Source organism: Ylistrum balloti, unplaced genomic scaffold (assembly GCF_031769215.1).
Source record: "Ylistrum balloti isolate Yb309-2 unplaced genomic scaffold, AGI_CSIRO_Ybal_v1 Utg371754, whole genome shotgun sequence".
In the NCBI taxonomy this organism is placed as follows: Eukaryota; Metazoa; Mollusca; class Bivalvia; order Pectinida; family Pectinidae; genus Ylistrum; species Ylistrum balloti.
The window spans coordinates 1-61,852 of NW_026782879.1; the positions used below are offsets into that span (position 1 = coordinate 1).

General features: G+C 36.0%; 2 protein-coding genes across 2 annotated transcripts; both read left to right on the forward strand.

The window, feature by feature from the left end:
- Nucleotides 1-10,113: 10,113 nt before the first annotated feature.
- LOC132563519 (uncharacterized) lies at nt 10,114-39,042 on the forward strand. Its single transcript, XM_060228264.1, has 21 exons — nt 10,114-10,174; nt 13,138-13,689; nt 14,388-14,465; nt 14,906-15,460; nt 16,143-16,208; nt 16,531-17,085; nt 22,046-22,114; nt 22,820-23,089; nt 23,512-23,571; nt 24,028-24,252; nt 24,965-25,030; nt 25,569-25,760; nt 26,015-26,212; nt 26,789-26,950; nt 28,337-30,238; nt 31,098-33,143; nt 34,876-35,064; nt 36,331-36,782; nt 37,296-37,398; nt 38,104-38,221; nt 38,976-39,042. Exons 1-21 carry the CDS (start codon nt 10,114-10,116, stop codon nt 39,040-39,042), a joined length of 7,986 nt encoding a protein of 2,661 aa, XP_060084247.1.
- A 3,702-nt stretch (nt 39,043-42,744) lies between these two features.
- LOC132563520 (tubulin polyglutamylase complex subunit 1-like) lies at nt 42,745-58,513 on the forward strand. Its single transcript, XM_060228265.1, has 8 exons — nt 42,745-42,814; nt 43,891-43,981; nt 45,332-45,526; nt 47,095-47,210; nt 48,071-48,206; nt 49,398-49,455; nt 57,415-57,498; nt 58,023-58,513. The coding sequence occupies exons 1-8, from the start codon at nt 42,745-42,747 to the stop codon at nt 58,038-58,040; spliced, it is 768 nt and encodes a 255-aa protein (XP_060084248.1). The 3' UTR covers nt 58,041-58,513.
- Nucleotides 58,514-61,852: the final 3,339 nt, after the last annotated feature.

A 61,852-nucleotide genomic window follows, 5' to 3' on the forward strand; every position in this document is an offset into this window, starting at 1 on the left:
AGAAACTGAGTTAACTGCACCTTGAGAACATCTGCTTAAAATTATGAATTTTATGGTGCTTCCCAGAACTTTAAACATTCCAGACAATCAACCATGTGAAGACAAGGACTGTCATGACTCATTATTTTATGGGAAGCACATATTTGTAATATTGATTACTTACTGTTAAAGTTTGGCAATAATTATTTGCTGACGCTCCAGGAGTTGCACCAAAGTAAAAAAAAAAAATCTGATTATACAGTTGTGACTCTTAACTAAATTACAATTGAACAAGACTTTATATAAGTGACATTTAGATACCAACCAATTTATCTTCAGTAGATTGTAATTTAAAATTGTACAAGCAATTATAGCAATAAAGACAAGACTTGGGCCGAGTCATCTGGAAATTGAGATTATGTGTAATAATGCCAATATTTTTGTATTATAATTTTGAACTTCAGGCTATAGGGGCCTGCCTCCATTGGGTATTATTATCAAATGGTGAAATTTTGTTGTATGTAAAGACATGAAATGTCATTCAAATTTATTGGCCAGTGAGGAAATGATGGTACTTAATCAAATGCAATAGTTCATTATTATTATTAATATTATTATTATTATTATTATTATTGTGAGTCGAGTTGGATGTGGCAATTGATAGCACATGGCTAATCTTTTAATTTTAAGTTCAGTTCCGAGAAGTTTGGGCGGCTTTGGCCCACCTGGTTTGTCCTGTGGACCACGTGTTGTTTCAACAGCAATCCATGTGGAACCATCGTTGGCCAGCCTGGTGATACATTACCATTGTGGGTGACAAACCTTAACTAGGTCAAAGGTCAAGGTCGGGGTTTGTCTTTCACTGGTGGAATTGTGGCAAGACATCATGAGGTAGAAAGGATCAGAGGTAAAGGAGCCAAGGTCACTAGGTCAAAGGTCGATATTGCCGAGTAAAGGTCAAGGTCGAGGTTTATGTCGTTCACTGGTGGAATTGTAAGACATCCCGAGAGGAAATGAGTCATAGTCAGTCGAGTCCAAGGTCATTGGACCAAAGGTCAATATTACCAGGACCAAGGCCATTACTTAACATAGAAATATTTTACGGATTTTGAAACAGTAAGTTGAGTCTCGGCTACGCGGTCGTAGCCTGCCCGGGTGGTTGGAGGGTGTGTAGCGACGCGTGGGTCACTTCGTGTCGTTTTTCGGAATTTAGTACAACCCTGTCCGAGGAAGCGAGGAACTCTGGGAGAAAAAGTGACGTCACAGCCTCTTCCTTTGGAGGCCAAGATACGATAGGTCGGTATTGAAATTCGGGCAGGGTAATCTGTTAGATTTTTGTGTTGTCAGCGCCCATCTCTTCCCTAAAATGTTATAAAATGGTTTACTAAACATCAGTTGCCACCTACAACCCGATAGGTTTGATTTCCGACCGTGTAATTTGGTATATTTTTCGATTTATGCAGACTTAAGTTTTGGCGGGAACCTCGTGTCGTGATTGAGGGGAACGTTCGCTAGCTGTTGAAATTTTGTTAAATAGTGGATAATTCGAGAATTGGTATTCTCGGGGAGTAGTTTTCTCTCGTTCGGTGAGGCTAATTTTGTGTGCCCCCCTCGCCAAGACGAACGTAGGAGAAGGCGGTAGTGTTGAGTTGGACTTTGTAAATTTGGAGTCGGTCACGTGGCGGAGATTTGTCCGTTCGGCGAGGTTTGAGACTCGCTCCGAGGAACGGTGTCAGATTCCGTGGGCCGAGAGTTAATTTAGCTAGAGAATTTCGACAACCACGACATTGGTTCCTGCCTGGTAGTTAGTTTAGGTAAAAGTTTGTTTATTTCAGGTGGCTTCTGTACATTGTTAGGGTTAATTACAAACACTCACTGAGCCGGTTAAATGTCTTTCATGCTAAACTTTACTCTTGTAAAATATATAATAAATTGTTGAATCTGTTTAATTCTTCTCGTCATTATTGCCAGTACTTGGTCGAAATTTGTTAGTGAAATCTGCAAGCGAAAGCGGCAGTCGAAATATAACACATGATATATACGTCTCTGCTAGCGGGTAGTCTCTAACGATATCCATAGAGAGATTTTGTAACTTACATTCAATTTTGGTTCTTCGTACTCTTGATATTTAAATCATCATATCTATTATTCTATTAATTTGTTTGGATTGTTTTCAGATATAATCAATAGCCGTTCCTTTGTAGGGATGGGTAAGTAAATAAAACAGTACATTTATCTACGTATGACGACCAATCAGGCATTCAAGCGTAGTCCTACCAACAGGCGACTGACCACAAGTTTGTCCGTGCACGCGTCCGTGCGAATGACTACAACCAAACCGTAAATATACTGACGTAAATGGACACAGTCACATAGTGTATATATATACACGATGCAGATTCAGGATATTGTAATTAGCAGGCATGGTAGACACGTCAGAAAGTCGTTAACACAGCATCTATGTAAACAATATCAATGGCTGGAAACTAGCTGGTGAAAATAATTAGTGATTAAACAAAGCACAAATTACTTTAAATGATCATTGACGGATATTTCTGATATAAGTTCAACATGGTTTACTTTTCATCGTAACTGTTAAATATATTCCTTTAACTATTTACGGCGGAAAACGTCAGGTACAAACTAAAATTAGAAGAAGGACCTGCTAAAGAAACATACGGACGCGACATTCCGAACAGCATTCGTCCTTGTGTATTTTACTGGATTATAAACTCATAAATCTCAGGAATTCTTTGGTAAGTGATAAACTTTCATTCGTTTGGTATTTATTACATCATTACAATGTGTAGCCCCGGGCATAACATGCTAAATTTAAATAATCTTTTTAAAAGAAAACGTTTCTACTTTTATAACTTTCCATATTCGGTTTATTTCAAGCTAGTGAATTTGTTTTATTAAAACAAAAATAGCAACTGCATGAGTTTTTCCATCATCAGCTCCTATGCTATTTATCAAGCAGTAGAGATGTGTGTCTGACAGCGGTAATTAACTCTTCTCAGTGCCCTTACTTCCCTAATTAGTTAAAATTTTGAACTAAGAACTATGGATTGAGACACTATGACCCGTACTATTTCATCATTGGTATTTAACGTGTTTTTGTTATAGTGCAAAGCTAATTAACCAGAGTTAGATAAATAGGAAATACTTTCCGTGTCGGGGAGAGTCTGATATCATCCTTGTGGTTATTCTGCAAATGTGTTGAAAAAAAACTTAATGGCCATGATATTTCATTTGGGAAAACTAATCACGAAAAATATTCTTTTTTTTTTTTTTTTACAATTTTCATTGAAAAATCTTTAAAAATCTTTCTATAGATAGATCCCTCCACCCCCCCCCCCCCCCCCACCTCTCCCCCCCCCCCCCCCCCCCACCTCTGCCTTCTTCTCTCTCTCTGACTCTGTATTTTGATAAAAGGATGTCTTTTATAGAGAATGCTGCAGTCTTATTTATAATTACCGTTTTATTAAGACTTTAATGATTTTATCGACACCCTGACTATTTGTATCCCACTTTTTAAAGGTTACACGAGTAACTGTATGATAACCATGCTTTTTACTTTTATATTGATAGTGGTTGACCTTTACATACACGACTAAAATATACAATAATGTTCAAGCGTAACAAAAGTAAGGAACATTAGTCTGTTATGTTCATTTTATGAAATCTTGTTATCTAATTTCGTTCAATAATTGATAATAAGAAACATGAAGGCAAATATCGCAATGCCGACGGAATATATAAATGAACTCAAACTTGATAACACGAGGGCTGAACATGTGTTATTTATACTTGTACAATTTAGAGATTAAAAACAGGAGGGCTAAACATTTATACTTGTACAATTTAGAGATTAAAAACACGAGGGCTAAACATTTATACTTGTACAATTTAGAGATTAGAAACACGAGGGCTAAACATTTATACTTGTACAACTTAGAGAGTAGAAACACGAGGGCTAAACATTTATACTTGTACAACTTAGAGAGTAGAAACACGAGGGCTAAACATTTATACTTGTACAACTTAGAGAGAGTAGCTAAACATGTATACTTGAAGAACATAGAGAGGGCAAAACATTTATACTTGTAAAACTTAAAGAGTATAAAAAACGAGAGCTAAACATGTAATATTTATACTTGTTTAACTTGGAGAGTTAGAGAGTCTTTGATGATCTGATGGTATTTGCTGTGATATTTGTTTTTAGTTTATATATATCAAAAACACAATAAAATACACTTAATTACAGGGAATAAATATGTTTTTAATCAATCGCAGGAAAACCTGAATACGCAACAATACATCAATTTGCGGAAATCCCATGTAGTATAGTTTTTTTCAACTTATACAAGACATCTTCATTTATCGAAAAAAAGATAATTAAATATCGCTTTCTATTTTGAAATTGCTCAGTTTAATGCAGTACAAAACTTGAATTTTCAGTTTTTATTTACATATTTATTAGAGGGGAGATATACATACATATGTTACGTGCGGTCTTTGAATTGTTTAGACATTTTGGGTGTATAGAAATAATGATATAGAACTAAGATTATTGAAATTGCCGTGTTAGTTTGTCCATCGTCTAGGAAATCCCTTTGTCGAGTTTCCTTATTTTTTATGAATGAGTAAATGAATAATTTTTATCAAAAAGTGAATGACCTAGATATTGTTCAAGTCACAATGATAGAAATTGATGTGTTTTATTGTCTATTATTAATGTACGAAATTTTATGATTATGATTTCCCTGTGTTATCAGCTTGGAGAGGAAAAAGTCTATACTACACAGTTATCATTGTACTGTGCACTGTACTGAAACCTCAGAATAATTTCAATTCAAATTAAAGGCATATTAATATCCTCTCCAAGTAATTTTGTTCTTATTTCGAATTTGTAAAATATCGATATATATATATAGACATGGATATAATGACTTTAACTGCAAATGATAAATAAATAATAGATATTAATACGTGTTCAAAAAGCAGAGAAAAATTCGCTGAAATATAAAGGCAATTGTTATGGTTCCAAGTGAAAATGAGAAAAAATTTTCTTGGAGTCAAAACCATTTGTATATCTAAGAGAGATAGGAGAATTTTATATTGAGTGTGAAATTATACTAAATATTTGTTATACATGGTTAGAAATAATAAATTCGCGCGAAAGTAAAGCACATTGTAGGTATTTCAACTCAGATAGTCGTCGCCATGTTAAAACTTACCATTTTCGAATGTTAAATTGTACTAAAATTGTAATGTAGCACTCTAAGTGTTGACTTGTTAAATTGTACTAAAATTGTAATGTAGCACTCTAAGTGTTGACTTGTTAAATTGTACTAAAATTGTAATGTAGCACTCTAAGTGTTGACTTGTTAAATTGTACTAAAATTGTAATGTAGAACTCTAAGTGTTGACTTGTTAAATTGTACTAAAACTGTAATGTAGCACTCTTGGTTTTGACTAGTTAAATTGAACTAAAATTTTGATTTAGTACTCTAGGTGTTGACTAGTTAAATTGTACTAAAACTTTAATTTAGCACTCTAGGTGTTGACTAGTTAAATTGCACTAAAAAAATAATGTAGCACTCTTGGTGTTGACTAGTTAATTGTACTAAAACTGTGACGTAACACTCTGGGTGTTGACTTGTTAAATTGAACTAAAACTATAATTTAGCACTCAAGGTATTGACTTGTTAAATTGTACTAAAACTTTAATGTAGCACTCTTGGTGTTAACTAGTTAATAGTACTAAAACTTTAATGTAGCACTCTAGGTGTTGACTTGTTAAACATCACATGACAACATTACTGATGACCTGAATGGAGGTACCTGTCTTCTAGAGAAGTTAGGTCCATCAAATTTGGCCAAATCTCCCACACTAGCCCCGGGTAAGATACAAGTTCGGATGACCAGGAGAAGATAAATGGACCATTTCTGACAGAGGTCAACATCTCTTGTTTGGCATGTCCCATTAGATATGCTAAGCGTTTCCTAATCCGACGTGAAAACGTTTTAGTCACATAATAACTTCCACAGGTGTACATCAGGGTTACGTGTTAAGTCAGGATTAATTACATGTAAACCTTATGTAAACATAGCAACCAATAAACATTTCGAAAAAAAAATCATTTATAATTTATTTTCTAATAAACTTACTCATACTCAGGTAGATAAATATATGTCACCTGGTGCCTTTTTGGGACTTTTTACCTGTGTGACGTCATTTTGCAGTGCCCAGCGGCGTGTCGTTAGACGTAGAATAGACAGATGTATCAAGTGCGGAGTTGATACCGCATCAAAGGGTCTCTCGGACGAGGGCAAGTTTCAGGGCAGGTTGAGCTACATACCGCTATAAAACTGCGCGAAATCGTCAACGGTGGCGGCGTGGTGCAGAACTACATTGTTACAAGTTGTGTAATGGTTTAGGAAAATTTGCTTTTCTCGTCCAAGGTAAGAACTATGAAGTAAATTTACATCCGTTGATATCTTTTAATGTTTATATGAAACCTATTTCCAATTTCACGAATGAGCTTTGTTTTAGAAACATTAAGTTTGTGTGAGAACCAATATATGTTGATACATCCATGAACAGATGCATGAAATTGAATCCCCTTTATATCATACAATGTCATACCATTTTGGATTTAGAGTGTTAAAAAATAACTTTTCATTGTTTGAAATCAACTGCATTATATTTAAGTTCATATCAAATTCACAATACATTTATGCGTGTTTTTGGAAAATCAAATCTTTATCATTTCTGAACAGAAATCTTTTTTGAAGTACAAAGCCAAATATGTATTGTCACTGGTAGAGCCGATTTCGGTTTTTACAAGGTGACGACACAAAATACCTTTTAAGGGCGATATCCGGTAAAAAAATCAGTACATCCTCGTGTTTGTCTATTTTTCACTTAATTTGGATTTAATTATCAATTTAGTTGATAAGTTTAAAACTTTATACCACATCATCATTTTTTATTACTGTTGTCTGAATATTTTAATCAATGTTATCACCCATTTAGGATTTCACCAAATATGTATAATCAAAGCCACACATTTCTCATTTTCAACTGATAATTCGCTATCTGTCGACCTTTTTCATTTGCTTTATGCATATAGTATCATGGGACAAATTAGTACAACCCATAACATATATATATATATATGAAGTAACAGGTATTGAAATACATTAGAATTCGTATCAAGTGCGCGATCTTTTGGTCCCTCGTCCTACAGAGAGTTCTTCTATTTCAACACCACTTTCCATAGTCTTCGTTAAGGATATTACTGACGCTCAGGCGATATAACCCGTCACGTGATTCTAGTTATTCTACATAGTTGGAGGATGAGGAACATGACCGTAGAACACAATGCTTTTAAAATTGACATTTTAACTTTCATCAGCATATCAATTTGAAGTGTCAAGGAATTAATATTCTGAGGTCATGATGTCTTATTATTTTAGAAAATGGCCAAGTTATGATTTTTTTTGAGTTTTGACTTTGTGCAATCCTATTTGTAATAATGTCGTTTGAACTTTAAAATATTTGAATGTAAAGCAGGCCTGATTATTAATTTTCATTATGTAGACATTTAGTCGTAAGTAAACCTAATTATTCATCTGTTCAATGAGTTATTTGATCTTAATCATATGTCGTTGTTTTACATTGTCCCAAGTCGTATCTCCTAACTAAAGTCTACCACAGTGATATCTTCAATTTTACATTGAACTGCACCAATACATTTCATTATATATCTTATCAATATTTATATATATTTGACTAAGTTGTTGCAATTTGAGCAGTAAAATATCTTCTTGTGAATAACTGCTAATGATTTTTTAAGTAATTGATAATAATTTATCGCGTGCATTTTACATGTATATGATAGAGGCTATCACTTTCACAAATTGTCGACACAACCCTTTCTTACCAATAGTCAGTGGTCAGCTTGACCAATCAATCAGAGCAGACGGGACGTAATTATGACAAATAGTCTGTTGTAATGGTTATGTTAATAGAATGTTTTACGGGCGGAGTGTCAATGATGTCTGTTTCTGTCCACTCACCGGTCAGTACATGTGTAGCGTCCACCTAACAACCTATTTACATTCTGTACATGTCCAGGTATTGAACAGGACCAGAATCTTTAATATATATATGGCGGCATATTTCTGCTATAAATATCCTTGAAATTTGAAGTCGAGTCAAATGTGTATTTAAACAATTAATTCAAAATAAGAAAATGTCATATCTAAATCTTGAAATATTTTAACTTTAAATTTACGTTTAGGGAAAGCTCCTTTATATTAAAATTAGACCTTACAAGATTCTTCACAAATTTGAGACGAAAATGGTTAAGATAAAATGGTTTCAATTCAAAGTAAAAATACAAATTGATACATCTCGCTTAGTTCCATTTCATTAAGTCTGTTAAATGATAGCCTACTTGAATGACTGGTTTCAACTTAGCACGAGTGGGTGAGTTCTTTGGCCAGTTTTACGTAGCTGCAATATTAGATATTCCCAGAAACTATCGGATCCTTTATCGCCTGAGGCCAATGTCAAACAGTTGGAATATCCAACCCATTTAGGATACTGTGGAAGTGATACTAACTCTCTGCCAGTTATTCACCGACTTGATCAACCAATTGGTCAGTTAAAAGTGGACAGGAGTATACAATAGTCTTCAAATGGCGTCCGCTGACCGGTAATGACAGGTTGTTCAATTCTATCGAAACAATGGTCGACCTGTGACATTTTGATTACCTCCCTTTACCCTGCAGACAAGACGTTTTCTCCATGGATCTGTTACGTAGACTCGTGACTTAGTATGACAAACTTATGGCGTAACTTGATTGTAAAACAAAGTTCTCCACAGCATAACCTTACCATTCATCTGTTTCTCTGGTTTGTGTGGGAATTTATCAATAAATGCAACCAAGTCGTTCCCATTTACAAATATTTCATTGTATCATCGCTTGGAAACTAGGCCTTTGATACAATTTTGCTACAGTTTTTTTTAATTCTTAAGATATGAGCTCTAAGTTAAGTGATATCAATTGCTATTTTGTTAAAACAAATCCTATCTCTAAATTTGATCAGTGGAAACAAAATTACTTTAAATGCTATTGACGTTTGTATGAAATATATCGACAGTGAACAAACAATATCAAGTCAGATATCTTTCTGAAATGTTTACAATTTTTTTTTTATATATTTTCTGCCATAATAGAATAAATTAATTGTCAACAACATCCTTGTGAAATGTTCATTGTTGATTTCGTTGTTGTTTACGTTAGTGAACAAAGCAACCTTTTTTCTGTTACTGGTCACGAACTAGTTAACATAAACTACTACAAGACGAGTTGATAGAAGTATTACGTACTTGACAGCCTAATATTATAATCTTATCATTTAAGAATATCCTTATAATTCTTAAATCCAATACCAATGTTAAGGATTTAAAATTTGTAACTCAAAGTAAGTATTTTTCATTTTATATAAATGTTCATGTTTTAAAATCCAAGATATTACGCCTTAAAAAACATATATCATTGACAGATTAAGCTGACAAGGCTTTAAATAACTGTCCCTGATGTCCGCTTCATCGTAGTAATGCAGATATAATTAATACTCTCTTGCGTCCAATTTGGCAATGAACAATATAACTGTGACCTCTCTGACCCGGAGAGGTCAAAGGACAACGCTAACAGGACATAATAAGAAAGGATTATGACAAGTTTTCACCAACTAAGCCCGAAGTCATGAGTTGGGTGTGAGTGCGGAACATGACGATGCTTTTTATGTATATATATGCCATGTTTAAGCTAATTGTAATGTTATCTTAATACATTTTTATATTCAAGACGATTTTTTCCTTCAACTTTTTAGTATAATAAAGCATTTATAAATCATACAATTACATTATAAAATAAAGACATCTTTAGAAAAATCGATTTGATTTCTATATTATGTTTTAAGCTATTTTACATTGTCAAGTGTTTAACTAAGAAGAAATGTTAAAATTTTTAAGTAATGCTGAAATGAACATGGTCTAGTGTAAAGATTTGATTCAAACTTATCTTTACTTTCAGTTATAGCTGAAAAGCAAGATGAAGCTACCGATTTCGTTAGTGCTTCTAGCACTGATGGTACATAATGCATATCAACAAGGTAAGATTCTAATGTTCGAAGTTTCACCAAAGTGTGGACATAAAAGGATATATTTTTCAATTAAGGCATGAAACGGACCATCGTCTCATTCACGATTTACATAATTATCGAAAATAGTGAAGAAAAGACAAATTTGAGACTGACAACTATCAGTGTAAGACTCTCAGTGTAAGACTGACAACTATCAGTGTAAGACTATCAGTGTAAGACTTACAACTATCAGTGTAAGACTGACAACTATCAGTGTAAGACTGACAACTATCAGTGTAAGACTATCAGTGTAAGACTGACAACTATCAGTGTAAGACTGACAACTATCAGTGTAAGACTTACAACTATCAGTGTAAGACCGACAACTATCAGTGTAAGACCGACAACTATCAGTGTAAGACTGACAACTATCAGTGTAAGACTGACAACTATCAGTGTAGGACTATCAGTGTAAGACTGACAACTATCAGTGTAAGACTGACAACTATCAGTGTAAGACTATCAGTGTAAGACTGACAACTATCAGTGTAAGACTGACAAATATCAGTGTGAGACTGACAACTATCATTGTAAGACTGACAACTATCAGTGTAAGACTGACAACTATCAGTGTAAGACCGACAACTATCAGTGTAAGACCGACAACTATCAGTATAAGACTGACAACTATCAGTGTAAGACTGACAACTATCAGTGTAAGACTGACTACTATCAGTGTAAGACTGACAACTATCACTGTAAGACTGACAACTATCAGTGTAAGACTGACAACTATCAGTGTAAGACCGACTACTATCAGTGTAAGACTATCAGTGTAAGACTATCAGTGTAAGACCTACAACTATCAGTGTAAGACCGACTACTATCAGTGTAAGACTATCAGTGTAAGACCTACAACTATCAGTGTAAGACCGACAACTATCAGTGTAAGACTGACAACTATCAGTGTAAGACCGACTACTATCAGTGTAAGACTATCAGTGTAAGACTGACAACTATCAGTATAAGACTGACAACTATCAGTGTGTGACTGACAACTATCAGTGTAAGACTATCAGTGTAAGACTGACAACTATCAGTGTAAGACTGACAACTATCAGTGTAAGACTGACAACTATCAGTGTAAGACCGACAACTATCAGTGTAAGACCGACAACTATCAGTATAAGACTGACAACTATCAGTGTAAGACTGACAACTATCAGTGTAAGACTGACAACTATCAGTGTAAGACTTACAACTATCAGTGTAAGACTGACAACTATCAGTGTAAGACGGACAACTATCAGTGTAAGACCGACAACTATCAGTGTAAGACCGACAACTATCAGTATAAGACTGACAACTATCAGTGTAAGACTGACAACTATCAGTGTAAGACTGACAACTATCAGTGTAAGACTGACAACTATCAGTGTAAGACTGACAACTATCAGTGTAAGACTTACAACTATCAGTGTAAGACTGACAACTATCAGTGTAAGACTGACAACTATCAGTGTAAGACTGACAACTATCACTGTAAGATTGACAACTATCAGTGTAAGACTGACAACTATCAGTGTAAGACCGACTACTATCAGTGTAAGACTATCAGTGTAAGACCTACAGCTATCAGTGTAAGACCGACAACTATCAGTGTAAGACTGACAACTATCAGTGTAAGACCGACTACTATCAGTGTAAGACTATCAGTGTAAGACTGACAACTATCAGTATAAGACTGACAACTATCAGTGTAAGACGGACAACTATCAGTGTAAGACTGACAACTATCAGTGTAAGACTAACAACTATCAGTGTAAGACTAACAACTATCAGTGTAAGACTAACAACTATCAGTGTAAGACTGACAACTATCAGTGTAAGACTATCAGTGTAAGACTGACAACTATCAGTGTAAGACTAACAACTATCAGTGTAAGACTAACAGCTATCAGTGTAAGACGGACAACTTCAAATACTATAAAACAAGAGGTATTCCTTTTTAGGAGTCAACGCCCACCAAACACAAAATAACATTATTATTTCACAAAGATATTGAACAAAAGACACACAAGAGAATAAATATGAAAATACAATCCATCTATTGAGATAATTTAATGCTAATTAATTTGAACTACTGATCTTGAAGAAAAACACTAGATACCGTCTATACTAACGAACTTAACCATATCATAGCTTTATTCTTCTTGAGAATCTTCAAAACTATTGAAGGGGAAATTTAATTATAAAGAGGAACAGCAAGTTATCTAATTATAGAATAAAATAATAGTTACACAGTCTGACGAAAGCAGTAAAGGATGATCTACGAGTGTTTAAATGTTCTGTTTTAATATGATATAAACTTTTCGTAAAGGGGTTTATAACAAGCAAGGGAAGATTTTAACGCAAGATAGAATACATTGGACTCGCTGATGCTTATCCTTATGTTTGATTCAGATCATCAAGTGTAAATATTTAAAATGTTATATCTTGGAATAGGTTTTTCGTGTTCATTTTATATGTGGAATTTCAGTGTATTCCTCGCAGCATTACACAGTTTTCAGTCATGTAGAGAATCACTTATATTGTAATAATTATAAAAATATGAAAATATAAATGTTGTACAAAGTATAAGAATATTAATGTACAAAGTATAAAACATATTAATGTTATACAAAGTATGGACATACAAATGTTGTACAAAGTATAAGATATAAATTTTGTACACAGTACAGAAATAGAATTGATGTACAAAGTATAAAGGCAGTGAATGTTATACAAAGTATTACGATATAACTATTATACAAGGGATAAAGATACAAATGCTGTATAAAGTATTAGGATATAAATGTTGTACGAAGTATATGAATATGATTATTGTTCAAAGTATAAAATGATAATAGTTGCAAGAATTAAAATGCCACATAAAGCATGAACACATGAAAGTTATACAAATGTAAAAAATGAACTATAAATTCACGTTTCAGTACTCAACTGTTATGTGCCCGCCGATATTATGATTCTTATTGATGGATCCGACAGCATACAGGACCAGAACTGGAGAGAAATAAAGAACTTCGTGAGTCAACTTGTGGCTAATTTCGACATTGGCAGAGACGCGATTCACGTTGGCTTTGTTGTTTACAGTTCCGATGTCGGGGACCATATCGGTCTCCAACCTTATAAACCGAAAAATGTTTTGAGAACTTTGTCAGGAATCTTACGACAACCCAAAGCAAGTACAAATACGGCTAAGGGCATACAGTATGTGCGAAATGAATTTAAAACACGTGGGAGAGCTGGCGTTCCTAAAATTCTCATCGTCATCACCGACGGAAGTTCTGATAATCCAAGAGAAACAAGGACACAGGCCAATTTGGCGAAGATTGAAGGTACCCGAGTGATTGCAGTTGGTATCGGCCAAACATTTAGAGATGAATTACGACAGATTGCGTCTCGGCCTGAAAAGGTTTACACCGCTGCATCGTTTGCCACTCTGCAGACCCTGGTGTTTGAGATCCAAAAAATGGTCTGTCAAGGTAAGGACGTATCTAAACACTGGGTTAGACATGTTGTAGGCGTCCATGCGGTATAGGGATATACCCCTTACATCTCCCTGTATATATTTACCGTGACAATTATATGTCTTATGAGTTCCAACTGACAATACAAATGCACTAATCTATGAATCTCAACATTTCCAATTACCAATCCTTCGGACAAAAGTTCGTTTCATATAGAATTTTTTGGTTCAATACCTATGAACTATTTACGTGACATAAACATCGCACTGCTGAAATTTCATGAAAACAATAATGAAAATGTTTGTTAAATCTTAATATATTTTGAAGTAACTGGTAAAGAAGTTTTTAATGACAGAAAGCTTCCAGTATTATGCTTCTTTATATATTTTTGAAGATTAAGTCTCATCAATTGACAATATTGTTGAATATTGTGGTTTAGCGAAATGAAATATTGTAGAACGAGCCAAAAGATTCGCCTCTGTTTGACAAAGTATCTCTGTGCTTCTGAAATTAGTCGCTTTTCTTCTTAAAAATTATCACAATATTATTGACATTAGGACTTTAAACCAAATTTTAAAATCAACAAATAAAAATTACAAGGCAATATAACCGATATTTATGGTTGTGAAGATAAGTGAAGGCGAGAGACTAGCATGTTCTATATGTATATAATTTCCCCTCTTTCATTTAACTGGTTTCATCGTTTATTCTAGTAATCACAACAACAACGACTACAACAACTGCAATTCCTGTACCTACGAAACCTCCTGTGGTTATACCTGTACCAACAGGTACGTATGTCATAATGACAAGGGCGCAACATTTGAGTTTTGGAATATAACCAATTAATATATACATTTGCATGTACATATATATCATTACGCACAAAGACGTATAATTTCACATATTTTTTGCTCCGATAATGAACAGATAATGTAGAAATTACCTTGCCTTAAAATCAATTAAAAATTAATCCGACAATCATTTCACTGTGAATAAACCCTTAAGTGCTTATCTCAGCACAAAATTATAGACACACCACTATTATGTACGAGAAATAAGTTATCACATTGGTCAATATACGAGCACAAGATGCTTTACCACGTCATCTCAAGGACAGAATTATCTAAAGAATAATTACTATCCAACAGCCTCAACACTAGAATTCAGTGTCCATCGACAAAAGTGAAAGCACCTGTGTTTGTCTTTGTCATATTTTCTTGTTTTACAGATAGAATCTGTGATGTTCCCGGGGACATTGTCTTTGTGATGGACGGATCGGATAGTATTGATGATGCCGATTTCATTCGTCAGAAACAGTTCGTTGCTAATCTTATCGATAATTTCGAGATAAGTACAGATGCCATACACGTGGGTTTAGTAGTGTACAGTACAATTATAGGAGACACAGTCGGTTTACAACCTCCTAAAAACAAAGAACTCCTCAAAATTCTCGCTAGAAATTTACGACATCCGAAAGTTGGAACGAACACAGCACTTGGTATTGAGCGTGCACGTGATATGATCAGAAAGGAAGGGCGTACGATGGCCCCCAAACTTATCGTTGTCATCACTGATGGTAGATCAAGTTCACCTAAACTCACCGTCGCCCAGGCGAACATGGCGAAGGTTGAAGGAATCACCATGGTAGCAGTTGGTGTCGGCACTCAAATCTTTAGTGATGAACTCAGTCAGATCGCCAGTAGTAGCAGGAAAGTATTCGAAGTATCTGACTTCACCTCGCTGGAGCTGATCATCACTTCAATGAGAAATCTGCTTTGTCAAGGTTTGTATATTCAGATAAAACTGCTATAAATTTTGACTCTTGGTTAAATTTTTCCGGTTTTACCAGAAAAAATGTGTTATTATTCTACTGAAATCCGGAAACGGACTATATTTTTCACTATTGATTTCATTTTCGATTTAACAACTTTAAATACAAAATTGAGCCCTTTCAAAGGGGACAGATAGAGTAGGATGACATGACAAGTTATTATCCATTTTAGTAAATTGGAGGACAATTTTTTCTTTTTTTGCTAAGACAGATGTATTTTGGTTAATGCAATCTCTGTTAATATCAAATGATTTATATCGGTGTTACATACAGTGGAATCTATGTATTTTGTGCGGTTGTAAAGTTGATATTTTATTTATATGTATGTGGATGTGAAAACGACACTGTTATGTTGTTTCTCAGTGCCAACTGCTAACAGTAACTACGTTACGTTCGCTATGGCAACTTTCTCTTCAATACCATTTGTGAGATTAGTGAAGAAAGGAGTTGTCCTTTTCTGCTTCTTGGTTTCTGAATTACATCACACCTGCATGCATTTGGAAAGGACAGCAAAGTGACGATGTGAAAATTGTGTTTGTAGTTCCACAGACATATCGCAAAATAGGAAGTCTCCTTTTCTAAAATTAGTGTAACAGCGTGTATTTGGGCACTATAAAATTTTAATGTATTTCAGCAATTACCACGACTACCTCAACGACTACCACGACACAGAAACCGACATACATCCCACCACCAGACGGTATGTTATTTAAATTTCAGATACGTTGTATATCATTTTGTACAATTTAAGAAGTGTAAATAATTTTTAAATGTGATATACAAACGTATTCTGTAGAAACTAGACCTTCATCAAATGAAATGGAATAGAAGATTAAAATTCTAATGTAAGGCATTTATATCATCTAGTGTTTCCTTGTTTTATCAACGTTTAAATTAGTCTTTGATAAGCGACAAAAAGTGGGTTTTGGACGTATAACGAAATTTTAAGTGAAATTATATTTATCTTCACTTATAAAGTTATTTCTTTTTTGTTTTATTTTCTCTTTTGTTTTGAATCACAGACCTATTCTGTACGGTACCTGCCGATATTGGCATTCTCCTTGATGGATCCGACAGCATTGCCGACGCCGACTGGAGTAAGCAGAAGCATTTCGTCGCCAGTCTCATTAACAATCTCGACGTCGGCCGGGATACGATTCACGTCGGCGTCGTTGTCTTCAGTACAATTATCGGCGAGACAGTAGGTCTGACGCCATTCAAACCGAAAGAATTGTTAATGATTTTGTCGAACAACCTCAAACAACCAAAGGTCGGCACAAATACTGCATTGGGAATTCAGCGCATGCGCCAAATGCTTGCAACTCAAGGTCGCGCAAACGCTCCAAAAGTGATGATCATTATCACTGACGGTAAATCCTCGTCTCCCAAGAAGACTATAAATCAGGCAACCCTGGCTAAAAGAGATGGAATCACCGTCATCGCTGTTGGTGTAGGATCTCAATTGTTCCGAGAAGAACTCAGCCAGATCGCTACCAATGACAGGAAACTATTTACTGTGTCCGATTTCCAGGGTCTACAGCAGATCATAGTGACACTGAGAAACTTGATTTGTCAAGGTAAGATATATGTTATCTAATCTATTTTAAGACATTAGAATTTACAATGATTTGATATTCGATACATATTTGATAAATGTACAACCGCACGTAGCCATGGTTACACCAAATAAGTTTTATCTATTTTGAACTCGCCAACGATATTGAGTTAAAAGTTGTGAAAATACCCGTTAAAATGTAATTTGAAAGACAAATGAACAGTACCCAATAGCTTTTCTAAACATTACAAATGAACATTTTCTCTTCAGTGGATCTAAAATAATTATTTCATTAAAAATGGTGTAGATTCCAACTATAAAATCAAAGTACTGAAAGTACTGAGAGGCTAAACGTATTGAAAAATGTTCACAAATAACCGCTAAGCTATATTACTTTCCCCATACCCCTACACTTTGGAATGCAAAAATTACTAAAATAAGAGAACCTGAGGCTATTTGTCCTCACTTTAAGCGATTTTATATCTTCTTTAATTCTTATTTCAAATTTGACGACAATAATGTGAACAAATCAAAATAGGTGAAAAAAATTAACAAAATACACACAACCATATATTTATCGCCAACAAGCCAAATGATAAATAGCTCTATGATGAAGTTGACTAAAGAAAACCTTTGAAATACCCAAGATGTTGCAATTACTATCCTATCAATATGAGGATTTAGACAAATCGAAAGGACTTTATACCTACTTCTTTATTTTGAATGAATTGCAAAGTTATAGTCCTTACTTATTATAGTTATATTTGTAGTTGAGGAAAGTAAATAAGGTATACACAGCATTTCAGATAGATAAAAGTGTAAGTAATTACATTAAATGTATTTACATGCCTATCTTCCTTGAAGTATCATGGTTAAACTTTCCTTCCAGTAATTATGTCTATAAAGGCATAGTTCTACGAGATTAAACCAGACTTCCATATATATACAAAATTTACAATATTTTCACTATAGCTACTACTTTTTCTGATCTCCAATGCATTAGATTAAACATGTTATGGAAATATTTCGTTTTAGCTAATTAATAATTATAAACATGAATATTTTGGGGTTTTATATACGCGCTTTGTTTGAAGGAATATTTTCATTTCAAGGAACTTTTATAGACATTAACAAACCTTGAGAAATCAGCACAATCAACCTTCATCAAATAAAACTAAAAGTACAGTATTAAAAATATATTATTCATAAAGCACCAAATGTACCTTGCCTACGAAACGCAAAACTTTTTATCTTCAAAAACTTGAAAAAGTGTCATGGCGGTGGGTGTGAAAAACCTGAAAAAAGTGTCATATCGGCGGGTGTGCGCGTAGGACGAACAGTCCAATTTCGTGACGTCTAATGAGGTAAAGTGATGTTATATAATAAGACGATCTTGCCACAACGACAAGGATTAAAGCAAAATTGATGTTCTGTTTGTAAGTTTTGTTTGTTTATCAGTGCTGATAGTTGATAATTCAAACCCAAGCCCCCAGACTAGCTTCTTATCATGGCGCCAACTTGCACTTACAGTGTTCTGTACGCTTACGTCATGTCGAGAATTCCGTAAAATATATTGTTCAAAATTTATCAATAGTTCAACAACACTGTGCTTCGTTTTTGAAACATATAGTAATCGTATTGTTATTAATAAAAATAAACTAATTTTGGATGCTTTTAAAATAGCGATTTGAAAAATCGCGGCATCATTTACACAGAAAATTGCCGCTAGAGGGCTCTAACTCTTTTCGATATTTCAGCCAATGAGAAAGACAGGATCGGTAAATTTTGTCTGAAAGGCCGTCGCAATAGGCTATGCCTACTGAGTACGTTTAGCCTAATCATAGTCATTCACCTTCTAGAAGATAACGACAACCTTGAAACTGATAGTTATAAGGTCACGACCGACCTCGAAACTTATAGTTATAAGGTCACGACCAACCTCGAAACTGATAGTTATAAGGTCACGACCAACCTAGAAACTGATAGTTATAAGGTCACGACCAACCTCGAAACTGATAGGTATAAGGTTACGGTCAGCCTCGAAATTAATAATTATAAGGTTACGGCCAACCTTGAAACTGATAGTTATAAGGTTACAGCCAACCTTGGGGTCTAATAGTCATATCACCAAATATAAATTTAGGATCAATCCCGGGGACTGGTAGTCTCACCACCAGATATAAGTTAAGGACCAACCTCAGGGATTGATAGTCTCATCTCCAGATATAAGTTTAGGAACAATTTAGGGACTGATAGTATCACCATCAGATATAAGTTAACGGCAAACCTCGGGGTCTGATGGTCTCACCACCAGGTATAAGTCTAGGACCAACCTCAGGGACTGAAAGTCTTTCAGTGAGGAGTTAACTGACCTCCACGGGGATTAAATTCCACCAGGTAGAAGTTTATGACCAACCTCGGGGAACTTAAGGCAACAACGTAGAGGTGTCCACCAACACCAGAGATTGAAATTCCACCACACAGATGTTTACCGCCAACCTCGGCGTGCCTTGCAGAGTTTATGGCCAACCTCGGGGATTGAAAGTCCAATTTGCATAAAATTAACTTCCAGCCTCTGAGAACAATAGAACATAGGCCATAAGGCCGATCTCACGGATCTGTATTCCTAAGAACAAGATGACGGATAAACTACCAGTGACTAGATTAATGTGAAGTTCAAAGACTGAGAGTTCACCCGTTCTTTAAATGTAATTAACAAATGTATTTAATCATTGTTCCATTCCAATGTTCTATTTCTCCTATAGGGTGATCGGAACATGTTCATTAAAAGATCGTAAAATAATACCAAATGATGTTAAACAAATCTTTATTATTCAAAATATAAAACATTGACGTAAAGTGATGAAATCTGTTTATTACAATTTGTACTTTAACATATATTCACAGAGAATAATCTGCAGATATCATTACGGTTTGGAGATAAAATATCCACGTTATAGGAGAATTGTATCAGCTACACGAGATATAAGTGTCACAATACTGAATAACCATATCCGTTTATCAGAACAGTGGGCTGTGCAATTTATTTCACTAGGCATTTATAATTCAGCTATCGAAGTTTTTTCATGGCTGAAAAGAAGAATTGTGTGTCTATCAAGCACATGAATGACAATTTAAATTTTAAATTCCTTGTGATAAGATGTTTTAAGTTATGTTGATACGATGCTGTCTAACCGTCCGTACATCTGTCTTTCTTTTGTCGTAAACACATTCCTTAAAACCGGGATTATTCGTGTTGGGAATATTAGATCTAATTGTACGATGTTTGTTTCCTTCTTAACATCCTAAACGGAATAAATCGATAATCGAAATCATATGGAATGTATCGGCATTATGCAAATAATGATTTTTACATGACGTATGCATGTTTGCGTTGTTCTAATGAAGATTCACCCATCATTATTTGTGTACTTTTTAAGGTTCACCTGTAAAACTTGACACTTAAGTTGGTAATTAACACACTCATGAATAGTTTCCAAATATTTTGTTAAGTTTTAATTCTTTACTAATTAAAGTGGTTTGGAATCTAATTGATTTTATATCTAAATTTGACATATTTTCGTCGTCATACATGTTGATGACTGCTAAACACTGTACTTATCAGACTACATTAGATATTTGCTTACTTATGTGTTTTTTTTAAATAATGTATGATAATAAATAAATAAGGGATACGTAAACAAGGTAAAATAAGAACGTGAGAACAGTTAATGAGTATGTTATCTAAAGAACATTTTAAGGACAATCATTTATACACAATATTGATAAAACTTTAGTGTGGTAATGTTAAATTGAGGCAAATGTATCGAATAGATCCGAAACAGCATCACAAATGAGTATCCGTAATAAACATTGATGGGAACAAATTGAAACATATGTAAAACACGTAATTAGAAGGAAATAAATGTAATCTAATTAAATGATTATGTCAACATTTACCGCACCCTTTAATACGTAACTTCGACTGCCGCCCAATGACATCATTTGTGTGAATATATGCAGCGTTTAACCTCAGCATGTCAGGTATATGTATAGCTCGGAGAGTGCCGAAAGGCATTCTATTTTTAGAACATTGTCACTTCATGGAAGAAAATAATCTTCAATCATTGAGATTTCCTATGAACTCAAGAGTAGTATGACAGAGATGAAACACACCCGTCCTCTTGGTGTCATAGCCATTTGTCAAGCGCAGGGCGGACCTGGATTACTGCCCATACTTACTACACATCGTCTCACAATACTCATCCGCAATATTTTACAAACAGGATATAAAATAATATCGGTGTTAAATATTTAATGCGAAGTCGACAACTCAATATACTTAATTATAATATATAATTATCACACAAAATCAAAATGATTAAATCAAAAGTTTGTGAAATTTGCATTGAAGTATTTACAATGTCTCTTCAATTTTCTTAATCTTGTTAAACATCACAGTCTACGATATACCATGTACAGCATTTAAGTTCATCAAATAGCCGTACTGCTGATTCAATGTCGAGATTATTATTCTTCAAAAATGTTTAAGATAGCGCCATTATCAATGACAGACAATACATACGTAAAATTGTATTAATTACACAAAGTCTATCAGGAAAACGCTTATCATATTCATCTGTTTTATCTGTGACGTTTTTTCAAAGATCATACCGCTGTTTTGTCCTTCTAGGACTCTTCAGTGATGCTAAGGGTGGAAAGTTTGAAGCCTATTAGGCGAACATCCAAAATGATAAAAAGAAAACGAAAGATGCATTAGCCCCTTAATTTAATCAATTTGATAATTTTCTGATTAATTCTGTAGAACGTCAAGTACTTGTAATATAAATAATACAATTTCCTTTACCTGTCTATTATATATCTCTTGTCTGCCGTTCAGGATCCTAAGTACGTAACCACTAAACCAAACTTTGATTATGTAACTTTTGCCTATAAAACCTCCGTATTCTTTCACTTCACAGTCATCACTACGACTACAACCACCCAGCTCGTGACCACGCCCATACCGCCACCTGTCACCATTCCTCCATGTAAGTAACACGTGACATTGATTGATAAATGAACATTAGCCACACATTGACTTTCGTGGTCTCCAAATTTTGCTTTCCTAGAATATGTATACAATCTCATGAGTATATATGACGGAGCCAACTAATACCTTTTTTTCATGTGAACACTTGAGTTCGTTTATCAAGAGTAACATGACGCTGCCCAAATTCGAACACTTTTTGAAAAATTGTGAAATATTTTCCAATATGTTCCATTTCGGGTAGCGTTCAATTTCAGGTAGCGGTCCATTTTGGGAACCGTTCCATTTCGAGTAATGTTCCATTTCGTGTAGCGTTCCTTTACGGTCGGGTAGCATTCCATTTCAGGTTTCATTCCATTTCGGGAAACGTTCCAATTTGAGTAGCGTCATGTTACCCCACAAAAACAACAAAAATAACGTCTCTATCAACTTTACACATAACAAGATTGTAAAGGTTTACAATGATTAAAAATAATACTAATGTCTTTAAGATACATGTTAATGGTAATTGATTACAGAATATAGGTAACGAAGTGATTTTGTTTTCGAGGCCAGGATTGGCAGAAGAATATCCTCTTTCTTTTCATCTTTCGTTATTTACGTGTTTCCTTTACTATACTTTAACAAATCATTTCCCGATTGTTTTCCTTCAATAATGAACAAGCCATTTCTAGCATGATCTATTAATTGCACTACTTCTTTCCAGATCCAGGATGTGAGGTGCCAGCAGAGATTGTTTTCATGATCCATGGTTCTGATGATATCAAGGAAGACAACTGGGGTTTGAATCAGAAGTTCCTAAGCGGCCTTGTACGTAATCTATATGTAACCAGAGGTGCTCACCATATTGGAATGGTAGTGTACAGTAAAAGTGTTGGAGACCACATGTCCCTGCAACCATTCAAAGAGGTGTTTGATGTCCAGAATCACATCAATAGTTTTACTCACCCAAGGTCAGGTGCAAACACCGCTGCCGGTAAGTCCTTATAAATTTAGTTCTTTTGATTTCTTCTATAGAATAATTGAAATGATGCACTTTGGTGTTTTAGCATTTCAGGTTAATGAAGAAAAGTAACTTCTCAGCTTTCTCATATTTTCGGTTATAAATGTCAGAACTCTTCAAGCAATATAACTTGATGCAATATCTCTTTCGCAGTTAAAGTGAATTTAAGAATATATTCAAACCAATCTTTGATATTGCCTTTTTGCATTTTCCCGGAAATTTAACAAAATGTCTAATGAACAGAAAATAATGTGATTTTACTAATTACGCATTTTGGTCAATTTTGCGCAAATTGGAAACGATAGCATCACTTCCGAAGTTAAACGTTGACAGTAATTGTTAATTAACAAAATTTTCGTCATCATGGTTTAATGTCTATGCATTTCTGGTTTCAGCCTTAGCCAAGATGCGAGAAGCATTTAACAAGAATGCAAGAAGAGGAGCCCCCAAAATAGGTACGGTGACCTTCAGACAAGGAGACTTGGATCTACCAAAAATGCCAGATATACGGACAAAGCATGCCCTTACCCTTATCCGATAGATGGCGGAACCTTAAGTCTAAAACTTAAATGTGTTATGTTCAAATCGTTTAAGTCGATACATTCAGAATGATCCATAAATATCTTTAGGAACGAAATCTTTGATGATGGATGGAAAAAAACATTTCCTTCATGTACCAAATCAATGTTTTGCAACTACAAACTTGCGCATAGCTCTTTCTGAATTGATCTCTTTCAACCATAAACAGACAATCGCATTCTCATATAACTATTAAATTACCTTAAATGTATTTATGTCCTCGATGGTACTGTTTACCCCTTTAGAATAATTTCATAATGTCTTCTTTTTCATTATGTGTATCGCTGAAGGATTTGTATGACTAATGAAAATGTTTGTTAACGATATTTTAGGTGTTCTTATAACTGACCAGACATCTACAAGTCCAGCCGAGACAAAACACCAGGTTGATAAGGCCAAAAAAGAAGGTGTCCAGTTTGTCACTCTTGGGATTGGAACAAAGGTCAATGTTGGCGAACTGGCAAACATTGCTACAGACTCTGGCAAGCTCTTCAGAGCGATGAATTTCAACCGTCTCGACAGCATGATGAATAGAGTTCGGGATAAGATATGCGAAGGTAATTAAAATTTCATTTGAAGAAATACCAAATTGGGAATAATTTTTACAGTTTTTTTTTTACAAATTGTGATGATTAACTCATATTAAGCTAATCTTAATTCCTGTGACTTCGTAGGGGTTGGATGGGCTATCGAGTTTTAATATATATCCTAAAAACAACCCGACCTCACTTAAAGCACCTTGAATAAAGGCCTTAAAACAATTCCTTTTAAAGAAAATAAACCGCGTCTTATGTTCACGATGTCATGTTGATTTTTTCCTGTGTTCGGTACTTTTCATTACTCACAATCGCCTTTATACTCCAAGTAAGAAATGCAAAACGAAGGGAAATATTTCTCCCTTGTGAAACATTTCCCTTCGTTTTGCAGTCGAAAGATACATGTAAACCCTATTCAGAAACCTTTAGTTATCCAATGGTATCAGTCTATTGCGATAATGAAATGTTACAGAATTGAGTTTTCACAAATGAAATGAAATTTTAGTCTAATAAGGCAACATTTACACTGTACTTTTCACATTCACGGACCCCGATAAGCCCGAGGGAGGATTTAAAAAATGGCAGAAACCTGAAATATTTCTTATAAAATAGTTCTCAACGAAATTGTGTTTACACTTACATTTGTATATCTATCAGTAGCATTAGTTTGGATAGTGGTATAATTCTAGTTACATCCCCTGAATAAGATATAATGATGAACGTGTTTTTGCAGCTGTGACTACGCCAGTGACAACACCGACTCCTCCTACAACCCCCACTCCAGCACCGGATTTCCCAAGTAAGTTATATCAACTTCAATCACTGAAGAAGACGTTATCAGGAGATAATCAGAATTAAATACCTTTTAATAGTATTCCTTTGTGTAAGAGCAACCGGGGTTGAAGCCTCGTGTTTGCGAACTTGACCATCTTTCCCCTCGGGTTGAAATTACACCAACAAGGGGCAAATGGTTGTTTTTTCTCTTACTATGATGGCTTTGTCAGGTTTTCTTATGTTATTTTGTTGTCCCTAAACGTCGCATCATTGACGTGACGTCATATAATTGCTCTGACAGGGGATTACCTCCGTTTCAATCCTAGGGTGAGACAAAGAAATGTCACACCGGTAAAACCGGTGGATTGACCTGTCCAGGGTACGAGTACGAGTTTTCCCATCCCTAGCTACCACGAGACACACTGTGAAGCACATGAGAACGATGATAGCTATAGAGGAGTGAACGTTATAGACAAACGATGTCAGGTTTGATGTTTCGGTATGATATATGACGTGAGCAATTATTGTTAGATATTTTATATTTTGTTTACAATCTATTGTAGCATTGTGTGCTGGGTGTCTCATGAATAGTGACTCCGGTTTCAACCCTTTCCCTGGTGACTGTACCAAATATGTCCAATGCTGGAGGGATAGTGGTCGGATTATGGGGTTGGTCAAGGACTGTCCATACGGTCAGTTTTGGGACACTGATGCCATCACTTGTCGGCCTTCCATGAATGTGATGTGTCCTCAAGGTAAAAATATTCTGATGTTACTACGATGTATCTAATAATTGATTAAACTTCAGAAATGAATGTTGTGTGGAATTGTAGTCGAAATTTAGATAATTTGATTACAGAATATTTTAGAAATAAAGAAAATTTGGGCACATTTTATAGTTACGCTGAAGTCGTTGACATGAACTGCTTATCAAGTCATTAAACTTTCCTCAATTTATCGTCCAATAATGAAAAGCAAATTCGATCAGTAGTATCTGTGTTTATTGTAGATCCTTGTATCAATGCCCCTGACGGATTCACCTATGGTATGGCGGGTCACGGTTGTCGCTCTCACTGGGTGTGCGTCAAGGGATATAGTGTGGCTTCTTGCTGTCCCGAAGGGACTTACTATCTTGAGGGAATGGGCTGTATGAGAGGCATGGCCTGTAAAACACCCTGTCCACCAGATGGCGGGCTCATCATATCTCGTAAGTAAATACTATGAATTCTTCCACATTCTTTTATTAAGAAAGGTAGAAAAACTAGGATAATTTGTTTCATTACACGACTGCAATTATGGGAGTCGCAATGTAGAATGATTTGGGGAGAGGATATCAGGGATGGTTAAGGGTCGGGTTGGAAGGTCACTGATCAGCCTGACCAACACCCAAAACAACACTACGCACGTATGTGTGACCGCCTACACTACTCCCACACAAACAATGACACTCACAGGTATGTCAGGTAGTCCGGTCTACACAAATATAAGATAAATAACAAGAAGGTGAGAAATAAAGAACGGAGGAGGAGATATTATTTTCTATAGGTTATATATCTTGGGATTACCAAGCTGCATAAATTGGAAAGCATACTTACTTTCTAATCATATATTACTAAAACTTAATATTATGAAATGAGCTATCATAAAAAAAGATATTTTGATATTCCACTACAGCTATTTTGTCATATAAAGCATTGATGTCTTGCTATGTTAGTACTAGTAATGTGTATATGTACAACGTCATTTCTTTACAATGCTATTTAAACACATAATTTATTTTTAGCTAACTGTGAAAAAGAGGTCCATTGGGACGGCCGTTATTACCTGGAAACTATTCCTGGGAAAGGAAAGTTAGTGCGAAGGTGTGCTCCTGGAACCATATTTGACAAAGGCTACTGTACATGTGTAATCGCTACCTCCAACTACGTTCCAGTTACTCCTACCGGTATATATGCTTATGACATTTTCCTCCTTTTTCTCTTCGCCAGTTTGGTTAATAATATCAACGTGTATAATTTAAAAGAAACCGATGCTATCAGACCGTCAAACTATTCCAAACATTTAAATGTGTATTGTTCTGTGTAGAAAATTAGGATGAAATCGTTGATTGTTAAGATTTCTTCAGTTAAAACCTTTAAAGTAAACAGACATGAAAAATATGATTGAGACACTATAGTAAGTTCCAAACGCTAACGTTTAACACAGCTTTTAATTTGAACTTTAATTGGAACCTCTGGTGTTAGTGATTGTTATATCATCGAATCTTCTTGAGAAAAGAATATGTCACTGAACTAATGTGATATCAACAGACATATGATTCCTTCTTGCTATAAAGTTATGACGCCAATTATTGTGATTAAACTTCACTTTATGATTTCTGTTTGTCCTTAAGTACTTGAATATCACATATCGAAAAGTCGTATAACAAATAGATAATATGAATAATTAATAATCTTAAAAGAGATTTTATAAGTTGTATCAACTTCATACAGTAAGAATGTTTTGTTGTATTTTATTGTCCATTCACATGATGAATTATAAAAACAGCTATTACACATCGTATCTTTACAAGAAGTTTCACTTCACATCGTTTCATTTCATCACAAATGGTGTGGGGTCTTTGCCTTTCGCATTTTATTCCATATGTATATTTAAAAAAAAACATTATATAAAATGACTAAATATCTAAAATGTTAATGTTGATAATATATCATAGCGAGCACTCTCAAGGGAAAAAGCTTCTTGGTAAAATTACTATAATCAATTATACAGGTTTTCCTCTTTTACAATACAATAAAATAGATGCACCGGTCACACTCAAAATTATCAGTGTCCGGTGAAATATATCAGAATAACCTAAAACAAAAATTCGAATAGTGCTTTCATTCCTGAAACTTCGTGATGCTTAATAAATTGTTTGTTTTAAGTAATTCTAATATATATATACAACTTAAGTATACTAAGAGCTTAATTATTGATTTTTTTGGTGAGGATGTATTTTCTTTGACTTCGTGGATACCATAAATGCACGAATCCATGTCAAGAACTGTTGAATTTAACAACCTATAATGAACTTTATCGATCTACGATAGATTGCTCAAAATCACTAATATTAAAGAAATATGCAATTTTACAGTCAGCGCCGGAATTGACAAGATTATGTATTTATAAATATTATGTTTAATTAAGAATTGAATCATATGTTTTAAAAGTTAACAGAATTCAGCTGAAGGAGATATCAATCTGACTCTTAGGTTTATCAATATGAAACTCTTATTAAACGTCAGAGGACTTACAATGTTATTTATGTTTTCTTGTTTCTTTCTTGCAGACAAATGTTTACAATCCGTACACTTGAACTTCGACGTGAACATGCTAGATAAATCTGGCAAACAGACACAAATCAATACTGTTGGTGTACGTAAGACGAAATTCGGCACTGCCCACTTCGACGGGGCATCATTTATCAATCTCTGGAACTTGGGAAACATCGATTTCACTGACAAATTTGCCCTTAAGTTCAAGTTTAAATTCGACCGATGGGAGAACCGCTTTGATATGGGTGGATATCCAGTTGATGCCGGGTGGAAAGGAGACTTTTTATGGAAATGGGACAGCCAAATGGGATGGAACAGAAATTTCACTGTCGGTGGGAGTTGGAATGTTGTTAATTTGATGAACATGTTCAAACGAATGTTTGCTGCTACTTCCGAGAACGAGATGGAAATGATGATGGTTCAGATCGCCGAATCCGCGGACTTTCAGATCCTTCTGTATCATCTTGGATTTATGCCACAGTCAACAAATGCTATTCAGATCTTAAGGCAGTTAATGTCTGGAAATGGGGCCATTTTTGTTCAGCAAATACTACGACAAATAGGAAATATGAAAGGAGGCATGGAAATCCGCCGCTTGCTGTTACAGTTACTGAGGGTGAGAGAAGTAGATGACTGGATGAAGAGTCATAGTGGTGCTCATGGCGACATTACAATGCAAATCTGGAAGAAATTTTTATTGTCTCTGAATCTCACTGACTCCCAATGGGACATTAGCGGAGGATGGAACAACGGAATGGATGACCGCACTTTTGATATAATAGCAGATTTGTGGTTACAATTTGTCAGAGATTTCAGAATGACAGGCCCAGAATGGGACGGTAAACTGAAATGGGCCCTAGGTAAGGACCGGCAGAAGGGATCTTTAGATAAACGTTGGATTTTTGACATTTTGTTCGCAACAAAAAACACCACTGTCAAAGATTTATGGCTGGACTACTTAACTAAAAGAAATTATAGCATCGACTGGATCAGTACCAAATGGCAGATTGGCGGAGGGTCAGGTGGATCTGGTGGTATCGGGGGTGGAATAGGAGGCGGAATTGGAGGCGGAATAGGAGGCGGAATTGGAGGCGGAATAGGAGGTGGAATAGGAGGCGGAATTGGAGGTAGCGGCGGCATGGATCAGAGTCATTGGAACGCCTGGTTAAGCTGGCTTACGGTCACTTACGGAAGTGGAGCAGGCATGGGTGCAGGTCAGGGAGGTCAAGGATGGGGACAAGGAGGCAGTCATGGATGGGGACAAGGAGGACAAGGAGGCGGTCAAGGATGGGGACAAGGAGGAGGACAAGGAGGCGGTCAAGGATGGGGACAAGGAGGAGGACAAGGAGGCGGTCAAGGATGGGGACAAGGAGGTGGTCAAGGAGGCGGTCAAGGATGGGGACAAGGAGGCGGTCAATGGTGGGATCAAGAATGGGGAAATGAATGGGGACAAGGAGGTGGTCAAGGAGGACAAGGTGGCGGACAAGGAGTAGGTCAAGGATGGGGACAAGGAGGCAGTCAAGGATGGGGACAAGGAGGACAAGGAGGCGGTCAAGGATGGGGACAAGGAGGTGGTCAAGGATGGGGACAAGGAGGAGGACAAGGAGGCGGTCAAGGATGGGGACAAGGAGGACAAGGAGGCGGTCAAGGAGGAGGACAAGGAGGAGGACAAGGAGGCGGTCAAGGATGGGGACAAGGAGGCGGTCAAGGAGGAGGACAAGGAGGCGGTCAAGGATGGGGCAAGGGAAGCTTCACCTTTGATAGTTTCTTCCATTGGTTACTAGGGAGCGGTTCTTTCGGGGCCGACTTTTCATTTGTAGGAGGATCTGGTACAAGTACAGGAGGTCAAGGACAAGGCAACAACAATGGTCTTATCATCGCTGACGATACAGGCTTTAATATCGGATTCGGACAAGGTAATGGTCGAGCTTTGGCACGTTTGGATGTTACGTATTGGCGAGTGTTGGGAGAGAGAGATTTGACTGATCCTTATTGAAGAGCTTGTAAATTGGGAAATAGATAGGAAATGAGTGCACAAGGGGGCCTCAGAAGAGTGCAGCCGGTTAGTTGGGCAAAGTGAAAATTTGGTGAATGATGTAATTTCTGAACTTGGGGGTTGGAGGGGGAGGTGTTGCAAATATCAATATACAAAGGCGAGAAACTTCAAAACAGACCTAAGGGGTTTCTAGACGAATAGCGTCAATGCATGACCGGAAAATATTCCTGATGGTGTCATGACTGCGCACGGGGCAATGTGATTGAAAAGGACGGGTGTAAATGGACAAGTTGTTGTTGACGAATTTGGTCATGAAAATAGTTAAAGTCAAATACAGGTAGGAACTGCAGGGCAGTTCTGACGTTCAGGGACATATTGGCAACTGCAGTGCAATGAGGTGTTGGAAGGTATCATAATGTAGATGGAATGTGAATTAAAGATTTGGCAATTCTTTATGATGGATATAAGAAACAATTTGGAGGGACTGGAATCGTACATAACAAAACTAGCCCTGCCCTCGTGTACGAGAGCATCCTTTTTCTTCCGAAGGGAAAACGTTGGGTGAATTCTTGAAGCGGACGAAGCTGGTAATGGGTTCGATTGGTCGTCCAGGTAACCTATAGTTCATGTGGTTCTGTCTGCTTTTTGTGTCTTGTTCTGTTTTTTATGTCTGTTGCTGGTATATCACTCGCTCTCCTTGCGGGTATATCTGTTCTGGTTTGTTGGTCATCTTTCTACTCATCACTGTGTACAGTACAATTAGTCGTTTTTAATTATAGGAGGATATGGTACAAGTAAAGGAGGTCAAGGTCAAGGTCAAGGCAACAACAATGGTCATTTCATCGTTGATGACACAGGCTTCAACACTGGATTTGGACAAGGTAATGGTGGAGCTGGGTCACACGATGATTGGATGTTGCGTGTTGACGGTGGTTCTCAAAATGGTGGGAGTGGTGGGTTTTTCGGAACTAATGACTATTGGAACAGCGGAACCGGAAAGGACTCTTGGTTCTTTGGCGGAAGCGCAAGCGGAAATGGAAATGTTGACTCACAAGGAGGTACTAAGAGCGGCATTTGGGGTGGCGCTGGCGGTAGTGCAGGCTCATGGGGCGGCAATGTAGGACAAGACGGTTCCTCTAACGGTTGGCAAGGACAAGGACAATTTGGTTCACAAGGTGGTTTTGGTAGTGGGTCACAATGGGGCGTAGATTTTGGCAAACAAAATCAGGGCGGTTTCCAAGGTGGGTTTAATGGAGCTGCAAATGGACAAGGTGTTTTCGGTGAACAGTGGAAAGATACTTCTAAGACTGGATTTGATGTTTGGGGTAATGGACATGGCCAAGGTGGGCTCAATGGTGCTACGTTCGGAATGGATAATGGCGCTACAGGAAATGTTGGACAAGGTCAAATAAGGACTGGAACTGGAGAACAATGGGGAATAACGGCCGGCAGACAAGGTGGAAAAGGATTTGGTGGACAAGGAGGTTCTCAAGGAGGTACGGGTGGTGTCGCGAATGGTGGTGGTGAACAAGTGGGAAAGGATGGTTTAGGTGTATATGGCCAAGTTAACAATGAGGCTTGGTCTAAAGGAAACAACAATGGTAAATGGGACATGCAAAGGGTTTCGAGTGGACAATGGGATACGAAGGGTAGGGAGGTGAAAGAAGGTGGGTTTTGGTCCACTTCCTCAGGTGGCAATGGCATCAGTGAAACTAGAGGTATGGCTGAAGGGGGTGCTTGGCAAAAGGGTTTTGGAAAAGACAATTCTGGAAATTTAGGCGGAGGCGCTGCTACACAAAATGTCTTCGGTCAAGGTGGAGGGGGAATGACTGAAGGGAGTTCTTGGCAAAACAGTTTTGGACAAAGCGGTATTGGAGGTTTAGCTGGAGGTATTGCTTCACAAAATGTTTTCGGACAAGGTGCTGGAGGTTTAACAGAAGGGGGTGTTTGGCAAAATATCAATGAACAAGGTGGTGCTGGAGGTTTTGCCGGAACTACCGCTACACAAAAGGATTTAGGACAAGGTGCTATAGGTTCTAGCGGAGGTATCGCTGCCCAAAATGTCTTCGGACAAAATAGTGCTGTAGGGTCAGTAGGAGGTGTTGTTGCACAAGATGTCTTCGGACAAGGTGCTGGAGGTTTGGCCGAAGGAGGTGCTTGGCAGAATATCTTTAGACAAGATGGCACTGTAGGGTCTGCCACAGGTACAGCTACACAAAACGTCTTAGGACAAGGTGCTGGAGGTTTGGCCGAAGGAGGTGCTTGGCAGAATATCTTTAGACAAGATGGTACTGTAGGGTCTTCCGCAGGTACTGCTACACAAAACGTCTTCGGACAAGGTGCTGGAGGTTTGGCCGAAGGAGGTGCTTGGCAGAATATCTTTAGACAAGATGGTACTGTAGGGTCTTCCGCAGGTACTGCTACACAAAACGTCTTCGGACAAGGTGCTGGAGGTTTAGGTTTTGGTGAAACTGCTCGTCAGATAAACTATCAACAAAGCGATGTCGGAGGAATCGATGCCAGATTTGGGGCAAATATAGGATATGTTGATGAGAAAGTAGGGTCGGGTAATAACCCATCGCAAGTTGATGCGAATCGTAGTAATATCGATGGCAGTTGGAACGTGCAAGGAATAAGTGCCAAAGATACCAATAGAAAACAAGGTAGGGATAGTATATCAGCACTTAGAGCGAATAGCAAGCAAGGCAGCGCGCACAGCAGCGGTGGTAGTGGCGGAAGCATGTCGGTTGCTTTAGGGGTCAGTGGAAATGGCAGAAATTATCGAAATACTCAGTCAGAGATTAAGAATATTAAGCGTTACTGGTGTCAGTGAAAACATGACAGAAATATACGATCTCATCCATGGACATCAGAAAAAGGATAATTCTAAAACTGGAAGTATTGGTGTACATGGGTTACTGGGTGGTGATTTTCTAGGCTTTAATACTGGGAATAGCATAAGTTGAAGGGTCGATAGAATTCCAGAGGGAGGTTTAACTGATGGTGAAATGGGTCATCAAAATCGTAGACAATGGATTGTTGATTACTCGGTCAATCTTAGAAATGGACAATTGAACTTTAATGAAGAGCTTGTAAATTTAAGAATTAGAGAGGAAATAAATGCACAAGGGGGTCATCAGGTGAGTAAAGCCGGCATAAAGGGACAAACCGGAAATTTGATGAATGATATAGTATCTAAACTCGGGGGTTGGAGAGAAAATGTTGCGAATGATAAACCTAGCGGGTTCTAGGATGAGTAGCGTAAAAATGGACGACCGGAAAATATTCCTCATAGTGTCATGAGTGAACAAGGGGCTACGTGATTGAATGGGGCTGGTGTAAATGGACAAGGCTTTGGCAATGGCAATAGTGCAAGTGAAATACAGGTCGGAACTTAAGGGATAAGACAGGGCAGCTTTGACGTTCAGGACACATTGGCAATTGTAGTAAAAAAACCAGGAGGTGTTGGAAGGTATCACAATGCAAAAGTAATGTCAAGTAAAGATTTGACAGTTCGTTATGAGATATATAAGAAACAATTTGGAGGGACTGGAATCGTACACAACAAAATAAGTTCTCGAGTACAAGAGCATCCCTCTTCTTCTAAAGGCAAAATTTTGGGTGAATTCTTGAAATTGAAAAAGCTGGGCACGAATTCGATTGGTCGTCCAGGTAACCTATAGTTCGTGTGGTTTTGTCTGCTTTTTGTGACTGGTTCTGTTTTTTGTGTGTCTGTTGCTGGTATATCACTCGTTCACCTAGCGGATGTATCTGTCCTGGTATGTGGGCTATCTGTCAGTCCTTTCGTATTTTCCTTTGGCGCTTTCATCTGCAGCGGTCTCACAGCAGCGCGCGCGCTCGTGTTAATCACGAAATGTATACCATGCATGCAATATGATAGGAAGCATTTAGTTTGTTGCGAATGGTTTTGAATAAAATTCTCGACTTCATTTTATTAAAATTTAATATCACTAATGTTTCACCAAACAAAAATCTTATAATTTTGAAAGACTAAAAAAAGCAACAAGCTAAATGCTATTATCCAATAGTCCTTGTTATCATTTGTGATATTACTAATATAAAACAGTGCATTGTCTTTGGATGGTATCTGGGACTGCAGGATTATGCAAACAAATATTTTTTTGGTATTACCGTAACAGGCAACTAAATATTAAAGAGGAATCGACATAATATTTTGATGCCTACTTTACGAAAAAAAAGGATATTTTGATAATACACAAAGTTTCAATATGCATACTGCGAATATCCGATACCGGTATGTTTCAATGAGACTTGGTTGCATTTTCCTGCGTCTATCATAACCACGAGATGTAGCGCATGTTTATGATGTTATTTAAACCTCTTGAATATGAATTCCAACTTGTTCACTACCTTAGAATTATCGAAGTGACGTTGGGTTTTTTTCAGGTAATATGTCCAAAATTCAGCGTATGTTCGATAGCAACAAAATCAAGAGAACATGTTAGAACTAACGGTATCAATATAATATTACAGAAAGTAAAACTATTATTGCTAATTCGTTTTTGGGGTTCCCAGGCATTTGGGGTTTTGACCAGGGTGTCTCTGGATTTGGTGGTTCCTTCGGTCTCGGTGGTGCCGGAAACAGTGGAGAAGTGGAAGTTGGAGACATCAATTCAATCTTGAACAACTTAGGCGGAGCAGTCGGATCACAGAGTGATTCCTCTTCTTCTTCCTCTTCTCAAGAGAGTGGGGAAATGCAAATTGGTAATTCTCAAAAAATCTCTTAGTAGATCTGTTCAGATAATACGAAACAGTTTCATTGTCTTTTAATACATTATAACGTAAGCAGCATATAGCAGTAGCAGGTATGTCATTGTGTTTTATATACTATATGTAACCGTAGAAGGTTGAAGGCTTCATATCAATCATAAATGTCATAGAATGCAGTGTAATCTATTGTAGAGTAGAAAACAAACTAACTTCACTTCAGGATCCACTAACATCAATTAGAATGCTACGCTTCAGAGCTTTGTCTGTTTTTAATTATCTGAAAATACGATACATTTTATTTGCTCATATTAAACTAATCTTTACATCTTAATTGGAGCAGTATTATAATGTAATCAATATAATATCACCAAGATGCTAATTCTCTCTGCAAACTAATTTGGATCGTTACGAAATGATTGGAATTTTGTGCTTAATACAAATATACTTCATCAAAAAGTTTATGTCAATAATATCTTTCAATAACCTGATTGTAAACGGTAAAATGAAAGGAAATTTTAGTTAGTGACCATTGATAGAACAATATAATGAAAACAAAGACATATCATTATTGTTGTGAAAATAATGTCTTTGCTTCAAATAGTTTCTTTGATATTTTAGCTTAAATAAACAACCTTTTTTTGATTGGCTTAATACTGTTTCCATTCTGTAACTTATAAATGTCGAACGAGTCTGCTAAGAATGGTAAATTTGTTTTTGATTAATAATTGCATGATAAACTGTTGATTACGTTTCATAACTTAAAATAAGATACAATAGAGTCAAGTAATGAATTAAACTGCATCACGCAGCTGTTTCGTCCTTCTGGGACTTCAGTGATGTTAAGAGCCTAAAATGTGAAGCTTAGGAGGCGACTAAGAAAAAGTCAAAGTGATCAAAAGAAAAGTCAAAATCTAGACGGGGAGGTGCAGCAGTCCCATAATTATACAAATTTCGTAATTTTCATACATCAGATTTTTTAAATCTAATTTTAGCCTCAAAGTAAGTAGAAAATCTGCTATTTTCAGTATAGATTATTTAATGAATCTAAGTTGTGGTGCCACAGTTCCGGAGTACTATAAACAATTCGTTAGTCACGAAGCCATCCATGTAGAAATTGTTTATCACGAAGCCAATCATGAGAAAAGCGTATCCTTTTTTCTTTCTTTTTTTTAAAAATAAGTCTTTAATTCAAAACTATTTCATTCTTATCCGTAACGAATCTTCAAAATACTCACGTTTTTTACAATGCTGTTCCAATAGGAGGAGGAAGCTCAGCTGGCGGAAGTTCAACTGGAGGTGGCAGTTCATCTGGTGGCAGTTCAACTGGAGGTGGATTTTCATCAGGTGGCAGTTCAACTGGAGGTTGGGGTTCCACTGGAGGTGGAAGTTCAGTCTCATCAAGTAAACAGTCTTCGTCGCAAAGTTCCTCACAAGAAAGTGCTCAAACAAGTCAAGCTGGTGGAAATCAATGGACTTATGGCCATAACCGTCTGCAATTTCCATTCGAGTTTGATGGACTGGATTTCCCCGATGTTTTCAGAAGAAAACGGGCTGCCCCTAACAGCGACATTTTCCAATATCAGACTCTGCTTACTAACTGCCAATCTAATGGTCAAGGCGCTTCAGTCGAAATTAAGGCTAACGAGAGAACTATCAATTTCGGCATGATGACTGAGGGCAGAAACACGATGAAGAAAATGAAATTTAACATTGTAAGTACATAAGTGTGTTCAATACATTAATCAGATAAGTGGATTGGAGGCCCGTGTAAAAAGCAAGATAATGGATATCAACAGGAGTTCAATTCAAATTAGTTGCATGCGAGACTATGGAAATATGTTGGTGAAATTTCGTTCCGATAGCTTGCTTCTGAAATATGTTTGAAAATCTCTGATTTTGTGATGTTATTCATTACATGCATGCGGATATATCAAAGTTACGCATCTGTATAAGAAATCAAACCTAAAAATAAGATGTTGGAGAGACAGAGAATCTGTGAAGATTAACAAAAAATTATAATTACTACATAGATAATTTAATATCCTGATTGTAAACGGTAAAATGAAAGGAACTTTTAGTTAGTGATGTAAAGTTCAAGGTAATGAAAACAAAAACATGACGTTATTGTTGTGAAAATAAATATTAGTATAATGCATTCAATTAATGACTATATTTTGCATTACTTCTAATGTTATTGAAGGATATTAACTTGTCTTTCGGTACAGGTTCCTGGATGGAACGAAGTCACGATGACTTATGATGGCAAAAAACTTATGGGTAAGATCCAGAACTGGCGAGGAGTCCAGGAAAAGAGCGTTCCTCTATCAGGTATTTACACACATAACTTCATTGAGTTAGCACGATCTAGTGAATTGGAAGAAAAGGAATATATTGCTTTATTCGATTTTTACTGCTATGACTTTACAAAAGACACACAAGTGATTAGCGCCTGTTAATACAGATTTAGATAAGAACAGCTGAGCCAAAGAATGAACTGAACTATATCATACAGCTGTTGTTTTCCTTCTAAGACTCGTCAGTGATGTTAAGGACCTAAATATTACTTGATGCTATCAACTTTTAAACTTTTTGTAACTATGTTTAAATCAATTTTGTAGATTTGTTAAGGATACGGTAATATCTATAATGGATTGAAATTAAAAACTGAAAAGCAAGTGGCACACAAGTATCACAAATAAGAAAAAAAATGTCTCGAAATTTATCTCTGAAGCTAATCGTTGACATTCTCCGCCTTCCAACGTAGGGGCAGCTTGATAGTGTTTAACGATTCTTCACATTCTAGATTTGATATGACTGTGTACTTTATAAAATGAAACGAAAGAGATTAATCGATTCAATAACACTCAACTGTCTTCAGGCTGAAATAGACGCTTGATTTCTTGTCTCATTTCGTTTTCAGGTTTTCCTATTTTAACTTCATCTGAAATTAATTTAGAAATAGACTGCTCGAAAATAAGCACTCTTTAAACAATTAATTTATGTTCTATAATAATGTTTAAAATGAATTTTCAGGAAACATCCAGAAACGGCAAGGGTTCAAGATCGGTGGTGCATGTGGTGCTGCTGCAAGCTTCAAAGGACAGATGGACGATGTAAGCATTCATAAAATCAACCTGTACAAACTCAGCTCGTTAGTCAAATATCGGTGGATGTGTTTTTATACAAGAAAGATTTTTGTTTTTTGGCGAATGAGTTCAGATGTGAGAGTTTTCCCTATAAAAATCATAGTTGTATTGTTCATCACCTGCTTAAAACTGTTAAATGTAGGTAGGTTGTATTATACAGGAGAGAATTATCAGTTTAATAGAAAATAAGAGTTATCCATCTGATATTAAGAAAACCCTTCATTAACGACTAAGACGACTTTGTAACTACTAAAATGAGATAAAATCGGCGATGTTTAATTTGCTTCATCACAATTAGAATGATTATTAATAAGACTCTAATTTCAGAATTGTGATTTATGAATGACAATTTGCAACAAAAACCTAAAATATTTTATCACATCGTTAGCCTGTTGGTTCATGTTATACAATCATGTCATATATCTCGCGAGACAACTTACAATATCACTATTGTGACGTCAAATGATGACGTCATACGATTGTTACGGTAATTAAAAACTTCTAAATCGAAATAAGCCCGTCTTTGTACGGATGAATTAATTTGAGAGCTTCGGCTCTTTTTAAGAAATATGAGTTGAATAATTTTTTCTGTCGATGTAGTAGGGACATTATTAAACTCTTTCAATTTTTTTATATATCACCTGACTTCAGGCTAATTACATATCAAATTATTTAACTCGTTTAATATTACATCGACACTCACGTAAAATTGTTTACAGTGATTCAGAATAATAAGAATATACTGTATCTTTGTTTTAGATTCTACTATACAACTGTCTCCCGTCGAAATTCAAGCAAGGACCACGTGGGAAGCAGTGATGATTAGTAACCCGGATGTAGTAATGCTCTTTTTATTTGTGATATGAATGCCATGACAACGGGATGAATCCAGAAGGATGTGCAACAGAAATCTACAAAGAGGAAATGTTGAATAAACATCGACTTTCGTCTCTTTAGGAGATAAGAACTTTATTAATGTGTGTTTTCTGTGTTTAATGTTCATTTACTATGTACAATGACAGATATGTTAAGGAGAAGACAACTACTATTACGCATCTCATCAATGTAATTAGTTATTGACATATAACCATATTGTATACACGCTCGTTCGTATAACAGTACTGATAAACTTAGATGATGTATATTACTTATGTCAAAAACTACGACACAAATACAGAATTCCGAAAAAATGAACTGGTATACGGTTTATTTACATAGATTCTTAAATTATGTATTAATTTTTATTATTTAACAATGTGAAACACAGACCTTGACCAGTGCTTGACAAAATCTGTCTTACCGTATTGTATAGGTATTTGAGCTGTATCATATTGTTTTCTGAAACTGGTAATATAATAACATATTTAGACAAATTATACATGTGGTGGCTGCTCTTCTAAACACGTATTTAATTTAGTTTTCTTTTAAAATAAATTCACCAAGACGGAATCACAAATGCTATACAGTCTACACTATTAGTATTACTACAGTATTAAGAAAGAGAGTTTTTATATTCGTGGTTTCCTCTTCTCTTGTGCGCACGCGAAAAAAACCTATATGTATGTGTCACATATTACATGCTTTTAAAGTCAGACCTAAAATCGACCTATCACCCTGATATTTACGTAGAATATTTCTATCTGGCATTTATGTCCATGTTTGAGTGTACCAAATACAGTAAGTATACCACAGAGCGCCACCACTGTTTCTCCTATATCTATAATCCTGGTACTTAGTATAGATATTTGCACGTCTTTAATGAGGATAATCATTAAAATTCAAACCCGAGAGGTCAAGGTTATTTGATTATAGCTATTATATTTCAGATATTATGACTTATTGCCTTATTAAGCTCTGGTTCATTATGTTATTCTTCAAATACATATAACACCCGTTAAGGTGTAATGTTTTGTTACCATGGCAGCGTTATATCACTCTGACGAAAAGTTGAATATACATTGATAGTAATCATAACGTTGGATACTGTTTAAATCTAAACCACCTGCCTTGTGGTAAATATTCTTAAAAGGTTTTCTTAATTATAGAAATTGTTTTTGTCTTTTTAAATACGTAAACAACGTTGAGTTTGTGTTTGATAATGTCATTATTATGTGTTGTTTGGACGTTTCAATAAATTACAAAACTGTTGCATTTACACAATGTGTTGACTTCATTGTCAAGAAATCTACCATATCATCTATGTTTTAGAGCAAAAAAAAAATAATAAATAAATAAATAAATACCGACATGTGAACAAAATCATAATCCAAAATTAAATTTAATTAAACTTTGGCAAATTATTCGTGCAGAAGGACGACTCGTGAAAAAGTATAAAGAGCGACAAAGAGAATAAGACCAGGTATTCCGGCAGAGTAAACATCTTCTGCTTCATCGAAGACACACGCCATGTAAACTTTGGTCAATTCTTGTAAGCAAAGCTACGTTCCCAAATGAGAAAAAAGTAAACAACAACAGAATCACACAAACAAAGCATTGGATGTTAAAAAAGTTAACATGAAATGAATTGTAAATGAAAATACACAATGTATGTCAATGACTCTACACGGCATTTTATCTTTATGAAATCCACGTCAGTAGTGCATGAAAGGGTTGTGGGCGTGTCTTTGCCTCAAAAGGAGACCTCAAATATTATGACGTAGTTGGTTATTGTAAACAAAAATACCTTTTTATAAGTTCGTTTGTTGTATCGAACTTCAGTAGAATTTTAGATAGCATAGTACCGTGTATGCAATTGACTATACATCACGTTTTTGACTTCTTGAAATCCATATCAGAAGTATGAGATGGGGTGGGCGTGTCTTTGCCTTTTAAGGATACTTTTAAACGTCACTAGGGTTATTAGAACTAAATAAAACTAATCAAAAATGTTTAAGAATGAAAGTTTTAAACCTGTGGGTAATTGGAACCTGGTGAAATTGATCTTATTTATTTGTTTACTTTTTATAACAGTTTTATCGTCGGAACGCAGTAACATGCCGTATTTTTTTCATATTATGTGACTAGCCGGTAATTATTGTCCAATTTCAGGACGATGTTTAGTAACGATTATATCTCATTTGTAAAAATTGTGAAACGTATCTGAAGGTGTTACACGGAATATCTGTATTTTCAATTAATATTCACGGGAAAATAGTAAAGAAGAAATCACATTGTTTCCCTATTAACATATCAGACTTTCGTTATTTGTGTTATTAAGGATATTGTGTAGTATATGACGCGTGGCACAGGGTTTGATAATACAAAAATAATTAGATTTTTCGTGGTATTAGCATAATCAAGGTGTATTTCAGAGAAACAACTAGACGTATCACACACAACCAATTAACTTCACTGGCACAGATATATTACAATATATGGTGTGAGTCAGTTTTTTTTATTAATTTATCTATTTTTTTTTTAATGTTGGGGATACCCCTACAGTCCAGGTCTCAACATCACTGAATAAGAAATGTGCAATCAAAAGTAGACCAATAGATTTTCAAAATTTTCTATTACCTTGGATACTAGTAAAACCAAACCAGTGAAAAGACCCTTTATAATTAGCTGTTTGGGAATTTGCCCATAATTATTTATTTATGGTAAGATTACACAATAATTTGGAGATATGTTTCTCTTTTTTTTTATTTCTTCACGTATAAACTTTAAGCAGCCATAGTAGTGAATAGTTTTACCATCATGACCCTCAATGCAAATAATCAGCAGGCAAAAGTTTGTTTTATTGTACTGTTACCTTCGTAACCTAAACCTTTAGATTGTTGGTTTAAACAATATTTTATTTTCAGATTTTCATTTACAACATACACGTACACAAATTATAAAATTGAAAATGGATCTGGCAACAAGATTATAAATCTTATATTAAGCAATCTCCAGATAGATTGTTGCCATAGGTTACTTTTGTTCCTTTCAAATTTGTTTCCAAATTAATAAATGTTGGCCTTTGTAATTTCTTTTTGTCTTTTATTTTTAGGGTAGAGAATTTTCTGTAATCCACTGAATTTTCGTTTAATTTAGAATTTGAAAAAAAAAGGAATTTTGACCCTTTCAGAAATCAGAAATCAAGAATACCAGAAATGATCTATGACTCAGTACACGGCCTGATTTCTCTTTCGGTACCACAAAGTCTACAACCTTCAGAGAATATTCTATAAAATGTCAGGCAGTGTTCGTACCATGGGTAAAGAAACAAGTCAGTGCCGTAAGAAGTTTTTTTAATCTGAACTTTTTAAAACGGGATAACTTTCTTCTTTTTACTAAATGAAAAATACACCCAGAGAATGTTATTGAATTAATTTTACAAAATCCATTTGTTGTGGTCACATTAGAAAATTCCGGAAAATCCTCCCTTTTCACCGTCTGGTTCATTCGGATGGTGGAGGAAGCAGGGGTGGGAATGTATAATATTTAAAGGGACATTAATACCATAACCTGAGTTATCGTTCTTTGTATAAAATGTTTTCTTCAAGCGTATGTACGACCTAGACGTAGTTTCCACTTTGTTTACAACATGGCGGACAAAAAGAAGCCTAACTCTGCAGACGATCGTGTTGTACAAGAAACAGACAGACAGTTTCTGGGTAACGAAGAGATTTTTGTTTCAGTCGTATCACAATTGCATACATGTCCAACGACAATCACCGAAAAAAATTAAACGTACTCGGATTGCATTATCGTAGCTAGTCTGAAGTAAATGACATGAATTTTAAAAAATTTCAGTACCAAGTATTTTCTGTACTTACAAAAGTCGTTTCGGTATCTGTAAAATGGTTAACACAGCTAGACTGTCATTTTGAGTGAACAGTTTTTTTCAGAAACAAAATAAGCAATGTCTGTTAATGACGGAACATCTTGAAAAAACTTATTAAATGCATTGACTTATTTAGAAGTACCGAAACATCCTGATACCGAAACGATTTGCCACGAAAGACATTTCCTGATCTACATTTGTACTTGCTCTGAGTCCCACCATTGTAATTAAGTTATGGAAATGACAATATGTCACAGACTGAAGTAAATAAAGGCATAGTAAACAATCAATCGCTAATAAGGTAGAGCATGACATTAACTGAGGAGAATATGTATTGTGAGACTACATTATATAGAATATGGGCAAGCAGTGCTCGGAGAGAGCAAAACTTATGCGAAATGGTACTGTAGTGTACTGATGAAAGTATAGGTTGGTGTTACATGCCTCGTACTTGGCAAGATAAAGAGATTTTAGCTCAAGCCAAATTCATTTGAGTACATTCATCTTTCTTTTCAGTAAAAATAAAATGTAAGCCAAGCGAATTAAGGAAGCAGAAATGTTGTCATAGTTTATTTTATTAACATTATTTCTGGTAATGAAGAGTACCTATGCTCCATGCCTTTTTGCTTCCAGAAATTTATTACAGCAAGTCCTGTTGTTTAGACCGAATATCTGGCCCATGTTAATGGTGTAGTGTATCACTCTAATGACTACATAAGTATAATACATACATCAGACGTATACAACAACAATATCAGATGTGAACTGTTAGGGGATTGTGACACCATCTACTGAAACAATTTCCACATATATGTATATATAGGCTGACCAGCTACAAAAATGTAGGCTGATTTCTGGCAAATGTTACAATTTTTAAAGAATTTCAGTTATTATTGTTTTATACAGAGAGAACAAGCACAGGGACCCTGATCAGAGATGTTTTGGAGAAAGTTATCAGCAACCGACCAGAAGATCCAATAGCCTTCCTAGCAGATTAGTAAGTTATGCAAAATTGATTGTTGTTTAGGAACTTGGTCTGGGATACAAAATGTATCTCATTTCACAGGGCATTGGCCTATAAATAACCTCAGGTGAAGGTGTGATGTGTCCAGTTTGATGCTCCCTACCCGAGGATTTTTTAATTTAATAAAAAGATTTTCATCTAAATTTGTAGCAGCCTGTATGTATATTATATTTTCATGAAAATTTCAAAGACAACAAACAAATTAACTTAATACTTTTTATGCCCAAGAAATCATCCTATTATCCACTAAAAAACAGTAAGTCGCTGAGGTATTTTGTGTTCAATTCAACATTTTGTTAAATTTTCTTCATAGTATGCATAGAATTTCTATGCCATGGAGAGTTTTGGTTTGTTGTTGTAGATCCGTAAATACATACCATATCTGTTGTTTCAATTAATTTTATCAGTGATTGATTGTTACCTTAAGTTAATTCAGGTGAAAACTATTTTCTAGAAAAACATATGCAAAAAACACAATTTATAAACATAATTTACTACTCAATATTTGATAAGAAAAAGTGTTTTGTTTTTCATTTTATAGCAGTCCCCATTTAGTAAACTGAATGCCAACACCTGTCAGATCTGGAAATAATATATTTTGAGGAAAGGGAAGCAATCCAATTTTTGTTTTTTTGACAACAATAATTTCATGACTGACTTTTTAAGAACTTAAGAAATGGTGACAAATTGCTCCCTTTAGGAAACCATAGAAGTAGATGATGAATCATTTACTTGTGGTGAAAACTTTTAGAGGGCAAATATCTAATCCTATAATTTTTATGCCCAACAATACTAAGTATTAATTGGTATTAAAATATAAGCCTTTGCTTTGTAAATATCCACATTTATAGCACTTCTTAGTAGAAATGTAGCCAAATTCTGCATCATTGCCAGGAGATTAGTCACCCTACCTACTTTAAGTCATTTGTGATGTTTTGGCCCACATGACTTATTGAATGAAAAAAATTGTACCATACTGATTGACCTGGATAAAAAACAAATCTCTGTATATAGACCTTTGTTTATCACATTCAATCTGCAGCTTGTGTTTATTATATTTACATTCATCCAGACTCCCCATAAATGAGGAAGGGATAAGTAATTACAATCATCTGTGTTTTGTCCAACAGAAATGATTATAATCATGTGGTTAATGTTGCACAAATGTTACATAAGTTCCATTATGACATACATGAACCAAAGCAACTGGCAATTTTCTATCTATAAACTGAACTTTTATGTTATGTCACATGTGTGTAACTTTAACTGATATGTGCTTAAAAATTACATTTCATTGTATTTTTTTTCCTCTTTATACCTCAGTTTTGATTCTCTAGAGGATGAGACAAATTTGGTTGCAAAGGCACGACAGATACTGACAATGACTCACCACAGTCGACCTGTGTTTGAAACCAATGTCAGAATGGCTTACAACCTCTTACAGAAACACAAAGTCTCAAAGAAAGTACACGGTGTAAATGGGACAGTTTTTACAGATTTAGTCAAATCACTATGCAAGTAAGTCAAAATATGGAGAAAGTTTACACTTTAATCATAAATGATTTACCAAAACTGATACTTGTTTACATGTGGCATTATACTTGATATTGATTTATAATTAAACCTCCTTCAAGTTTAGATAATGTTAATCTAATACAGACTAGGAGAGGTTCACTTTAACCTACGCTTTATGTATTACAGATAATTTAGAAGCTTTGAGTATGTAGTGTTAATCAAATTGTCAGTCATTTTTCTGTCCTTCTGTCCGACCTTTAACTATTCTTGTTTTTGATATTTTTCTAGAGAAGCAATATCATTCCAAAAATTCAAGTTTGTTCCGCTTTATCTCTAGTCGTACATAGTCCATTTTTGGATGGATCAGAAAATACACAATGGCTGACACCCATCTTATATTTTGTCAATAAAAGTTAATTACTTTTTCTTGAGAGGAGCTAGATGAATCTTTCTCCAGTTTTATATAATGGTTCCATTTTGTCCCCAGTTGTATCCTTTTGATTTTGAACTGATTAGAAGATTAAATCGGCTGACATGTGGTCAATTTGGATTTAAATATGAAAATTTGTTATCCCTACATCGTCAGAAGCACTGAATGTGGATCTTTTCTCAGATTTTATACAGAGGTTCCCCATATCACTAAATTTTTTTCATGGTTATGTTTGAGATTTTATATTAGAAAAAGAAAGAAAATATGACAAAAACAACTTAAAGAAGAGAAAAGATCCAACTTTTAAGAGCAAATAAAGATCTAACAATGGTGTGTGCCAAGAGCCCCCTGGTTATAGTTAGAAAGCACTGGATTTATCTTTGTCAGATTTTATATGGAGGTTCAATATATCATTATTTTTCTAAGGGAATTTTCAATTTTGATAATGTGAAAATAATAAAAGAAATTATTGTTAAAAAATTGAAAAGAAGGGAAAAGATAAAAACTTTTAAAGATAAAACAAAGTTGTGTGGCAAGATACCTTTGGATATTAACATGTATTCAAGATTGCCACCAATCAGGCGTGGTACCCACCTAGACAGGATATCTCAAATATAAATGATTTATTTCTGGTAAAGCTATTGTGATGAAACATTATAGAAATGTACATTAGACGATCGTGGTCAAGTTTTAATTGATGTTAATATTGATTGGTTAGGTACGCGCTATTGATGTTAATATTGATTGGTTAGGTACGCGATTGATGTTAATATTGATTGGTTAGGTACGCGATTGATGTTAATATTGATTGGTTAGGTACGCTATTGATGTTAATATTGATTGGTTAGGTACGCGATTGATGTTAATATTGATTGGTTAGGTACGCTATTGATGTTAATATTGATTGGTTTGATGTTAATATTGATTGGTTAGGTACGCTATTGATGTTAATATTGATTGGTTAGGTACGCGATTGATGTTAATATTGATTGGTTAGGTACGCGATTGATGTTAATATTGATTGGTTAGGTACGCTATTGATGTTAATATTGATTGGTTAGGTACACAAGATGACTATGATCACTGCTACTATTTTGTATTGTAATTGATTCTATCATTATATTTGTTTCATTAATTACAGAGATATTCCTCAAACAGTCCAAAACAAACTATTAAAGAAGCTAGAGTGTGCTGAACATGAATGTATCAAATTTAATGTGTTTAGTTCAGGTGTCTTCACATGCTGTGTGCTACTTGGTAAGTACGGTAACTATGATCTCATTTAGTCTACTCTTACATATTCTTCTGTCGATAAACCCATGCCTGGTAATAAGCCCACCCAAAGATATTTCTGTTCAATAAAACAATAAAACAGTACAAGTTTCAATGGTGTAAGGATATACTTAGATAGGTATGTTAAGGTATTTTCTTTAAACTCAAACTTATATGCTATCTCTAACTGTAAAGAAAATAAATCTTATATCTTGGTTAAATTTTCCTTTAGAAACCGTTCTTATAATAGTGTACATGTACCCTGTGTTTATATCTATATTCATGGAATGTAATTATGAAGTTCCTACAAGTTGGAAGTATAATACAATCTCCAGATATCCCAAAACAATTTGTGTGGAATTATGAACCACATTAATGTGGAGGTGGTGCAAATTTTCACTTTTATTAGTTACCTCTCACTTCAGTCTCAGCATTATTTTGTCTCTTCAGAATTTGAGTTTGTCTTTCTAAGCATGAATGTTGAATTCAATATTATATCTACATATTAAAAACATTTTCACCATTACAATTATTATAAACTTTACATGGGGAGGAGGGAGGGGAGGTGGTATTCATGTCTCTTGTATGCTTATACCTGTATGATGAAGCTGTGATTCTGACCTTTTGTTGTCATAAGGTCAATGGAACTTGTTACATTCAAGACCTCCAAACATTTAAATAACATTTACAATGTATATGCAAAACAAATATTTTTAAGCAATCAATTTGACTATGGCAAACATAGTGCTCTAACTGCAACAAATATCACAAAATGAATGCTTTGTATGTAATGGTAAGTTTTTATTGTATCTGTTATATATTGGAGTATATTTTATATTTTTCAGACTATGTGAAACTGTCAGAAATGCTTTTTAAATCTATTGACCTTCAGAAGAGTGGAAAAGCAGACAAGGTGTTAAGTGAGACAGTCCTAGATCAATTAAGAACAGCTTTGGCTAGTAACAAATCTGATGCTAGAAGGTAACTAGAACTATTATGTAAAGCTCTGTATGAGGAGCTATTATCTATTGCATAGAAAAATTGATAGATATAAATTTATTTTCAACCATAATAGTCTACTGATTTCCGCTGTTGTATGATAGAACTCTTAGAACAGTATTTTTCAGATAGGTTATCTCCCTTGACTCATTACTACTTGTAAACATTGAATCAAACTGTTATCTCTTGGTCAACTTTGTCTCATTACTGTGCATTCTTTAATAACTCCAGAGATTTGACATTCTGACTCCAAGTGAAGTTGCGGGATTAATTCAATACTGTTGTAAAATGTAGGTGACAAGCTGACATGCTTTTGTAAATTGGCTCATGTCAACCCTTGCTGAAAGTGATAAGCGAGAGTACATCATTGCACTCAACATAGTGTACATTTGTCAACCTATAGAAAGGGACATGTTTTCACTCTGTTTTAGTCTGATAGTACACTTTCCCTGGTGCTCATGGCAAATAGATTTGTTCAAAATACATTAATGTATCATATATTCATATTGTTGATTATTACAAAGGATTATCAAAACACTTACAGTTGGCATTATAGCAAAAGTGATATAGACATGGATGTGTACATTTATATGTATAAGTAAGAAGGATAAATATAGCCACTGTACAACAGTATATATGTAATTGTAAGGAATGATAAGAAATACCCAGCCATCTCTATGGTTTGAACTAGAAACCCTTAGGTCTCTAGCTGTCATACCTCAGCAGGTGTGAAGCTGAGTTAACATAAATACACAGCTCCATAAAAATTGTCACAAAATGAAACATTTGCCAAATGATCCAAATTCATTTCAAGCTTTTGGAAGGATTTCCTCCAAAACCCCCTACTGGGACTCTGCCACATGACCCGAAGAAGAGGACTTTTGTCACCTTCAGTTCCTTCCTTTCTGCATATAGCTGTACTCAGTAGCTGTTTCTATTAACTCTAAACATATTTTATACAACTGACGAGTCCAGGATACAAACACTATTTCTGTATCACCTTCAGCCCTGATAATGCAGTATGTAAATTATAAGAACACCCTGTTTTTACAAATTAATTCTGTTTAATTAAATAAATCATTTTTTCCTAAATGATGAAGTGTTATCAACAAGTTGTTGGTATTTGGAATTAGTTTATTAATTAGACTATATTTGTTTTGTAAAACTTTTCAGAGTAGTGGAGTCTGGTTATAACTTAGGACCTGATGGGCTATACTATGCGCTAGACAAGGTAAATACCACTATATAATGTCATATATTCCTGTGTGTCAGAGGTGGTGTGATGTGTGTGAGATGTGGTATGTTGTGTGTGAGATGTGGTATGTTGTGTGTGAGAGGTGGTATGTTGTGTGTGAGAGGTGGTATGATGTGTGTGAGAGGTGGTATGTTCTGTGTTAGAGGTAGTATGTTGTGGGTGTCAGGTGGTGTGATGTGTGTGAGATGTGGTAAGTTGTGTGTGAGATGTGGTATGTTGTGTGTGAGAGGTGGTATGTTGTGTGTGAGAGGTGGTATGTTGTGTGTGAGAGGTGGTATGGTCTGTGTGAGAGGTGGTATGTTGTGTGTTAGAGGTAGTATGTTGTGGGTGTCAGGTGGTGTGATGTGTGTGAGAGGTGGTATGTTGTGTGTTAGAGGTAGTATGTTGTGGGTGTCAGGTGGTGTGATGTGTGTGAGAGGTGGTATGATGTGTGTGTGAGGTGGTATGTTGTGTGTGAGGGGTGGTATAATGTGTGTGAGAGGTGGTATGTTGTGTGTTAAAGGTAGTATGTTGTGGGTGTCAGGTGGTGTGATGTGTGTGAGAGGTGGTATGTTGTGTGTGAGAGGTGGTATGATGTGTGTGAGAGGTGGTATGATGTGTGTGAGAGGTGGTATGATGTGTGTGAGAGGTGGTATGTTGTGTGTGAGAGGTGGTATGATGTGTGTGAGAGGTGGTATGATGTGTGTGAGAGGTGGTATGTTGTGTGTGAGAGGTGGTATGTTGTGTGTTAGAGGTAGTATGTTGTGGGTGTCAGGTGGTGTGATGTGTGTGAGAGGTGGTATGATGTGTGTGTGAGGTGGTATGTTGTGTGTGAGGGGTGGTATAATGTGTGTGAGAGGTGGTATGCTGTGTGTTAAAGGTAGTATGTTGTGGGTGTCAGGTGGTGTGATGTGTGTGAGAGGTGGTATGATGTGTGTGGGAGGTGGTATGTTGTGTGTGAGAGGTGGTATGTTGTGGGTGTCAGGTGGTGTGATGTGTGTGAGAGGTGGTATGTTGTGTGTGAGAGGTGGTATGATGTGTGTGAGAGGTGGTATGATGTGTGTGTGAGGTGGTATGTTGTGTGTGAGGGGTGGTATGATGTGTGTGAGAGGTGGTATGTTGTGTGTTAAAGGTAGTATGTTGTGGGTGTCAGGTGGTGTGATGTGTGTGAGAGGTGGTATGATGTGTGTGGGAGGTGGTATGTTGTGTGTGAGAGGTGGTATGATGTGTGTGAGAGGTGGTATGTTGTGTGTGAGAGGTGGTATGTTGTGGGTGTCAGGTGGTGTGATGTGTGTGAGAGGTGGTATGTTGTGTGTGAGAGGTGGTATGTTGTGTGTGAGAGGTGGTATGTTGTGTGTGAGAGGTGGTATGTTGTGGGTGTCAGGTGGTGTGATGTGTGTGAGAGGTGGTATGATGTGTGTGAGAGGTGGTATGTTGTGTGTGAGAGGTGGTATATTGTGGGTGTCAGGTGGTGTGATGTGTGTGAGAGGTGGTATGTTGTGTGTGAGAGGTGGTATGTTGTGTGTTAGAGGTAGTATGTTGTGGGTGTCAGGTGGTGTGATGTGTGTGAGAGGTGGTATGATGTATGTGAGAGGTGGTATGTTGTGTGTTAGAGGTAGTATGTTGTGGGTGACAGGTGGTGTGATGTGTGTGAGGGGTGGTATGTTGTGGTTGAGAGGTAGTATGATGTGTATGAGAGGTGGTATGATGTGTGTGAGAGGTGGTATGTTGTATGTGAGGGGTGGTATGATGTGTCTGAGGTGGTATGATGTGTGTGAGAGGTTGTATGATGTGTGTGAGAGGTGGTATGATGTGTGTGAGAGGTGGTACGTTGTGTGCGAGAGGTTGTATGATGTGTGTGAGAGATGGTATGTTGTATGTGAGGGGTGGTATGATGTGTCTGAGGTGGTATGATGTGTGTGAGATGTGGTATAATGTGTGTGAGAGGTTGTATGATGTGTGTGAGAGGTGGTATGTTGTATGTGAGAGATGGTATGTTGTATGTGAGGGGTGGTATGATGTGTCTGAGGTGGTATGATGTGTGTGAGATGTGGTATGATGTGTGTGAGAGGTGGTATGATGTGTGTGAGAGGTGGTATGATGTGTGTGAGAGGTGGTATGATGTATGTGAGAGGTGGTATGTTGTATGTGAGAGGGGGTATGTTGTGTGTGAGAGGTGATATGATGTGTGTGAGAGGTGGTATGATGTGTGTGAGAGGTGGTATGATGTTTGTGAGATGTGGTATGTTGTATGTGAGAGGTGGTATGTTGTGTATGAGAGGTGGTATGATTTGTGTGAGAGGTGGTATGATGTTTGTGAGAGGTGATATGATGTGTGTGAGAGGTGGTATGATGTGTGTGAGGGGTGGTATGTTGTGTGTGAGAGGTGGTATGTTGTGTGTGAGGTGGAATGATGTGTGTGAGAGGTGGTATGATGTGTGTGAGAGGTGGTATTTTTTGTGTGAGAGGTGGTTTGTTATGTGTGAGAGGTGGTATGATGTGTGTGAGAGGTGGTATGATGTATGTGAGAGGTGTTATGATGTGTGTGAGAGGTGGTATGATGTATGTGAGAGGTGGTATGTTGTATGTGAGAGGGGGTATGTTGTGTGTGAGAGGTGGTAGTTGTATGTGAGAGATGGTATGATGTGTGTGAGAGGTTGTATGTTGTATGTGAGAGGTTGTATGATGTGTGTGAGAGGTGGTATGTTGTATGTGAGGGGTGGTATGATGTGTCTGAGGTGGTATGATGTGTGTGAGAGGTGGTATGTTGTGTGTGAGAGGTGGTTTGATGTGTGTGAGAGGTGGTATGTTGTGTGCGAGAGGTTGTATGATGTGTGTGAGAGGTGGTATGATGTATGTGAGAGGTGGTATGATGTGTGTGAGAGGTGGTATGTTGTGTGTGAGAGGTGGTATGATGTGTGTATGATGTGTGTGAGAGGTGGTATGTTGTATGTAAGAGGTGGTATGATGTGTGAGAGGTGGTATGTTGTATGTGAGAGGTGGTATGATGTGTGTGAGAGGTGGTATGTTGTATGTGAGAGGTGGTATGATGTGTGTGAGAGGTGGTATGTTGTATGTAAGAGGTGGTATGATGTGTGAAAGGTGGTATGTTGTATGTGAGAGATGGTATGATGTGTGTGAGAGGTGGTATGATGTGTGTGAGAGGTGGTATGATGTGTGAAAGAGGTGATATGATGTATGTGAGAGGTGGTATGATGTGTGTGAGAGGTGGTATGATGTGTGAAAGAGGTGATATGATGTATGTGAGAGGTGGTATGTTGTGTGTGAGAGGTGGTATGATGTGTGTGAGAGGTGGTATGTTGTATGTAAAACGTGGTATGATGTGTGAGAGGTGGTATGTTGTATGTAAGATGTGGTATGATGTATGTGAGATGTGGTATGATGTGTGTGAGAGTTGGTATGATGTATGTGAGAGGTGGTATGTTGTATGTGAGGGGTGGTATGATGTGTGTGGGAGGTGGTATGTTGTGTGTGAGAGGTGGTATGTTGTGTGTGAGAGGTGGAATGATGTGTGTGAGAGGTGGAATGATGTGTGTGAGAGGTGGTTTGATGTGTGTGAGAGGTGGTATGATGTGTGAGAGGTGGTATGTTGTGTGTAAGAGGTGGTATGATGTGTGAGAGGTGGTATGTTGTGTGTGAGAGGTGGTATGTTGTGTATGAGAGGTGGTATGATGTGTGAGAGATGGTATAATGTATGTGATAGGTGGTATGATGTGAGTGAGAGGTGGTATGATGTGAGTGAGCGGTTGTATGATGTGTGTGAGAGGTTGTATGATGTGTGTGAGAGGTGGTATGTTGTATGTTAGAGGTGGTATGATGTGTGAGAGGTGGTATGTTGTATGTAAGAGGTTGTATGATGTGTGAGAGGTGGTATGATGTGTGTGAGAGGTGGTATGATGTGAGTGAGAAGTTGTATGATGTGTGTGAGAGGTGGTATGTTGTGTGTGAGAGGTTGTATGTTGTGTGTGAGAGGTTGTATGTTGTATGTGAGAGGTGGTATGATGTGAGTGAGAGGTGGTATGATGTGAGTGAGAGGTTGTATGATGTGTGTGAAAGGTTGTATGATATGTGTGAGAGGTGGTATTTTGTGTGTGAGAGGTGGTATGATGTGAGTGAGAGGTAGTATGATGTGTGTGAGAGGTAGTATGATGTGTGTGAGAGGTAGTATGATGTGTGTGAGAGGTGGTATGTTGTGTGTGAGAGGTGGTATGATGTGAGTGAGAGGTAGTATGATGTGTGTGAGAGGTGGTATGATGTGTGTGAGAGGTGGTAGTTGTATGTGAGAGGTGGTATGATGTGAATGAGAGGTTGTATGATGTGTGTGAGAGGTTGTATGATGTGTGTGAGAGGTGGTATGTTGTGTGTGAGAGGTTGTATGATGTGTGTGAGAGGTGGTATGATGTGTGTGAGAGGTGGTATGATATGTGTGAGGGTTGGTATGTTGTGTGAGAGGTGGTATGATCATCTTTGTTATATCAAAATCCAAATGGAGTAAAAATTCATCTTTGCAAATGAACTGATACCATGTTGTTTTTGTTTTTTTTTTAATTTATTGTGAAACTGGTTTTCAACACAATGACTGATAAGAACTTGTATTAAAGTGGTTTTGAATGTAAGGTCATATATACTTCCTTCTTCAGATACTTTACTTACTGTCTGGATGTTAGGTATATAAGGAAAAAGATCACTATATATATATGTATATCCTGTTACAACCAGCCAGTGAGTCTGTACATATTCTATAGATCAACAGTATCATGTTACATCATAGGTCATATGTCTGCATCATACATCACAGTCACATTCTTTATTAATGTTAGGGACTGTGTTTTATTTTGGTTGAATATATTCTATGGGGCGTGAATAGAATATATTCTATTGGGCGTGACTAGAATATATTCTATGGGGCGTGAATAGAATATATTCTATTGGGCGTGACTAGAATATATTCTATTGGGCGTGAATAGAATATGTTCTATTGGGCGTGACTAGAATATATTCTATTGGGCATGAATAGAATATATTCTATTGGGCATGACTAGAATATATTCTATGGGGCGTGAATAGAATATATTCTATTGGGCATGACTAGAATATATTCTATTGGGCGTGAATAGAATATATTCTATTGGGCGTGATTAGAATATATTCTATGGGACGTGAGTAGAATATTTACTATGGGTTTTTATTAGAATATATTCTAAGGGGCGTGATTATAATATATTCTATGTGGCGTGAATAGAATATATTCTATTGGGTGTGATTAGAATATATTCTATGGGGCATGTTTAGAATATATTCTTTAGGATGTCATTAGAATATATTCTATGGGGCATGCTTAGAAATATATTCTATGGGGTATAATTAGAATATATTCTATGGGGTGTGATTAAAATATATTCTATGTGGCGTGAATAGAATATATTCTATTGGGCGTGATTAGAATATATTCTATGGGGCGTGTTTAGAATATATTCTTTAGGATGTCATTAGAATATATTCTATGGGGCATGCTTAGAAATATATTCTATGGGGTATAATTAGAAGATATTCTATGGGGTGTGATTAAAATATATTCTATGTGGCGTGAATAGAATACATTCTGTGGGACGTGATAAGAATATATTTTAAAATTTAGTTAACTCTAATCATTATATTTACATGTCAGTGTCTTTTCATCACACTTTACTGTGTGGCAATCATTGTTAGTATGCGACATTAATAAATAAACTTATATTTATTTTACAACAATTGTGAAACAAGTTTTTCCAACTTATATTAATTACTCTTGTTGGCCGGGATGTAAGCGCGTGTGGGATCTTATTATCAGAGGAAATCGGGGTACCCAGGGAAAACCCACATGGTCCAACAGGTGACCCCATACTTTTTCACATCCATTACGGGAATCGAACCCTGGACAACCATGTAGAAGGCCAGTGTGTTACCACTATCACACCTGACCACCCAGTATGTGACATAATAACTCTGGAAGTAGGAGGTGGTTTGATGTTTTTAAGTGTAATAATAACATTAAAAATAGAAACATTTTCAATGATTTTTATGTTTAATCTTATTAGGAATTTATTTTTGTGTCTTATTGGATAATTATAATAAACAAAATGTAATTATATATTCATGTGTTTGGTAGTCCCTGTAACATTTTCATGCACAAGTTCAAAGGATAATGTTTCCATGCTAGTAAGGTAAACATTTTAATCAGGTAATGTTGTATAGTGATAAAACTAGTGTAAATATAACAGAATATGCAAATGAAAAGTATCACATACTTTAAAGATCAGTTAACGAGGATGTGACCTTACTTTTGTGTGCTTAGTTGTTTTGTCATTTTAAACTTCAGCAAACTTAGATATCATCTCATATCTGTCATATCTCCTATAAGAAAGATCAGTATGTAATATATAAGTAAATGTGACATCATCCAATCAAATTCTACACCAGGTGAAACATCAAAGATCACCTTTGACAATTTTTTAATAACAAAAAGCTTGATATAATACATGTATCTTATGAAGCCCATATTCTGGGCATATTCTGTAAATAATATTTTATTAGCTCACCTGAATCAAAGGGCCAAATGAACTCAGAATAGAGGGACACTGTGTTGACTGTCAACTTTTCCTATTAATTGCAACTAGTCATGAAAGACTGAATGGATTTTTATCAAATGTAGTGTGAAGCATCCTTGAGGGAAAAAAAATCCTTGAGGGAAGGAAATCAAATCTGTATAAAGAATGGATGAGGGGCCTGAGGGGCAGGACCCAATAGGGAAAACCTATCAATTTCTTTAAATCTCTCTTGTTCTTTAAGTCTGAAGCATGCTTTGGCTAAGGGAAATCAATTTTGTATACAATGTGTGTCTGGGCCTCCCGGGGCCAAAGGGGCAGGGCTGAATAGGGAAAATCTATCAATTTCTTAAAATCCATCCTGTTCTTCAGGAATGGCCGTATAAATGGTGGGTATAGACCCCACAGGGCAGGAGATGTCGGGTTCAATAGCGGTAATAGGACAAATTCTTGAAAATCATTCTTATATAGGAATGCCAGGATTCAGTCCCAATTTGATCTAAGACATGCTTGGATGAAGGGGATTCATTCTATATGAACAGTGGGTACCTGCCCACAGAGGTGGAAATAGAGCAAATTCTTGTATGTCTTTCTTATGATGGAACTGATGACTGATTGTTGAAGAGAATTAAATTTTTTACCAACAATGCATCTAATCCCCTTTTGGAGGAGGAGGAGTGAGCCATTGTGGTAGAATAAATCAATTTCAGCAAACTAAACCACATGAATGATACAGGCCCTATGGGCCTCTTGTTTTATATCATAATTATTGTATGGAATAAAGTGAGTAGCTCTTGGTACACCAAAACTTAACTTGTATTTAGGATTATATAGAATATACAAATAAGTGTTTCTCCATAATAGGACTTCTTCCCATCAGAAGCAGTTTTATTTTACTCCATGAAATTTTACAGGGTAGCAGATATTTACAGCTTTGTCCATCTATAAGGCCCTCGTTCCATCTATCCTTTTGTGTCAGAAACATAACATAGTTCAATGTAAAGCAAGGTTCATGAAACTTGATGGAAACATTTGTCATGCTAAGACAATATACAGTGTGTCAGATTCAGGGCCATCAACCCCTTGATTACAGAATTATTGCCCTTTGTTAAGATGTTATGTCCACAATAAAGTTGTTTTTGAGGAGCATTCGTCATACTGTGATATTGTGATTGCTTTAATTGTCTGTGCATGTACACACTAATGTGCAATTCTATGATAACAATCTCATAAACTTACAAACAGATCGGATTCATATTCATAGCATCTTATCAGCAAAGTCTTTACCTGACTTGATTTTGGTGGTCACTTTGTATAAAAAAGATTAAAACATGCTTTTATTTTCTGTAAGGCTATGAAGAGAGGAAATCACAACCAGGGAGCACAGACACTAGACCAGTTTACGACAGAGGCCTGTGATGCTTTCCTAACAAAGGTAATAAGGCAGCACACTTTACTGATCACATAATGACCAAATAAGGAGCCATGCTAGGACAATGTTCCATAAATTTCAATATAGAGCAAAACAATCGTGAGGCAGTTTATATAATCTTACATATATCATCCATGTTGGAAAAGGGCAAGGGGTCTTAACTGTGTGGTTATGTAGGCGACCTCATACCCTTTTCATTTTCAATTTACAAACTAAATGTATTTTAGAGTTAGCTTTTTCACATATTAGTCACTTTTCATGGTCAAGATTGAAGTGCACGTGAAGTCTTACTGTGGGAGGAAATCTTAGTCCCAAGGGAAAAAACCCATGTGGTTATGCAGGTGATCCTAAACTATATCTTTTCATGTCCGATTGGAGAACAAAACACTGTATAGCTTACTTTAAAGGTGAGTACCACTAGATTTCTACATGTTCGAACATTTATATAAAACACATGCATTTAGATATATGTATAAAGCATTAATTGTGCATTAAAGGAATTAATTAAATTTTTGTTTTGTTTTCAGGTGAAGAAAATATGTTGATGAACGATGTATTATAGAGAAAATGTATGGACATATACTTCACAGGTGGTACCTAAAACACACAACTTCAACATGAGAACAAGTCGACGACAAATTTATTCATAAAAAGTTGAGTTTCTGAAAATCCTTTAGGAGAACTACAAGATTTTGAGTATTACCATTGATATTTTTTATTTAAGTTATAACCTTGTTATGTGAATAGTGTTTCTTTTAAGCACAACTGGCTAGTAATCTTTTTGTGATCTTTCTGTGTCAAGAGGTCATTTGTTGAAGATTAAAAAAAATTCAATGACTGTTCCAAAGAAGGTGACAGTGTTGTCATGGAAACATCAGTATGATCACACATGTTGATCAGAAATCACAACAAAATCAAACCTGAATTTACATTATGCATTCATAGTCTTCACTCGGACATACACATTTTTAATATGGAACTCTGTACATATACCATACATGCCAGTCTGACTTGATAATCTCTGTATATTTTGAGATATCTTTCCATTGTTTTTTAAGAATTCGTAATATATTCTTAGTTTACATGTGTATAGTCACTCAAGTCTTGAAAACTACTTTACCATGTGTTTTCCCTTTACTATAGATAAGCCCTGATGACCTTTGTGTGTTGATGGGGCGTTAAGAATTTTACTTTATATACAGATGTTTTATACAGAGGAGCTCCTTAAACTTGACTTTAATTTTGAAGTAAAACTTTCTTAAAGTGAGATCATCAATAAGCAATAATTTAAAGGTTTCAGTGACACCCCTTATCTGTAAGTTAATTGATTCATCAATTAAAAAGGTTTCAGTGACACCCCTTATCTGTAAGTTAATTGATTCATCAATTAAAAAGGTTTCAGTGACACCCCTTATCTGTAAGCTAATTGATTCATCAATTAAAAAGGTTTCAGTGACACCCCTTATCTGTAAGATAATTGATTCATCAAATAAAAAGGTTTCAGTGACACCCCTTATCTGTAAGTTAATTGATTCATCAATTAAAAAGGTTTCAGTGACACCCCTTATCTGTAAGCTAATTGATTCATCAATTAAAAAGGTTTCAGTGACACCCCTTATCTGTAAGTTAATTGATTCATCAACTAAAAAGGTTTCAGTGACACCCCTTATCTGTAAGTTAATTGATTCATCAATTAAAAAGGTTTCAGTGACACCCCTTATCTGTAAGTTAATTGATTCATCAATTAAAAAGGTTTCAGTGACACCCCTTATCTGTAAGCTAATTGATTCATCAATTAAAAAGGTTTCAGTGACACCCCTTATCTGTAAGCTAATTGATTCATCAATTAAAAAGGTTTCAGTGACACCCCTTATCTGTAAGCTAATTGATTCATCAATTAAAAAGGTTTCAGTGACACCCCTTATCTGTAAGCTAATTGATTCATCAATTAAAAAGTTTTCAGTGACACCCTTTATCTGTAAGCTAATTGATTCATCAATTAAAAAGTTTTCAGTGACACACCTTATCTGTAAGCTAATTGATTCATCAATTAAAAAGTTTTCAGTGACACCCCTTATCTGTAAGCTAATTGATTCATCAATTAAAAAGGTTTCAGTGACACCCCTTATCTGTAAGCTAATTGATTCATCAATTAAAAAGGTTTCAGTGACACCCCTTATCTGCAAGCTAATTGATTCATCAATTAAAAAGTTTTCAGTGACACCCTTTATCTGTAAGCTAATTGATTCATCAATTAAAAAGTTTCCAGTGACACCCCTTATCTGTAAGCTAATTGATTCATCAATTAATAAATCAATATTTGAATTGATTTATTAGTCTGTTCAGCTCAAATACTGTGGTTTATTTCAAGAACACTAAGAGAAAATTCAAGCTTCAGTTTTCTTTTTCTCAATTTGTCCAAGAAGTTCCCTAACTCATGAAACTTCACTGTAAGGATGGATGGATGGATGCCTGTTATGTGTATGTTGATTAAAGTTTTGTTTCAAAATATCTTAGATAGATTAACGTGTGTTTTTTAAGAGAGTAACAGACTGAAATAAAATTGTTCAAAACAGTATTGTGTTATAGTGATCAATGAGACATTAAGTGTCGTTTGTTGTATTGTGTCAAAATGACCAATAAGACATTAAGTGTGGTATGGTGTGTAGTGTCAAAATGACCAATAAGACATTAAGTGTGGTAGGGTGTGTAGTGTCAGAATGACCAATAAGACATTAAGTGTGGTATGGTGTGTAGTGTCAGAATGACCAATAAGACATTAAGTGTGGTATGGTTTGTAGTGTCAAAATGACCAATAAGACATTAAGTGTGGTAGGGTGTGTAGTGTCAGAATGACCAATAAGACATTAAGTGTGGTATGGTGTGTAGTGTCAGAATGACCAATAAGACATTAAGTGTTGTAGGGTGTGTAGTGTCAGAATGACCAATAATACATTAAGTGTGGTATGGTGTGTAGTGTCAGAATGACCAATACGACATTAAGTATGGTAGGGTGTATAGTGTCAAAATGACCAATAAGACATAAAGTGTGGTAGGGTGTGTAGTGTCAGAATGACCAATAAGACATTAAGTGTGGTGGGGTGTGTAGTGTCAGAATGACCAATAAGACATAAAGTGTGGTAGGGTGTCTAGTGTCAGAATGACCAATAAGACATTAAGTGTGGTAGGGTGTGTAGTGTCAGAATGACCAATAAGACATAAAGTGTGGTAGGCTGTGTAGTGTCAGGATGACCAATAAGATATTAAATGTGGTAGGGTGTGTAGTGTCAGAATGACCAATAAGACATTAAGTGTGGTAGGGTGTGTAGTGTCAGAATGACCAATATGACATAAGGTGTGGTAGGGTGTGTAGTGTCAGAATGACCAATAAGACATTAAGTGTGGTAGGGTGTATAGTGTCAGAATGACCAATAAGACATTAAGTGTGGTGGGGTGTGTAGTGACAGAATGACCAATAAGTGTGGTATGGTGTGTAGTGTCAGAATGACCAATAAGACATTAAGTGTGGTAGGGTGTGTAGTGACAGAATGACCAATAAGACATTAAGTGTGGTAGGGTGTATAGTGTCAGAATGATCAATAAGACATTAAGTGTGGTAGGGTATGTAATGTCAGAATGACCAATAAGACATTATGTGTGGTATGGTGTGTAATGTCAGAATGACCAATAAGACATTAAGTGTGGTAGGGTATGTAATGTCAGAATGACCAATAAGACATTAAGTGTGGTAGGGTGTATAGTGTCAGAATGACCAATAAGACATTAAGTGTGGTGGGGTGTGTAGTGACAGAATGACCAATAAGTGTGGTATGGTGTGTAGTGTCTGGATGACCAATAAGACATTAAGTGTGGTAGGGTGTGTAGTGTCAAAATGACCAATAAGACATTAAGTGTGGTATGGTTTGTAGTGACAGAATGACCAATTACACATTAAGTGTGGTAGGGTGTGTAGTATCAGAATGACCAATAAGACATTAAGTGTGGTAGGGTGTGTAGTGTCAGAATGACCAATAAGACATTAAGTGTGGTGGGGTGTGTAGTGACAGAATGACCAATAACACATTAAGTGTGGTATGGTGTGTAGTGTCTGGATGACCAATAAGACATTAAGTGTGGTAGGGTGTGTAATGTCAGAATGACCAATAAGACATTAAGTGTGGTATGGTGTGTAGTGACAGAATGACCAATTACAGGGTGTGTAGTGTCAGAATGACCAATAAGACATTAAGTGTGGTAGGGTGTGTAGTATCAGAATGACCAATAAGACATTAAGTGTGGTAAGGTGTGTAGTGTCAGAATGACCAATAAGACATTAAGTGTGGTGGGGTGTGTAGTG

Bases quoted from the DNA above. Each gene is read 5' to 3' on its own strand.
- LOC132563519 (XM_060228264.1), top strand. From the start codon at position 10,114: ATGAAGCTACCGATTTCGTTAGTGCTTCTAGCACTGATGGTACATAAT. The intron at 26,213-26,788 runs GTAAGTAAATAC...ATTTATTTTTAG, and splicing joins TGGCGGGCTCATCATATCTC to CTAACTGTGAAAAAGAGGTC. The intron at 33,144-34,875 runs GTCAGTGAAAAC...TGGGGTTCCCAG, and splicing joins GAATATTAAGCGTTACTGGT to GCATTTGGGGTTTTGACCAG.
- LOC132563520 (XM_060228265.1), top strand. From the start codon at position 42,745: ATGGCGGACAAAAAGAAGCCTAACTCTGCAGACGATCGTGTTGTACAA. The intron at 43,982-45,331 runs GTAAGTTATGCA...TTTATACCTCAG, and splicing joins ATAGCCTTCCTAGCAGATTA to TTTTGATTCTCTAGAGGATG. The intron at 49,456-57,414 runs GTAAATACCACT...ATTTTCTGTAAG, and splicing joins TATACTATGCGCTAGACAAG to GCTATGAAGAGAGGAAATCA.